At 49.5% G+C, this 64,180-nt stretch overlaps 1 protein-coding gene across 1 annotated transcript; it reads right to left on the bottom strand.

The window, feature by feature from the left end:
- Nucleotides 1-3,551: 3,551 nt before the first annotated feature.
- Nucleotides 3,552-49,997, bottom strand: nelfcd (negative elongation factor complex member C/D). The gene is made up of 15 exons (XM_068000672.1): nt 49,835-49,997; nt 44,177-44,292; nt 30,934-31,043; nt 29,471-29,580; nt 24,423-24,530; nt 21,800-21,952; nt 19,636-19,766; nt 14,508-14,673; nt 13,741-13,875; nt 11,771-11,910; nt 10,063-10,177; nt 8,106-8,201; nt 6,933-7,073; nt 6,245-6,374; nt 3,552-3,956 (listed from the first exon to the last, which is right to left on the bottom strand). Exons 1-15 carry the CDS (start codon nt 49,964-49,966, stop codon nt 3,922-3,924), a joined length of 1,818 nt encoding a protein of 605 aa, XP_067856773.1. The 5' UTR covers nt 49,967-49,997; the 3' UTR covers nt 3,552-3,921.
- Between the last annotated feature and the right edge of the window lie 14,183 nt (nt 49,998-64,180).

Here is a 64,180-nt window from a genome sequence, read left to right as displayed (position 1 = left end):
GATGAAACCTCCTGGAATACCTCTAACCAGAGTTGGCAACCCAAGCTCTCAGAGCAGTTGACATTCCCCTAACATGTTTCTACCACCCAACATCCTGGCTTAGCTCAAGGAAATGATTGTCAAGCTGCTATTTTCTTGGTTGTATCCATCCCATTTGCACTTGTATCATTTCTGAATGAAGTGTTTTTGGAATAGATCAGGGAAAAGCGGCCTGTTTGAGGCCTGTCTGCCCAGCCCATGTCAGGCCGTCGGCTATAGGCTGGTCAAATTCTCCCAGCTGATGCGAAGAAGGCAGCCCGCTCCATTTGGGGTATTCGGAAACTGTGATGCCTTACACAGTCAAATAGCCTGCCAGCATTCACTGTACAGGCTGACAGAGCAAGAACGAGCACTTGGGCAGCCAGTGCCCACAGCAGCGAGGTAGGAAGAAAATCTGGGTGATCCTTGTCTGCTATTTAAGGCTGACACTTCACTGTGAGGAATTGATCTGACCTTTTTTAGCCACTAAATCGAGAACAGATAGTGAAACGAATATCAGCAGTTGCAACCTGAGGTTTCCTTAGAATAGAATCATAGAAAGGTTACAGCATGGAAGGAGGCCATTCGGTCCATCGAGTCCGTGCCGGTTCTACGCAAGAGCAATCCAGCTAGTCCCACTCCCCCGCCCTATCCCCGTAGCCCTGCAAATTTTTGCCTTTCAAGTACTTATCCAGTTCCCTTTTGAAGGCCATGATTGAATCTGCCTCCACCACCCCCTTGGGCAGTGCATTCCAGATCCTAACCACTCGCTGTGTAAAAAAGTTTTTCCTCATGTCAACTTTGGTTCTTTTGCCAATCACCTTAAATCTGTCCTCTGGTTCTTGACCCTTCTGCCAATGGGAAGAGTTTCTCTGTATCTACTCTGTCTAGACCCTTCATGATTTTGAATACCTCTATCAAATCTCCGCTCAACCTTCTCTGTTCCAAGGAGAACAACCCCAGCTTCTCCAGTCTATCCACGTAACTAAAGTCCCTCATCCCTGGAATCAGTCCAGTAAATCCCTTCTGCACCCTTTCTAAGGACTTCACATCTTTCCTAAAGTGCGGTGCCCAGAACTGGACACAGTACTCCAGTCGTGGCCGAACCAGTGATTTATAAAGGTTCATCATGATTCTATACTTTTGTACTCTATGCCTCTATTTATAAAGCCCAGGATCCCGTTTGCTTTTTTAACCGCTTTCTCAACCTGCCCTGCCACCTTCAATGATTTGTGCACATATACCTCCAGATCTTTCTATTCCTGTACCCCAATTAGAGTTGTGCCCTCTAGTTTATATTGCCTCTCCTCGTTCCTTCAGGCGGTAGGAGTTGCCGTGGTGGGTGAAGCGGTCCAGAGCGCGTACTGATGGGCTTTTCCCCTTTCATTCTTAGGAGAGGTGTAATTAAATGTTACAGCGGGCCAGTCAGAGGTGCTTGGGTGTCCTCTGAGATCGAAGCATCACTGCACAGGCACAAGTACGCACAAGCGCATGACATTCTGTACGTATACTGGGCTTTAATTACTTTAAAGGAAACCAGAGCACTCAGTTTATGCAGCCCACTGCAGCCAGTCACACAATCTTAAATCTCCTTACAGTGCTAGTCTTTTGGCCAGTAGCTTGAATGGGCTAGAAGGGCAGTTTCAGTATTATGTCGTCACGTACAACATGCCAGCATCAAGCTGTCTCCACTTGTTCTAACAGAGGCAGAGCCGCCAATCGCCTCTGTAACTGTACAACCGAAGGGACTGATCACATCAACATAAGGGAATGAGGAAGGGCACCAGCTAACCTGAGGGAGCCCAAGAGGGGGCAGGATTCAGCCGCCACAGAGAACACCACACTTGGCACCAGGACACGGGTCTGCATCTGTGATATCCCCACCCTGAGCTCTGGGATACGGGTCTGTATCTGTGATATCCCCACTCTGAGCACTGGGATATGGGTCTGTGCCTGTGATATCCCCACTCTCAGCACTGGGATATGGGTCTGTGTCTGTGATATCCCCACTCTGAGCACTAGGATACGGGTCGGTGCCTGTGATATCCCCACTCTGAGCGCTAGGATACGGGTCGGTGCCTGTGATATCCCCACTCTGAGCGCTAGGATACGGGTCGGTGCCTGTGATATCCCCACTCTGAGCACTGGGATATGGGTCTGTGTCTGTGATATCCCCACTCTGAGCACTGGGATACGGGTCTGTATCTGTGATATCCCCACTCTGAGCGCTGGGATATGGGTCTGTATCTGTGATATCCCCACTCTGAGCACTGGGATACGGGTCGGTGCCTGTGATATCCCCACTCTGAGCACTGGGATATGGGTCTGTGTCTGTGATATCCCCACTCTGTGCACTGGGATACGGGTCTGTATCTGTGATATCCCCACTCTGAGCACTGGGATACGGGTCGGTGCCTGTGATATCCCCACTCTGAGCACTGGGATATGGGTCTGTGTCTGTGATATCCCCACTCTGTGCACTGGGATACGGGTCTGTATCTGTGATATCCCCACTCTGAGCGCTGGGATATGGGTCTGTATCTGTGATATCCCCACTCTGAGCGCTGGGATATGGGGCTGTATCTGTGATATCCCCACTCTGAGCGCTAGGATACGGGTCGGTGCCTGTGATATCCCCACTCTGAGCGCTAGGATACGGGTCGGTGCCTGTGATATCCCCACTCTGAGCACTGGGATACGGGTCGGTGCCTGTGATATCCCCACTCTGAGCACTGGGATACGGGTCGGTGCCTGTGATATCCCCACTCTGAGCACTGGGATATGGGTCTGTGTCTGTGATATCCCCACTCTGTGCGCTGGGATACGGGTCTGTATCTGTGATATCCCCACTCTGAGCGCTGGGATATGGGTCTGTATCTGTGATATCCCCACTCTGAGCGCTGGGATATGGGGCTGTATCTGTGATATCCCCACTCTGAGCGCTAGGATACGGGTCGGTGCCTGTGATATCCCCACTCTGAGCGCTAGGATACGGGTCGGTGCCTGTGATATCCCCACTCTGAGCACTGGGATACGGGTCGGTGCCTGTGATATCCCCACTCTGAGCACTGGGATACGGGTCGGTGCCTGTGATATCCCCACTCTGAGCACTGGGATACGGGTCGGTGCCTGTGATATCCCCACTCTGAGCTCCTGATATCAAATGCGCCATCCTGCTTTTGAGTGGAAGCCCATCATTTCCTCACAGGAAGAGAAAGAAACCACAGGTCCTACAGAAGACGACTCACTGCACCTCAGTGATAAGGCATGATATAAAAGCAGGGATCATTATTGGAACCGATGGCGTTCAACAGCTCTACAGTGGATGCTGGGATCTTCTCTTCTCCTAGTATCTGTCTTACCCTGGACATCAAGAACAGCACCAGTATTGGGGGGGGGTTGCGCGTGGGTGCTATTAACCGATACCCAGAGACCCACGGAACAGCAGCTGTGTATTAGGAGCTCCACCCCCCAACTGTATAGGAGTTCAAAAATGTGAGGGAACATTTAAAAAAAACAAGTTGGAAGTCAAGTCATTGCTGAAAACAGGGTGGCCCCAGTATTTATTTTGACCATGCCACTTACAAACATCATACAATTTTCTGGCTCAGTTACAGAAAAAAAAAACAAAAACGCAGTTTCTATATTTCCCCCTTTAGCAGTCAATTACGTTAAAAAAAATATAAAATCTACCGATTATTCATCTAGCAGACCGCTAATGGTTCTTGATCAATAATTCCCGTGTCAGTTTTATAGTGTAGACGAGTCCCACAAACACCGTTCGGGATATTCCACCTTGTCCCATCACTATTACTACTCAGAATGTCTCTCTCGCGTCCTCTTGTTGGTCTGGCTCGGGCTATTCTCTCTTCTAGTCACCACTGCTGTGCCTTCTTCATGGTGCTAGTTCATCATGATGAAGTTTGATTTGCAGTGCGCTGGAAGTACACATTACACGGAACTTTTATTTAGCATTTTACAGTCACATAACGTTACTGACCCATTCCCTTCCCCCACTCCCCCGGCCCCAGCCAAGGAGAGAGAATGAATCTGGTGATCTGCTAGCAAGGTCCTGCCAATGCTGCTTTGACCCAGCCACTGGAAGATGTGCACCACTGCTCTTAGATAGACTGGGTGTGATCAGCATTTCACTGCGTGGAACATCACAAGGAGGAAGCCACGCCCTAACACTCCATTATGTTGGTGAACCAAAAGAGTGCATCTTAAGGAAGCAGTCTGTGCCCGCATGCAGCAAGACCTGGACAACACCCAGGATTGGGCTGATGAGTCACAAGTAACATTCGCGCCAGACAAGTGCCAGGCAATGACCATCTCCAACAAGAGAGAGTCTAACCACCTCTCCTTGACATTCAACAGCATTACCATCGCCGAATCCCCCACCATCAACAACCTGGGGGTCACCATTGACCAGAAACTTAACTGGACCAGCCACATAAACACTGTGGATACAAGAGCAGGTCAGAGGCTGGGTATTCTGCAGCGAGTGACTCACCTCCTGACTCCCCAAAGCCTTTCCACCATCTACAAGGCACAAGGCAGGAGTGTGATGGAATACTCTCCACTTGCCTTAATGAGTGCAGCTCCAAAAACAATCAAGAAGCTCGACACCATCCAGGACAAAGCAGCCTGCTTGATTGGCACCCCATCCACACCCTAAACATTCACTCCCTTCATCACCAGCGCACCGTGGCTGCAGTGTGCACCATCTACAGGATGCACTGCAGCAACTCACCAAGGCTTCTTTGACAGCACCTCCCAAACCCGTGACTTCTACCACCTAGAAGGACAAGGGCAGCAGGCACATGGGAACAACACCACCTGCACGTTCCCCTCCAAGTCACACACCATCCCGACTTGCAAATATATCGCCGTTCCTTCATCGTCGCTGGGTCAAAATCCTGGAACTCCCTACCTAACAGCACTGTGGGAGAGACCTTCACCACACGGACTGCAGCGGTTCAAGAAGGCAGCTCACCACCGCCTTCTCAAGGACAATTAGGGATGGGCAATAAATGCTGGCCTTGCCAGCGATTCCCACATCCCATGAACAAATTTTAAAAAAGGACATTCTGATGGTAGATGTAACTCCTGTCCCCCTGAGCAGGAATTCCAAAGCGTTATCCTACATAGAGGGGCTACAAAAAGTCTCGAAATCATTCACGTTAGGGAGCAGAAAAAGAGCCAAGGTTCCTGCTCCCGATTGCCATCTCTTCACCCCTGTTGTGCAAGGTCAGGACTGGGCCCGGCCAATTCACTGTCTAGACTCACCTGTGGAGGAAGGCCATTTATCACTGAGGGGAAGTGTCTCCCAGACAGATTCAGGAGAGGAGGGTTGAAAATCATTTTGGGGCAGGAGGGGGGGCCGGCGGGACAGAAATTAACACTTTAACCCATTCCCCGCTGCATAAACAAAAACAACATATGGCTCCACAAGAAATGTTATAAATTGTAAGAGGAAGAGCTCAACTCGACTCGACTCAACAATAGATCTAAGACTGGGGTCCGGCTCAGATCTGAATGAGCAGATACAACAATGCTTCTGTCAACTGTCTAGTCACAGATACCTGACTGGAGTTTAAGTACAACTGGACAGAACTGGCACTCTCCCTTAACGCAGTGAGAGAGGATCACCGCTAGAAAATCAGCTGAATAAGAACGAACTTGAATTTATCCAGCGCCTTTCATGACCTCAGGACATCCCAAAGCGCTTTACAGCCAATTAAGTACTTTTGAAGTGTAGTCACTGTTGTAATGTAGGAAACACGGCAGCCAATTTGCGCACAGCAAGGTCCCACAGACAGCAATGTGATAATAATAACCAGATCATCTGTTTTTTAGTGATGCTGGTTGAGGGATAAATATTGGCCAGGACACCAGGGAGAACCTCCCCTACTTTTCTTCAAAATAGTGCCATGGGATCTTTTATGATCACCCGAGAGGGCAGACGGGGCCTCGGTTTAACATCTCATCTGAAAGACAGCACCTCCGACAGTGCAGCACTCCTTCAGTACTGCACTGGGAGTGTCAGCCTAGGTTTCAAGCTCAAGTAATAACCCTCTGACGAAGCACCCCACCCAAACCTGTCTTCTCTCTTTCACCTGCAGATGGTCCTACAATTCTAGAGTGTTCCGTTTCTTTTATTTCAGATTTCCAATACTCATGGCTTTTCTCTCCATCCCTGCGTGTAACCCTGCTCCCCACTTACCGATGAACTCTGCCACAGCATCACACTCCCCCTCGGTTTTAATTGTGCCAACGATGCTGTCGTTCTCCAGGATTGGGAGGAAGAGGTGGACAAAGTCCGAGGTGTATGGAGGGGCAATGACATCCAGTACCTGCAAGTATAGTACAGATTATAGGCCGGATCCTGGGGTTCCTACACTACGATGATATGGGGATGACATGCACAAGTAACAAAATCCTGAATCCAGGAAGAGGTTTTGTATCAATTGTTGAGCCTCATTTCCAGTTCCTAATGAGAAACACTCTCAGGTTCCGATCAACCCCAACATAATCACGCCACAAGGGGCTGAAGGTCTCAGCTTCCACCCATTAGGGGTTGCCGATCAGCCAGGGCTCCCAGTCCTGATCGCTGCCTGCTGTGCAGTGCATGCATGTGGACATTAGGTGAGCACAGGGTCAGGCTGGGCTGTGATGCCCTCTACTGCCACATAGCCTGCTTACTCTTGCCGTCTGGGCTCAGACGTGAAGAATGGCCACTTGGGTGAGGTGACGGAAGGCAGCCGGTGCCCGAGTCAGCACCTTGAGGACAGCAAGGGGGAACCTTTGGTCACAATTACAGAACACACCAGATTCTGCTGTCAAACTTGTCTGCCTGATGCACTTGTGTATTCAGCAACCGACTGCAGTAAATCACCGGGCAAGCTGCTAACCTCCGTGACAAAGTATCTGATGAGTGAGATGTCCGTATCCAGTTTCTCCAGACACTTGCGGATGTAGCTGACCACAGGCAGGACATAACCACGACTCAACAGGTGGACCATCCTGTCCAGCAGGGTCTTCTTCAACTCCAACTAACAGTAAACACAACAAAAACGTATCAAGCACTGAGTGAACCCCTCCCCACTCCCTCCTCCCCGGATAGTCAGTTCAAAGTCAGAGATAGGGAATTGAGGGTCAGGAGAAAGCTGCAGGAGTATAGGCACCAGGAGAGTGATCCAACCTGCTTGCCTTGTGCACTGGGTGGTCATGGGGTGGGGAAATGGAACTAAAGTTTTAAGCAGCTCCTTCAGAAAAGGACAAAGTCAGTCTCCGGCAGTGCAGGTAGATACGAGGCAGCCTTTCATCATGAATGGGCAGAAAACCTAGCCAGAGGGCCTCACCGCAAAATGGGCAATCAGCAGAGGACCCATGAAGCTGCACAGGTATTTATTCTAACTGTGCGGTGTAGAAACCTCCGCCCTTGGCCCTAAACCGTTCTAGAAAGAAGGCCCAAATATAGGGCTTTCAAATGGGGAGTCTTGCTCTCACATGATGGAAATGAACTTGCTCACAGCGAGAACTAAGGAATGGTAAAGTTTCCCACACTGTTTGTGACCAGTAGACTCAAGTACAACCCCATCAAATACGCAGTATGACATAATAAGACAGGAGCTCTACCTGTAACAATGCACTTATAGAGCTCTACTAAACATTACCCACACTGTACCAGCAAGAGTTTTCCATTTAACACAATGTACATCCTTACATTGTATGTGGGGTTCCTCATTAGTCCAAATGTGCTGAATTTCAAGGTAAATTCATCCCATGGATTTAGATCTAGTGAACATTGCACTGTCACTGACCAACTGAGGACCCTTTACAGCTGCAGAATGGAGTCTTAATCCTCTCTGTAATGACAAGACCAAGCCCAAATCCACCTAAGGTGATCACACTATGCCTTCCAGTCTCCACCAGAGTGGGAACTTCATCCTATCTGTGTCACTGGAATTAAGCCGTGGTCCCAGAAGTAATAAAAAAAACAGGTGAACTAACAATCATTTGGCATTTTTTTGTACAGTATTTCCATTCTCCTCTCCACTGATCCTAGGCAATGGGAGGATTACCTGCTCCATGACGTCAAGCTGGGAATGTTCAGTCTCAAACAGTTTTACAAGGAGCTGCAGCACCTGGGGATGGAGGAGCTGATGGCAGGTACTGATCTGAAGAAAGACGCACAGCAAAGAAAGACAATTACAATCACTGTCCTAATCACATTAAAAAAAGACCCATTACAGCTCAGCTCCCCGGATGGTCGAGTGGTGGGGGACTGTCAGTCTCGAGCTAGCTGATCTCAGCTGGGGCAGCAGTAGGAACGCTACAATTGGCCTCAGCACTCCTCGGGTTAGGGAACGAAACGTCATCCATAGATCCCGTTCCTGATTGCTAGTCATACCTGGCAGGTCTGGAATGTCCCTGGTTTTGATCAACTCCTGTCCCGGCAGATCCAGAGTGTTCCTAGTTCCACACAGTGCAGATTCTATATCCCACTCTGGAATTCACTCGGTCATCTGGTAGCAACTTTACTGACAGTTGCAAACCGGATTGTGTGGGACATTTACAGCTGTCTGGTTTACAACTTCTTGCTTATTGTTTTTTCTTTTAACTTTGTTTTATGTGAATCTTGAGTTCACTAAGGTGAGGGACGTTAGAGCTGGAGAATGGAAAACTTTCCATTCCAGGCCCCCAGTGTCAGCATCGAGCATTCTCAGGTCAGGGATAGCAGGAGTTAGACACTGAATGAAACTGCCCCCTGCTCCGCCCCAATAATGTCACCCAGCCACAACCTCAGAACAGCACCTGCTGCTGCTCCAGCGTAGCAATTTTCTATTCCCACACCAGACACCCTCTGGCCTATTTCAGCGAGACTGCCAACTTAGCGCTGAATCGGGGGTTGTTTTGTTCTGTAAGTCCATGTGCACTAGGAACTGGCAGAGACTGCCCGAACCCAGTATTGTTAATTTAAATGGGGAATGTGGCAAATGCCCGGCAGAATGTGCAGGACCAGTGTTACAATTCCCTAGATAACACTTGCACTGTTCCTCTATGTATTTCTGATATGTACTTCATAAACTGTGTTATAAGGTATTAAATGGGAAAAGGAACTTACATCCTCAGGACTTCCGAAAAAACTTCACAGCCAATGAATTACGTTTGATGTGTAGTCACTGTTGCTTTGAAGGCAAATGTGGCGGCCAATTTATGCACTGCAAGGTCTCATAGAGATGTTAATCTGTTTTTGATAAGTTGGTTGGGAAATAAATGTTGGCCAGGACACTGGGAGAACTCCTCTGCTCATCTTTGAATAGTGCCGTGGGATCTTTTACATCCACCTAAACGGACAGATGGGGCCTCAGCTTAATGTCTCTTCCAAAAGACGCCTCCTACTGAGTGAGTGCTGCATTGTCTGGACTGGGGCTTGAACCCACAGCCCACTGAGTCAAAGGTCAGCGTGCTACCACTGAGCTAAGGCTGACACTTTATCTATAGATAGATAAGGTAAAGTCAGATTAGTACTTCAAAGTAAATCAGCTAAGTATGGACATTAATAAAAGATAACTTTAAAGTGGATATCAGATACCCCGACCAGCTGGTCTCTTTCTGCCCGTCAATTTCATATGTTAGTATGTAACACCACTATTCAAAAGCCTGGAATTGTAGGCGCTTTTGAGAGATTAACTGAGGATCACTTTGGGCTTTTCAGGGCTATAATGAAAGCTGTTTTCAGTACTTGAGCTCACCTGACATTAACACATGCACTTTGTACCAGGATAGTGATCTGGAGCAGGAACCTGGCTAATTTTTCATCTTCAGGGTCAGGGAGGCTAATAGTAACAAAACAACTACTGGCTCCGCCAAAGATCAGCTAACTCTGCACAGACTGGGGATAGAACCTCGAATGTTTAATTAGATACATTCTTCAACACGGGGAAGAGCTTCTACATTTCAATGCTTCGCAAAAGTAAATTGGGAACTAAAGTCGCCCAAAAGATATGGGATGGGGATTATATACAGCTCAGATACCTCATCCAGTAGGGCCAGGTGAACAGGCGTGTGGTCTGTTTGCAGTTGAAAATAGCTGGGCTCCGACACAGTCCAGTCAACCCATTTCAGCACCCCCATTGCCACAACCGGGAACCTGACAATCAGAAAGAAAGTCACCAGACACAAAGTAAAATACGCAGGCATTCCTCACACAGCTCATCGGACAGTGACTGGTACAGCATTCAGTCACCACCATTCGAACACTTTCCACTACTAAACTAAATCTCAGTATCATGTCCCAGAACTCCTGTCATTTCTTAATATTTTTGGCTGAATTTTGAACCCATCAAGGAAGGGAGTCAGTGCCAGAGCTTAGAAAACGTCCCGCACTTCTGTCACCCAGTATCAGCATTCAACTGCGTGACTAAAGTGTTGGATGTTTGCTACACTCTGGCATAGGGCAAGTACAGCACAGGTTAGATACAGAGTAAAGCTCCCTCTACACTGTCCCATCAAACACTCCCAGGGCAGGTACAGCATGGGTTAGATACAGAGTAAAGTTCCCTCTACACTGTCCCATCAAACATTTTCAGGGCAGATACAGCACGGATTAGATACAGAGTAAAGCTCCCTCTATACTGCCCCATCACACACTCTCAGGTCAGTGTACAGCATACCCAGGTCAATCACTAGATGCCCCACAGCACAGAACTATTCACAAATTAGCCTGTAGCTCCCTCTCAGTTCTTCTACATATCAATCATGAAAACTTCTTCAGTGTTATACAGAGATAACGGAGGGCAGAGGTTCAGTGTTATACAGAGGGTCCCCATACCCTGTGGTACACAATGATTACACTGATAGAGGTCCCCATACCCTGTGGTACACATTGATTACACTGATAGAGGGCCCCATACCCTGTGGTACACAATGATTACACTGATAGAGGGCCCCATACCCTGTGGTACACAATGATTACACTGATAGAGGGCCCCATACCCTGTGGTACACAATGATTACACTGATAGAGGGCCCCATACCCTGTGGTACACAATGATTACACTGATAGAGGGCCCCATACCCTGTGGTACACAATGATTACACTGATAGAGGGCCACACCCTGGGGTACACATTGATTACACTGATAGAGGGCCACACCCTGGGGTACACATTGATTACACTGATAGAGGGCCACACCCTGGGGTACACATTGATTACACTGATAGAGGGCCACACCCTGGGGTACACATTGATTACACTGATAGAGGTCCCCATACTCTGTGGTACACATTGATTACACTGATAGAGGGCCCCATACCCTGTGGTACACAATGATTACACTGATAGAGGTCCCCATACTCTGTGGTACACATTGATTACACTGATAGAGGGTCCCCATACCCTGGGGTACACATTGATTACACTGATAGAGGGTCCCCATACCCTGTGGTACACATTGATTACACTGATAGAGGTCCCCATACCCTGTGGTACACATTGATTACACTGATAGAGGGTCCCCATACCCTGTGGTACACATTGATTACACTGATAGAGGGTCCCCATACTCTGTGGTACACATTGATTACACTGATAGAGGTCCCCATACCCTGGGGTACACATTGATTACACTGATAGAGGGTCCCCATACCCTGTGGTACACATTGATTACACTGATAGAGGGTCCCCACACCCTGTGGTACACATTGATTACACTGATAGAGGGCCACACCCTGGGGTACTCACCGAATACACTGATAGAGAGTCCCCAGTTCTGCAACTAGCTCTGAAGCCCCCTTGTTCTCATTGCAGCACAGATTGTGGACGGTCTCAATGGCCTTTGAGGTGGATTTCAGCTCATCTTTGTTGATGTTAACTCTTTTGTTCTGTCAGTAAGAACAGCACCTCTGGGTTACACAGGCAATCACTGGGACATTCTTATAGCTCGCACCCTCTGCACCCAAAATTCCTTTTAGCTTTTCCAAACCCACCCATCAGAATTTCCCTCTGTGAACATTTCAGTTTTGTGTGTTAAAAACGAAAACTTCTGTCCTTAAATCACTGCCCCGATCCGAGCTGCAAAGAGCTTTCAGCCCTTCAACCCGGCCAATTACCGCCCCATCAGTCTACTCTCAATCATCAGCAAAGTGATAGCACTGTCAACAACACCTTCTATCAAGCGGCGCTTACTTACCAATAACCTGCTCACCGATGCTCAGTTTAGGTTCTGCCAGGACCGCTCGGCTCCAGACCTCATTGCAACCTTGGTCCAAACATGGACAAAAGAGCTGAATTCCAGAGGTGAGGTGAGAGTGACTGCCCTTGACATCAAGGCAGCATTTGACCGAGTGTGGCATCAGGAGCCCTAGTAAAATTGAAGTCAATGGGAATCAGGGGGGAAAGCTCTCCAGTGGCTGGAGTCATACCTACCGCAAAGATGGTAGTGGTTGTTGGAGGACAATCATCTCAGCCCCAAGACATCGCTGCAGGAGTTCCTCAGGACAGTGTCCTAGGCCCAACCATCTTCAACTGCTTCATCAATGACCTTCTCTCCATCATAAAGTCAGAAATGGGGATGTTCGTTGATGATTGCATGGTGTTCAGCTTGATTCGCAATTCCTCATATAATGAAGCAGTCCGAGCCCGCATGCAGCAAGACCTGGACAACATCCAGGCTTGGGCTGATAAGTTGCAAGTAACGTTCGTGCCACACAAGTGCCAGGCAATGATTATCTCCAACAAAACAGAGTCTAACCACCTCCCCTTGACATTCAATGGCATTACCATCGCTGAATCCCCCACCATCAACATCCTGGGGGTCACCATTGACCAGAAATTCAACTGGACCAGTCACATAAATGCGGTGGTTACTAGAGCAGGTCAGAGGCTGAGTTTTCTGCGACAAGTGACTCACCTCCTGACTCCCCAAAGCCTCTCCACCACCTACAAGACACAAGTCAGGAGTGTGCTGGAATAGTCTCCACTTGCCTGGATGAATGCAGCTCCAACACCACTCTAGAAATTTGACACCATCCGGGACAAAGCAGCCCGCTTGATGTGTACGGAAGAACAGTCTGTGCACTATTACATGAACATGGTGTGTACTGAAGAACAGTGTGCACTATTACATGAACATGGTATGTACTGAAGAACAGTGTGCACTATTACATGAACATGGTATGTACTGAAGAACAGTGTGCACTATTACATGAACATGGTATGTACTGAAGAACAGTGTGCACTATTACATGAACATGGTATGTACTGAAGAACAGTGTGCACTATTACATGAACATGGTGTGTACTGAAGAACAGTGTGCACTATTACATGAACATGGTGTGTACTGAAGAACAGTGTGCACTATTACATGAACATGGTATGTACTGAAGAACAGTGTGCACTATTACATGAACATAGTGTGTACTGAAGAACAGTGTGCACTATTACATGAACATAGTGTGTACTGAAGAACAGTGTGCACTATTACATGAACATAGTGTGTACTGAAGAACAGTGTGCACTATTACATGAACATAGTGTGTACTGAAGAACAGTGTGCACTATTACATGAACATGGTATGTACTGAAGAACAGTGTGCACTATTACATGAACATAGTGTGTACTGAAGAACAGTGTGCACTATTACATGAACACAGTGTGTACTGAAGACTGTCAGTCCCACTGATATTACTGTGTCTGAAATGCAGAGCTGACCTTTTTCCACGACTCCACCACACTGGCTGCATAGGCCAGGATGTAGATGTACTTGTGTTTATGCTCAGGATTGATTTTAGAGCCTGGTTTGAAGAGAGACTGCATGAATAGATCGAGGAAGGCAGGGACCCTGATCTGGAACGAGAATCAAAGGGTCACAGTTAGTTAGGTACAGATACGCCTGGATATGATAGCACAAACTTACAATACGCTTTACAGGGAGTAGATGAATAATCTGAGGGAAAACAGGCAGAAAACTGGCCTCAATTTGTGACCCTGGTTTTCAAACCAGGTCGGAGAGCTTTCTCTGTGTGAAATACAAGCCAACTCCAAGATACTTAAGTGTAGCTCTCCCGATGGTGCTGTACCCTGTGTGGTACTGAGCCACATTTTCCCAGGTTCCTGACCTGGTCTGTGCTGAGTTAAATGATCTCAGTAAGCGAGAAACAATTAGTCTCCTGGGATAGGAAGAGTTTAAAAAAACACAGCCAGGACTCTTGGCCCTTAATGGGATTCGGTGATTCTGCTAGAAATTGCACGTGCGGACAGGGCTGGGGCTAGCCATGATGCCCCCGACAGTTGAATAGCTTGCCCACACACATTATCTAGGCTCACACAGGAGGTAAGCACCTGAAGGCATTGCCGCCACCTGTCCTTCACCCTGAGTCAGGAGACAAGTGGAGATAATTGGGAAAATTAAAGGTGTGGAGTTTTCGGAAAGAACGGCCTACATCCTTGTGAGATGGGTGACTGATTGCAATTCTTACCAGTTCTACAGGAGGTGGATCCATACTCGTGAACATCTTATACAGCACAGTGATGTCGGCAGGATTCAGAGCTCCCTTGGATAGCATGGCGCCCAGCGCCTGGCAGGCTCGGGGGTAGGAAGCAGCCGTACCCAGTGCCAAAGTGATCTGGCTGGCATCGTGGCCTCTGAGGGAAGGCAGTAGAAAGAGAATTATTTTTCCTGATGACTCAAAAGAAAGATTCTGCAAAAGGCTGGGAATCAGCGTTTGAAGTTACTGAGCAGCTAGTGAACGGACTGCTCAGCACGATACTGAACCACACTGATCAGGGCGGTTCCAATTTTGATGTGCTGAGTTAGTTGATCTTATTTACAGTGGTACAACTAGCCATGGCATCCCAGGATTAGTGAGGTGAAAGTCAGCCGGTGTTCCTGCTCCAGTGATCCCCACTGGAAAATGTGCCCATTTGACCAAACAGACTGATGACACCGGCCACCTAGGCTAACACATGAAAGGCCAAAGGCCATTTGGGTGGGGTATTAGAGGGAGGCCAGCACCTGTGGAACTGTATCCCAGCAACAATCAGCACCTCTGAGAAAGGAGGGGAGAATATATTCTTTTTTGGGGGTTGGGGGGGGGTGGGGGGGGGGGGGGGGGGGAGGGCGGGGGAGAAGTTTTCACTTTCCCAAAGCTTATGATCATAGTAATGTAGGAACAGGAGTAGGCTATTCAGCCCCTTGAGCCTGTTCCGCCATTCAATTTGATCATGGCTGATCTGTATCTTAACTCCATCTACCCACTTTGGTTCCATATCCCTTAATACCCTTGCCTAACAAAAATCTATCAATCTCAGTACTGAAATGTTAACCTAGCCTCAACAACTTTTTGGGGGAGAGTGTTCCAGAATACCACTACCCTTTGTGTGAAGAAGTGCTTCCTGACATCACCCCTGAGCGGCCTAGCTTTAATTTTAGGTTGTGCCCCCTTGTTCTGGACTCTCCACCAGAGGAAATAGTTTCTCCCTAGGAAATCCTTTAATCATCTTAAACACCTCAATTAGATCACCCCTTAATCTTCTATATTGCTTGAACTTTAACCCAGAGAAAAGGAGAATATCCATCAATAAGAGACAGAAACAACAAAAGACCCAATACAGGTTTCAATGCACTTGCCACTCACTCCCATCCAGTTGTTTCTCAGTCTTGCTGACTGGATCATGCTGAACTACCTCCAACCACAAAGACCAAAGTAATAGATTAGAAAAAAGGTAATTTTGAGGGGAGGAGAAAAAAAGATTGACATTCAGCCGGCGCGGACCCGATGGGCCGAATGGCCTCCTTCTGTGCCTTAAATTTTCTACGATTCTATAAAAAACAGCAGTGGGAAATATTTAAAACGGTGATCAATCGAGTTCAGGAGAAATATATTCTGCTAAAAAACAAGAATGAACTAGCCAATAATGAAACACCATGGATGAATAAAGAGATAAGGGTAAAACTGAAACTAAAGGAAAAGGCATACACTAAGTATATAGACAATAAAGGGGAGGATGACAAAAGGGAATACAAAGAGGTTAGGAAAGAAGTCAAAAAAACAATTAGGAAAGCAAAGAGGAACTAGGAAATTAAATTATCAAGCAATATTAAAAAAAGAAAGCATTCTACAGACACATAAATAACAAAAGAAAAATCAGGATAGGGATAGGACCATTAAGGGATGCACAAGACAAACTCACAGGTAATGACAGCGAAATGGCAGAAATATTGATTAGTTACTTTGCCTCAGTATTTACCAGAGAGACTATCAAGGTGGACATGACATCAGAAGAGATCAAAAAAGATATAAAAATATTTAAGATAGAAAGGGGGGAGATAATTGATAAACTAATCAAACTTAGAGAGGACAAAACCCCTGGTCCTGATGAATTGCATCTGCGAATATTAAAAGAAGTTAGGGAAGAGATAGCAGAGGCACTATTACATACATATAAAAATTCATTAGAAGAGGGAACAGTGCCAGAGGACTGGCGGACAGGGAACTATAAACCTGTTAGCTTAACATCGTTGTAGGAAAGATAATGGAATCTTTACTCAAAGATGTAATAGAAAAACATCTAAAAACCAAAAATAAAGAATAGTCAGCATGGATTTCAGAAGGGAAAGTCATGCTTGACCAAACTTATTGAATTCTTTGAAGAAGTAACAGAAAGAGTAGACAAGAGTAATGCAGTAGATTTATTTATATTTGGATTTTCAAAACGCCTTTGATAAGATACCAAATTGTAGCCTAATGGCTGAGGTCAGAGCATGTGGAGTCAGGGGACAGGTAGCAGAATGGATAGCAAGCTGGTTACAAAACAGAAAACAGAGAGTGGGGGTTAAGGGTAGTTACTCAGACTGGCAAAAGGTGGGAAGTGGTGTTCCACAAAGATCGATGCTGGGACCACTGGTGTTCACAATTTACATTAACGATTTGGATTCGGGAATCGGAAGTAAAATTTCAAAATTGGTGGACGACACCAAATTGGGGGGTGTAGTTAACACAAAGGAAGAACGCGTCAAAATTCAAGAAGACATTAATAAACTTGCAGAATGACGTGTAATTGGTAAATTAATTTCAATCTAGTTAAGTGTGAGGTCGTGCATTTTGGAAAGAAGAATAAGGAGGCCACACACTGCTTGGATAATAAGAGTCTAAATGGGGCAAAGGAGCAGAGGGATCTAAGGGTACAGATACACAAATCACTAAAAACAGCGCCGCAGGTTAATAAGGCCATAAAAAAAGGCAAACCAAGCACTGGGGTTCATTTTTCGAGGGACAGAATTGAAAAGCAGAGAAGTTATGTTAAACTTGTATAGAACCTTGGTTAGACCACACTTAGTGTACCATGCACAGTTCTGGTCTCCATATTATAAAAAGGATATAGAGGCATTGGAGAAGGTGCAAAAAAGAGTCACAAGAATGATACCAGAACTGAGAGGATATACTTATCAGGCTGGGGCTCTTTTCTCTAGAAAAGAGAAGGCTAATGGGTGACCTGATAGAGGTCTTTAAGATAATGAAAGGGCTCGATAGGGTCGACGTAGAGAAAACGTTTCCACTTGTGGGGAGTCCAAAACTAAAGGTCATAAATATAAAATAGTCGCTAATAAATCCAATAGGGAATTCAGGAGTAACTTCTTTACCCAAAGAGTGGTTAGAATGTGGAACGCACCTATCACAAGAAGTAGTTGAGGCAAATATCATAGATGCATTTAAAGGGAAGCTAGATATGCACACTAGGGAGAAATGAATGGAAGGGTATGCTGACAGGGCTAGATGAAATAGGGAGGGAGGAAGCTCGTGTGGAGCATAAACCCCGGCATAGACCAGTTGGGCCGAATGGCTTGTTTTGGTGCTGCACACTCGATATAACTCCAACCACATCAGCCACAATCCCAGTGATCGCCTCCTAGAAGAGTGGAGGGCAACGAGCAACCAATCCACATATCATCAGCAGGAACAAGGCAGCCTGGAATGCAGCAGAAACAAGGCAGCCTGGAATGCAGCAGGAACAAGGCAGCCCGGGAAAGGTTCACTCGACTTATTCCTGAAATGAGGGGGTTATCTTACGAGGAAAGGTTGGACAAGTTGGGCCTGTATACACTGGAGTTTAAAAGAATGAGAGGTGATCTTATTAAAACATATAAGATCCTAAGGGGACTAGAAGGGGTAGATGCTGAGGGGATGTTTCCCCTTGTGGGAGAGACTAGAACTAGGGGCCACAGTTTAAAAATAAGGGATCTCCCATTTAAGACGAAGATAAGGAGAATTTTTTTCTCTCATAGGGTCGTGAGTCTGTGGAACTCCCTTCCCCAGAGAGTGGTGGAGGCAGGGACATTGAATATTTTTAAGGCTGAGTTGGACAGATTCCTGATTAACAAAGGAGTCAAAGGTTATAGTAGGTAGATGGGAAAGTAGGGTTGAGGTCACAATCAGATCAGCCGTGATCTTATCAAATGGCAGAGCAGGCTCGAAGGGCCAAATGGCCTACTCCTGCTCTTAATTCGTATGTTCGTATGCAGCAGGAACCAGGCACCCCGGGAACGCAGCAGGAACCAGCCCGGGAACCATGCAACAATGAAACACAGTAATCTACCGAACAGCAGGTGGAAGGGTAATGAAATCAGTCAAGTTCCCTGCTCCTTACCACTATTCAGCAATCCCTAATAGAAGTATTACTATGAATGTGTTGAGCAAGGATCGGTCTCACTGTATGTGGAATGGCCACATGGGTGAGGTAATGGAAGATGACCAGTGCCCATGGGTGAGGTAATGGATGATGACCAGTGCCCATGGGTGAGGTAATGGATGATGACCAGTGCCCATGGGTGAGGTAATGGATGATGACCAGTGCCCATGGGTGAGGTAATGGATGATGACCAGTGCCCATGGGTGAGGTAATGGATGATGACCAGTGCCCATGGGTGAGGTAATGGATGATGACCAGTGCCCATGGGTGAGGTAATGGATGATGACCAGTGCCCATGGGTGAGGTAATGGATGATGACCAGTGCCCATGGGTGAGGTAATGGATGATGACCAGTGCCCATGGGTGAGGTAATGGATGATGACCAGTGCCCATGGGTGAGGTAATGGATGATGACCAGTGCCCATGGGTGAGGTAATGGATGATGACCAGTGCCCATGGGTGAGGTAATGGATGATGACCAGTGCCCATGGGTGAGGTAATGGATGATGACCAGTGCCCATGGGTGAGGTAATGGATGATAACCAGTGCCCATGGGTGAGGTAATAGATGATGACCAATGCCCATGGGTGAGGTAATGGATGATGACCAGTGCCCATGGGTGAGGTAATGGATGATGACCAATGCCCATGGGTGAGGTAATGGATGATGACCAGTGCCCATGGGTGAGGTAATGGATGATGACCAGTGCCCATGGGTGAGGTAATGGATGATGACCAATGCCCATGGGTGAGGTAATGGATGATGACCAATGCCCATGGGTGAGGTAATAGAACTGTACCCTCAGGGTTCAGCACTTCAGGAGAGATGGGGAAAAATTAGTAAGAAGAGTCTTCAGTATTTGCCTGAAAAAGGGTCTTTAATAATTCACGAAGACCCAATGTTCTCCTGTGTACTTACTTCTCGTGTGCATATCTCTGAACTTCCTGCGCAATTCGTCGCAAGGCTGCCCCGCCCTGTTCCTCCTGGGCCAACACAGACATTATAGACTGTGCGTACAGGTATGTGTGCTCCCCGTGACACACCATTTTCTGTGGAAGTTACAAAGGAGAGTTGGCGAATACACCTGAAACACACAGGCAATTCTCTAACGGCAAAAATATGATTTCAAAGATTATTTGTAGCGAGCAGTAAAAGCCAGGATGACACATCCCTGGACAATTCCCCTCGGCACAAGACGGACAGGACAATTCCCCTCGGCACAAGACGGACAGGACAATTCCCCTCGGCACAAGACGGACAGGACAATCCCCCTCGGCACAAGACGGACAGGACAATCCCCCTCGGCACAAGACGGACAGGACAATCCCCCTCGGCACAAGACGGACAGGACAATCCCCCTCGGCACAAGACGGACAGGACAATCCCCCTCGGCACAAGACGGACAGGACAATCCCCCTCGGCACAAGACGGACAGGACAATCCCCCTCGGCACAAGACGGACAGGACAATCCCCCTCGGCACAAGACGGACAGGACAATCCCCCTCGGCACAAGACGGACAGGACAATCCCCCTCGGCACAAGACGGACAGGACAATCCCCCTCGGCACAAGACGGACAGGACAATCCCCCTCGGCACAAGACGGACAGGACAATCCCCCTCGGTACAAGACGGACAGGACAATCCCCCTCGGTACAATTGAGACAGGACAATCTCCCTCGGCACAAGACGGACAGGACAATCCCCCTCAGCACAATTGAGACAGGACAATTTCCCTCGGTACAATTGAGACAGGACAATTCCCCTCGGTACAATTGAGACAGGACAATTCCCCTCGGCACAATTGAGACAGGACAATTCCCCTCGGTACAATTGAGACAGGACAATTCCCCTCGGCACAATTGAGACAGGACAATTTCCCTCGGCACAATACAGACAGGACAATTCCCCTCGGTACAATTGAGACAGGACAATTCCCCTCGGCACAATTGAGACAGGACAATTTCCCTCGGTACAATTGAGACAGGACAATTCCCCTAGGTACAATTGAGACAGGACAATCCCCCTCGGTACAATTGAGACAGGACAATTCCCCTCGGTACAATTGAGACAGGACAATTCCCCTCGGTACAATTGAGACAGGACAATTCCCCTCGGTACAATTGAGACAGGACAATCCCCCTCGGTACAATTGAGACAGGACAATTTCCCTTGGTACAATTGAGACAGGACAATTCCCCTCGGCACAATTGAGACAGGACAATTTCCCTCGGTACAATTGAGACAGGACAATTCCCCTAGGTACAATTGAGACAGGACAATCCCCCTCGGTACAATTGAGACAGGACAATTCCCCTCGGTACAATTGAGACAGGACAATTCCCCTCGGTACAATTGAGACAGGACAATTCCCCTTGGTACAATTGAGACAGGACAATTCCCCTAGGTACAATTGAGACAGGACAATCCCCCTCGGTACAATTGAGACAGGACAATTCCCCTCGGTACAATTGAGACAGGACAATTCCCCTCGGTACAATTGAGACAGGACAATTCCCCTCGGTACAATTGAGACAGGACAATCCCCCTCGGTACAATTGAGACAGGACAATTTCCCTTGGTACAATTGAGACAGGACAATTCCCCTCGGCACAATTGAGACAGGACAATTTCCCTCGGTACAATTGAGACAGGACAATTCCCCTAGGTACAATTGAGACAGGACAATCCCCCTCGGTACAATTGAGACAGGACAATTCCCCTCGGTACAATTGAGACAGGACAATTCCCCTCGGTACAATTGAGACAGGACAATTCCCCTCGGTACAATTGAGACAGGACAATCCCCCTCGGTACAATTGAGACAGGACAATTTCCCTTGGTACAATTGAGACAGGACAATTCCCCTTGGTACAATTGAGACAGGACAATTCCCCTTGGTACAATTGAGACAGGACAATTCCCCTCGGTACAATTGAGACAGGACAATTCCCCTCGGTACAATTGAGACAAGACAATTCCCCTTGGTACAGTACATACAGGACAATCCCCCTTGAACTGCACACAAGATCCATTACCCATGATGCTGCCGCCTACAGCTAACCGGGCAGAAATACACTCACCGCAAACTCGGGCAGGTTTTTCTCCAGATGCTCTTCGCCTCCATCAACAAGCGTGGCAAGCGAGGTGCGGAGAACACGGGAGAAGACCTCCAACTGCTGACAGGCCGTTGACACGCTGGTTATTTCACCCTGGTATCCAGCATCTGAGATTAGCTGCAGTGAGACAAATAGACAAGCAGAGAAGTAAGAGACAGCCCCCACAGCAGAATCCATGAGACACCATTCAGAGACCATCAAGGAAGTCGGCACTCCCACTCTAGCCTGTGCTAATCTGGCAGCCTATCCGCTACCATTGCTGGACACACAATACTGTTCCGCAGGATGCTTGTTTAGGAGGCTCAGCGATATGGTGTAGTGATGCAACAAACCACTGCATCAGTAAATGCCAGGACACTGGTCACCCACACTCAGACTCCATTTGCTGAGATGAAGGAAGGAGGGAAATGTGGAACTTGAGTTACCCCTATGCCACTCTCACACCCCCTGGGACTGGCTGGCACGCTGCTTTCTCACAACCCCTCCTCTGCCAAAGGTACTGACTCTTGGTGGGGGACAGTTCCACAGGCACCTCTGATAGACATATGAAGAATAACTGACTAGACAATGAGTATCAGCAGTCATATTTGACTATAAAGGGCATTAAAGCTGATCCCAATCACACCTTCTCTTGACATCTACACATAGGCACTTTCCAGAAGTGGGTAACCATCAGGATTGGGCAACCTGGCAGATTTTTTTCCCCATTCCAAACACAGGTGCTGAGGCCAAATGCTGTGTTCCTACTGCAGCTCCACAGAGATTAGCCACATCAGCAAAGACCAAAGATTGAACCTGGTCTGTAACACTCAGTTTCATACTTGGCCGTGCATTTACAAACTGAGCCACTTTAGGGAGCTGGTCCCTCCATTTCTGAGACCGGAGTTCTAATTCTGCACAGCTAGAACGGCTAAACGCTTCCATCTGAAAGGGTCCTAATTGTAATACATTTTGCACACCAGTCTTTACCAAAAAGACAGCTATAATTCATTACTAATTATTATCCCAGCTCAGGAGACTTTGTATGTTAAGTGGAAATGCCACAATAAGGGGCATCTTCTGAGCTTGGGGCTAAGCCACATTGATGGGACACCGTAAGGGAGCTTTACTCTGTATCTAACCCATGCTGTACTTGCCCTGGGAGTGTTTGATTCAGGTGGTGAGTGCCCAAAGGGCTTCCATTTTCCAGTGCCAATAGCCATCTCCTTGATGAGCAGAAAATTCAGCAAAAATATTAAAATAGCATGACCATGTGGACATTCAATGCTCAAATCCCTAATGCTCTGACTCACCTTGGCCAGCATCCAACCGTACTTTGAGCAGCCCCAAATTCTTTCACACTACCACCTTACCAGCTTGGTTATTCCAAATATTTGCCACTAATTTTAAAATTTTATCCCACGGGCCTGACGCCCTATTCTGAGTTCACTTTATTGGTAGCATCCAATTACAGACAAGGATCCCCTTGCCACAAGAAATGTTTCCTACACCGGATGAGACGTTAAACCGAGATCTCATCTCAGGTAGATGTAAAAGATCCCACGGCACTATTTGAAGAAGAGTAGGGGACTTCACCCGATGACCTGGCCATATTTATCCCTCAACCAACATCACTAAAACAGGTTAACCGGTCATTTACCTCATTGCTGTTTGTGGGATCTTGCTGTGTGCAAACTGGCTGCTGTGTTTCCTACATTACAACAGTGACTACACTTCAAAAGCACTTCATTGGCTGTAAAGCGCTTTCGGACATCCTGAGATCATAAAAGGCGCTATATAAATGAAAGTCTTTCTTTCTTGCTCTTAAAGCTGTATACCCCCAGATTGCTCAGTACAATTTTTGAAAAATTTCTTATTTTGTGGATTTTTTCTGTTAGATTGGGTTTGAATTTTTTTAGTAATTTTATTTATATTTGACCCCCGCTGTCAGGCCCTGATGGTAGGATGGATATTCCCCTACTCCTGGGAGATGGAGGGCAAGGAGAAGCAGATGCCCCGGTTTCAGCTGGGAAGGGTGTCCCGAAGTGCCAAATTGGGCAACTGTCCCCACACGCACCTCGTGCAGTTGCATGTCTCCCTGAAACGGGGGTTCGGCTTACCCACTCATTCACTTGCCCGCAGAATCAGTTTTGTGGTTCCAATTGGGTTTCCCTTCACTTCATTTACACCTGACACCTCCTCTCACCTTCACACCAAGGCTCACAAATATGTAAAACTGATCTTGAAGCTTGATAAAGTTGCAATAAATATTTGTCCTCCTACGCCGGCGCATACCCATTTAATCTGGACTTGATGGGGTTTCCACCGCACGCCTGGCGAAGTTACTGAGGAAATTCCTGGCCATGGTACGGCACCCTGCCTGCCATTATAAAACAGCACATCCTCCGACTTACTGCGAGCAACGCCACAGGAAATTAGCTTGTACCAATAAAATTCCAAACTGACGTACAGACCCTGAGTCAAGCACCCGGTCAGGCAGTGAAGGGTTATGGAGTCAGTGAAGCTGCAAATCCATGTAAATTCCAAATATAGACTGTGTACCAGGGCTGCTGTTAGGACAGATATATCAGCGCGGGGATGGTTTTACCTTAACAGTAAAGTTGAGCATCAAACAGTCGGGATGAGCTTCCGCCAGCTTATAGAAAAGGTCTCTCCAGGTCACATGAGCAATCATCTGCTCCAGCCAGGCTGGGGTCTGCAAAAAAGAAAAACACACGAGAGTTAAATCATGGGAGTTATGCCAGCAACTACAGTAGAGGCTATTGCGTCTCACTCAGCTCGAATGGCTGTGAGATGCAGTGTCAGAACAGACTGAAGGTCAAACAGTGCATGCTTGGGTGCTCAAACACTACATGTGGTGTAGTACAGCAACAACTTGCATTTATATAGCACCTTTAATGTAGTAAAACATCCCAAGGCACTTTATACAGCGTCTGTCAGCATCTCAGGACGTCCCAAAGCGCTTCTCAGCCAACAAAGGACTTTCTGAAGTGTAATCACTGTTGTAATGTAGGAAATGCAACAGCCAATTAAAATAGCAATTAGATAAATGACCACATAATCTGTTTTAGGTGTTGGTTGAGGTATAACGGTTGGCCAGGACACCGGGAGAACTCTCCAGTGGGATCTTTTACGTCCACCTGAGAGGGCAAATGGGGCCTCGGTTTAACGTCTCATCTGTAAGTACTGCGCTGGAGTGTCAGCCTGGATTATGTGCTCAAGTCTCTGGAGTTGGAATTGAACCCACGACCTTCTGACTCAGAGGCGAGAGTGGTACCACTGAGTCATGACTGAACATCCAAACTCATTTACTCTCAGCGTTAGGCACTACAACCTGCAAAACAGGCATAGTGGATATGTTCACACCACAGCCATGTCTTGATGAATTTAACTTTTTGTTTTGAAATCATTTTCTAATACAAATGATAGCTGGAACTTTGTGCCCTAAATTTTTTTTTTGATGTTGATCCTAGTAACCTAAAATACCACCTCTCCAGGATTGCTAGTAACAGTCCCACAGCAGGAACGAGCAACAAGATCAAAAAATCTAGTCCGCAAAGAATTTTAAGGAACAGGAACAGGCCTTTAGGTCCAACAAACCCGTTCCATTTTGATTGATCTGAAACCCATCTACCTGCCCTGTCAGTGTATCCATTAGTCGATCCCTTCTACTCTCCAAAAACATAGCCAACGTGCTCTTAAACGCACAAATAGCTTAGTATATACCAAACACTATCTTGTTCCCTTAACCTCCATTTTATGATAGTGTTTGTTTCATGTGTAAAATTGCATGGGCCTTTCATACATTCTCCCTGTCTACATAAAAAGCCACAACCCCTGGTGCTCTGCAAGTTGCCTCTGCTCCTACTGTCCACACTGTCTCTGAAGTGAACTGAGTGCTTTTAAAAGCTGAGTGGGCATTTTAACATGCTGCATAGACTGTTTAAATGACTTTTCACAACACACTCTAATCTCCATCTGTTCTCTCTGAAACAATACCTGTACTAATGTTGTAATGCATTGCATCACTGTTTCAACTTTTACATAAAAATTACAACACTGAAAGAGGCCATTCGGCCCAACCAGCAGTCCTAATCCCATGTGCGTACTTTATTCCCCATTTCTTCAACCACTAACCTATTCTTAAATGTTGACATGGTCTCTGCTTCAATCGCTAGTGCATTCCACGGCCTCACAACCCTCCGTGTAAAAAATGTTTCTCCTGCTGTCTGTCCTAAATCTCTTACATTTAATCTTATAACGATGTCCTTTTATTAGAGTCTTCAACCACTGGAAATAGTCTGATTCTATCTCCGTCCCATCCCTTTATAATTTTAAACATCTCTCTCAAATCACTCCATAACCTCCTCCGTTCCCGTATCTGCAGCTTTCCCCAGCACTCACCTGTCCCTAAATTTCCTCCTGCTCTCTTGACCTTTAACCATTGTCCTTGTTTATTACCGGTCGATCTCCCGTGGCATTGCTCATGGGTTTGGAGTACGGGTTGTGATATTTAGATGCTAATCTGGCCTGTCCTTTCTGAAAAGTGGTCAAAACAGACATATCCAGGTAACTACAGCCACTTATAAACCCCTGAGGTCAATCAGTAAGCAACTGTTAGCTGCTTGTAAATTTCAGGTTCCAGGTCAATGAGTGGCTTTGCTTTGCAGCTGTAATAAGTGGGATGTCTGCAGTATGATGGACACGTGCTAACCTCGAGATTCCTTTTATTTTTGTATCATATATATTCATTCCATATACACAGATACAGACAGATCATCTTTTTGTTACTTTACAAACATTTTACAGAGGTGATTTTCACTGATAGCTGGAGAGTTACTGCTCAGTTTGATTGCTGTAACCAGGATCCATTCATTATATGTGATTCAATTCAGGACATTTCAATCTGTCATAGGTGGGGTTCAGTTAGAAACAAGTAAACAGTAAGAGAGGACAACTGATTTTCAATCAATCATCTTCCCCTGCAACTCACGCCAATCCGGCCAATTACCGCCCCATCAGTCTACTCTCAATCATCAGCAAAGTGATGGAAGGTGTGGTCGACAGTGCTATCAAGCGGCACTTACTCACCAATAACCTGCTCACCGATGCTCAGTTTGGGTTCCACCAGGACCACTCGGCTCCGGACCTCATTACAGCCGTGGTCCAAATATGGACAAAAGAGCTGAATTCCAGAGGTGAGGTGAGAGTGACTGCCCTTGACATCAAAGCAGCATTTGACCAAGTGTGGCACCAAGGAGCCCTGGTAAAATTGAAGTCAACGGGAAACTCTCCAGTGGCTGGAGTCATACCTAGTACAAAGGAAGATGGTAGTGGTTGTTGGAGGCCAATCATCTCAGCCCCAGGACATTGCTGCAGGAGTTCCTCAGGGCAGTGTCCTAGGCCCAACCATCTTCAGCTGCTTCATCAATGACCTTCCCTCCATCATAAGGTCAGAAATGGAGATGTTCGCTGATGATTGCACAGTGTTCAGTTCCATTCGCAACTCATCAGATAATGAAGCAGTCCGAGCCCGCATGCAGCAAGACATGGACTTCATCCAGGCTTGACAAGTAACATTCGTGCCAGACAAGTGCCAGGCAATGACCATCTCCAACAAGAGAGAGTCTAACCACCTCCCCTTGACATTCAACGGCATTAGCATCGCAGAATCCCCCACCATCAACATCATGGCGGTCACCATTGACCAGAAACTTAACTGGACCAGCCATATAAATACTGCACTACAAGAGCAGGTCAGAGGCTAGGTAGTCTGTGACGAGTGACTCACCTCCTGACTCCCCAAAGCTTTTCCACCATCTACAAGGCACAAGTCAGGAGTGTGATGGAATACTCTCCACTTGCTTGGATGAGTGCAGCTCCAACAACACTCAAGAAGCTCGACACCATCCAGGATAAAGCAGCCCGCTTGAATGGCACCCCATCCACCACCCTAAACATTCACTCCCTTCACCACCGGCACACCGTGGCTGCAGTGTGTACCATCCACAGGATGCACTGCAGCAACTTGCCAAGGCTTCTTCGACAGCACCTCCCAAACCCGCGACCTCTACCACCTAAAAGGACAAGAGCAGCAGGCACGTTCCCCTCCAAGTCACACACCATCCCGACTTGCAAATATATCGCCGTTCCTTCATCATCACTGGGTCAAAATCCTGGAACTCCCTTCCTAACAGCACTGTGGGAGAACCTTCATCACACGGACTGCAGGGGTTCAAGAAGGCGGCTCACCACCACCTTCTCAAGGGCAATTAGGGATGGGGAATAAATGCTGGCCTCGCCAGCGCACCCACATCCCATGAACAAATAAAAAAACACTCAGCCCATGACCCTATCTCCCTTGAGGTTAACAATTTACATTTCACTCCCTTCTTACTCCTAACTTATTCATTTTAGGCTTGTGTTCTCTGGCATTTGAATGTGTGGAAAGAAGCTGCAAGTGTGAATTCGCCAAGATAGGGTTAAACATGAGTAGATATTTGAAAGAAGTGCTTACCTCAAAAGAGAGGCTGAACCTGATAAGCAAAGGTAACAATGTAAAAAGTCCTTGATTATTTTGTCAGCCTTGTTAACACTCTACCAGGTCAGAGGCCTTCGTAACAGGAGAGGTCAACCTTTGGAGGCAACGTGGTTAAGAACCAGGTACAGGGTAATGAGAGCGGTTATTAAGGATCAGCCAAAGTCCAAGGTGCTTTTATATTACAGGACTGCAGCCCCAGCTGACAGCAGCTGCACGGCACTTTCTGGGATTAGAGTAAATAGCTCTAGTTGAAGAGCTAGCACTGATTCAGGGGCACTAATCGGCCGAATGTGCTGAAATTTCTATGATTTCAGAAGTGTTCCAACAGTAGATCAAAATATAAGGAATACTGGAACAAAAGAAGAAATCTGCTGAGTTACACCAATCTACCAAGGGAGGCACTGCATCCCCATCAGCGTGACAAGTTTACATAGGCAGCTTCCATTATAAATGTGGATAAAGGAATTTAGAATGGAAATATAAAAGTAAGAACAGGATGTATGACTTTACAATGAGAGCTGAATTACGGCAGAGATCCCTGATCCACTGGTTCCCCTGCCCTCTAAACCTGCTTCAGCTGAAGACTACATGTCAATGCAATGCCACAGGAGATTGGCTGGTACATATAAAAGAGGCAGAAAGAATGTCAACCATTGTAAGTCTAAAGAGAAACCTCTCCAACAACAGAAAATACCTCCTATACCAGGATCCCAACAAGTTCGGGTTCCTCTTCGCCTTAGTGAGCAATTTGCTGGGATTAACTTTGTCAATCCCCTTCCTGATCGGAACCTCCTCACTTCCAGTGACGCAGTGTCCTGGATTTCTGCCCATTCAGAGTTGAAGCCGGGTGCTCAGAGAATGAACTGAGGGCACCACACAGCTCAATCCACATGGAAGGAGGGGCAGCAGAGCAGGAGGCGGGGGGGAGGAGGTGACACGATGATGTACCGCAATTGCATCAGTCTATTCTCATTGGAGTATCATGCTGTAGAGTATCTGTTGTGTTTGCAGATCTTTTTCTGTTGAACCATTCTTTGTGTGTAATGTACCATAAAAACATGACCAAATTTTGGTTAAAGTTTTCAGAACATTACCTCCCCTTCCTCTGTGAAAATGGAATCAGCTTTCCGAGGATCAAAGTGTTTGATCAGCAAATTCTTCAAATGGTTTTCAACAGTCTCTTGAACGTGTGATGGTTCCACCCCTGAGAAGGAAAGAAGCACAAACTAGAACAGATTTCAAACAAATAAAAACAAGCATATGGGCGTGTATAACCCAACCAAACTTCGGCAACACAACTCAATGCAGCCAGATAGAAGGACTTGAGGGACAAAGCCCAAACCACAGAAATTCATGGACCTGGAGGTGGGAAGCAATCCAACTCAACCAGTCCCAAGGACTTGGACGTCATAATCCAGGCTAGCCAGACACAGGGACATGAGGGCACAGCACAACCCGACCAGCTCCACCCATAGCTCAGAGGGACGATGATGGTAGCAGACAGAAGGGCCCTGCAGACACAACCCAATCAGACAGAAGAGCCCAGCAGACACAACCCAATCAGACAGAAGGAACTGACAGACACAGCCCAATCAGACAGAAGGGCCCTGCAGACACAACCCAATCAGACAGAAGGGCCCTGCAGACACAACCCAATCAGACAGAAGGGCCCTGCAGACACAACCCAATCAGACAGAAGGGCCCTGCAGACACAACCCAATCAGACAGAAGGGCCCTGCAGACACAACCCAATCAGACAGAAGGAACTGACAGACACAACCCAATCAGACAGAAGGGCCCTGCAGACACAACCCAATCAGACAGAAGGAACTGACAGACACAGCCCAATCAGACAGAAGGAACTGACAGACACAGCCCAATCAGACAGAAGGAACTGACAGACACAGCCCAATCAGACAGAAGGAACTGACAGACACAGCCCAATTAGCTCCAAGGAAAGAGCCTTCCATAACATAATTGCAACAGAAATAAATACAGAAAATGCAATAAATACTCAATAGGTTGAACACTGTCTGAAAGAGAAAGGCTTCAGGTGTTGCCTTTCATCAAAATTACACAGTACACTAATAACTTAAACTACCATAATTTCAACTTGGTTCCAGTGGAGAAATTACACCAATTAAGCAATGTCACTAAGACAACTGAATCTGGCCCTTATCACCCAAGGCCAATACTCCCCATCCAGGAAGTACCTTACACATCGCTGTTAGTGGGTTACCAAGGGGGGAATCATGCTGAAATGCCAACACAAGGTGGCAAAACATCACTCTCCCACACTCTTTCATTCCCAGTCTTATGGAGGGCTGATGGAGAGAGAAAATCAGAGGTGAAATGAGCCAGAACCCCTCTTAAATCACTGGCAGCAACTGCTCATAGCAACACGGGCTCACCTGAGAGAGGGCTGAGAGAGAACCAGCGGAAAGGATCTGATTCCCTCCACAAGAAAAGGTCAGTGAGTTATCCTCAATCCCTCAAAGAAATGCTCAATTTGCATTTTTCATCTTTACCAGTTTACCCAGTACTGGCCAGGAGTTACCTGTCTGAATGAGCCATTCTGCCAGCAGGTTAACAGTCTGTGCCACCGCTGTATAATTCTCAGATAGCATCTGGATCACATGTTCCGGAGAGCCCCCTGCCTGGAAATACCTGGGGAAATTAAACAGGAACAATCAGGGTCAGTCACTATCATAGTGATGGAAGGTGTTGTCAACAGTGCTATCAAGCGGCACTTACTCACCAATAACCTGCTCACCGATGCTCAGTTTGGGTTCCGCCAGGACCACTCGGCTCCAGACCTCATTACAGCCTTGGTCCAAACATGGACAAAAGAGCTGAATTCCAGAAGTGAGGTGAGAGTGACTGCCCTTGACATCAAGGCAGCATTTGACCGAGTGTGGCACCAAGGAGCCCTAGTAAAATTGAAGTCAATGGAAATCAGGGGGAAAACTCTCCAGTGGCTGGAGTCATACCTAGCACAAAGGAAGATGGTAGTGGTTCGTGGAGGCCAATCATCCCAGCCCCAGGGCATTGCTGCAGGAGTTCCTCAGGGCAATGTCCTAGGCCCAACCATCTTCAGCTGCTTCATCAATGACCTTCCCTCCACCATAAGGTCAGAAATGGGGATGTTCGCTGATGATTGCACAGTGTTCAGTTCCATTCGCAACCCCTCAGATAATGAGACAGTCCGTGCCCACATGCAGCAAGACATGGACAACATCCAGGCTTGGGCTGGTAATGACAAGTAAATTCGTGCCAGACAAGTGCCAGGCAATGACCATCTCCAACAAGAGAGAGTCTAACCACCTCCCCTTGACATTCAACAGCATTACCATCACCGAATCCCCCACCATCAACATCCTGGGGGTCACAATTGACCAGAAACTTAACTGGACCAGCCATATAAATACTGTGGCTAGAAGAGCAGGTCAGAGGCTGGGTATTCTGCGGTGAGTGACTCCTGACTCCCCAAAGCCTTTCCACCATCTGCAAGGCACAAGTCAGGAGTGTGATGGAATATTCTCCACTTCCCTGGATGAGTGCAGCTCCAACAACACTCAAGAAGCTCGACACCATCCAGGACAAAGCAAACCGCTTGATTGGCACCCCATCCACCACCCTAAATATTCACTCCCTTCACCACCGGTACACAGTGGCTGCAGTGTGTACCATCCACAGGATGCACTGCAGCAACTCGCCAAGGCTTCTTCGGCAGCACCTCCCAAACCCACGACCTCTACCACCTAGAAGGTAAAGGGCAGCAGGCACATGGGAATAACACCACCTGCACGTTCCCCTCCAAGTCACACACCATCCCGACTTGCAAATATATCACCGTTCCTTCATCGTCGCTGGGTCAAATTCCTGGAACTCCCAACCTAACAGCACTGTGGGAGAACCTTCACCACACGGACTGCAGTAGTGCAAGAAAGCCGTTCATCACCACCTACTGAAAAGCAATTAGGGATGGGCAATAAATGCCGGCCTTGTCATCCCATGAGCGAATAATTTTTTAAAATCCCACACAAAACGGGCTCAGTCACTATCCTATCCCACAGGGCCCAGTGTCAGTCACTATCCTATCCCACACGGCCCAGGGTCAGTCACTATCCTATCCCACAGGGCCCAGTGTCAGTCACTATCCTATCCCACACGGCCCAGGGTCAGTCACTATCCTATCCCACACGACCCAGTGTCAGTCACTATCCTATCCCACAGGGCCCAGGGTCAGTCACTATCCTATCCCACACGGCCCAGGGTCAGTCACTATCCTATCCCACAGGGCCCAGGGTCAGTCACTATCCTATCCCACACGGCCCAGGGTCAGTCACTATCCTATCCCACAGGGCCCAGGGTCAGTCACTATCCTATCCCACACGGCCCAGGGTCAGTCACTATCCTATCCCACAGGGCCCAGGGTCAGTCACTATCCTATCACACACGGCCCAGGGTCAGTCACTATCCTATCCCACAGGGTCCAGGATCAGTCACTATCCTATCCCACACGGCCCAGGGTCAGTCACTATCCTATCCCACACGGCCCAGGGTCAGTCACTATCCTATCCCACAGGGCCCAGGGTCAGTCACTATCCTATCCCACACGGCCCAGGATCAGTCACTATCCTATCCCACAGGGCCCAGGGTCAGTCACTATCCTATCACACACGGCCCAGGGTCAGTCACTATCCTATCCCACAGGGTCCAGGATCAGTCACTATCCTATCCCACACGGCCCAGGGTCAGTCACTATCCTATCCCACACGGCCCAGGGTCAGTCACTATCCTATCCCACACGGCCCAGGGTCAGTCACTATCCTATCCCACAGGGCCCAGGATCAGTCACTATCCTATCCCACACGGCCCAGGGTCAGTCACTATCCTATCACACACGGCCCAGGGTCAGTCACTATCCTATCCCACACGGCCCAGTGTCAGTCACTATCCTATCACACACGGCCCAGGGTCAGTCACTATCCTATCCCACAGGGCCCAGTGTCAGTCACTATCCTATCCCACACGGCCCAGGGTCAGTCACTATCCTATCCCACAGGGCCCAGTGTCAGTCACTATCCTATCCCACAGGGCCCAGTGTCAGTCACTATCCTATCCCACAGGGCCCAGGGTCAGTCACTATCCTATCCCACAGGGCCCAGTGTCAGTCACTATCCTATCCCACAGGGCCCAGGGTCAGTCACTATCCTATCCCACAGGGCCCAGTGTCAGTCACTATCCTATCCCACAGGGCCCAGGGTCAGTCACTATCCTATCCCACAGGGCCCAGGGTCAGTCACTATCCTATCCCACAGGGCCCAGGGTCAGTCACTATCCTATCCCACAGGGCCCAGTGTCAGTCACTATCCTATCCCACACGGCCCAGGGTCAGTCACTATCCTATCCCACAGGGCCCAGGGTCAGTCACTATCCTATCCCACAGGGCCCAGGGTCAGTCACTATCCTATCCCACACAGCCCAGGGTCAGTCACTATCCTATCCCACACGGCCCAGGGTAAGTCACTATCCTATCCCACACGGCCCAGGGTCAGTCACTATCCTATCCCACAGGGCCCAGGGTCAGTCACTATCCTATCCCACAGGGCCCAGGGTCAGTCACTATCCTATCCCACAGGGCCCAGGGTCAGTCACTATCCTATCCCACAGGGCCCAGGGTCAGTCACTATCCGATCCCACAGGGCCCAGGGTCAGTCACTATCCTATCCCACAGGGCCCAGGGTCAGTCACTATCCTATCCCACAGGGCCCAGTGTCAGTCACTATCCTATCCCACACAGCCCAGGGTCAGTCACTATCCTATCCCACAGGGCCCAGGGTCAGTCACTATCCTATCCCACAGGGCCCAGGGTCAGTCACTATCCTATCCCACAGGGCCCAGTGTCAGTCACTATCCTATCCCACACAGCCCAGGGTCAGTCACTATCCTATCCCACACAGCCCAGGGTCAGTCACTATCCTATCCCACAGGGCCCAGGGTCAGTCACTATCCTATCCCACAGGGCCCAGGGTCAGTCACTATCCTATTCCACAGGGCCCAGTGTCAGTCACTATCCTATCCCACACGGCCCAGGGTCAGTCACTATCCTATCCCACAGGGCCCAGGGTCAGTCACTATCCTATCCCACAGGGCCCAGGGTCAGTCACTATCCTATCCCACACGGCCCAGGGTCAGTCACTATCCTATCCCACACGGCCCAGGGTCAGTCACTATCCTATCCCACAGGGCCCAGGGTCAGTCACTATCCTATCCCACAGGGCCCAGGGTCAGTCACTATCCTATCCCACAGGGCCCAGGGTCAGTCACTATCCTATCCCACAGGGCCCAGGGTCAGTCACTATCCTATCCCACAGGGCCCAGGGTCAGTCACTATCCTATCCCACAGGGCCCAGTGTCAGTCACTATCCTATCCCACAGGGCCCAGGGTCAGTCACTATCCTATCCCACAGGGCCCAGGGTCAGTCACGATCCTATCCCACAGGGCCCAGGGTCAGTCACGATCCTATCCCACAGGGCCCAGGGTCAGTCACTATCCTATCCCACAGGGCCCAGGATCAGTCACTATCCTATCCCACACGGCCCAGGGTCAGTCACTATCCTATCACACACGGCCCAGGGTCAGTCACTATCCTATCCCACACGGCCCAGGGTCAGTCACTATCCTATCCCACAGGGCCCAGTGTCAGTCACTATCCTATCCCACACGGCCCAGTGTCAGTCACTATCCTATCCCACAGGGCCCAGGGTCAGTCACTATCCTATCCCACAGGGCCCAGGGTCAGTCACTATCCTATCCCACAGGGCCCAGGGTCAGTCACTATCCTATCCCACACGGCCCAGGGGCAGTCACTATCCTATCCCACACGGCCCAGGGTCAGTCACTATCCTATCCCACACGGCCCAGGGTCAGTCACTATCCTATCCCACAGGGCCCAGGGTCAGTCACTATCCTATCCCACAGGGCCCAGGGTCAGTCACTATCCTATCCCACAGGGCCCAGTGTCAGTCACTATCCTATCCCACAGGGCCCAGGGTCAGTCACTATCCTATCCCACAGGGCCCAGGGTCAGTCACTATCCTATCCCACAGGGCCCAGGGTCAGTCACTATCCTATCCCACAGGGCCCAGGGTCAGTCACTATCCTATCCCACAGGGCCCAGTGTCAGTCACTATCCTATCCCACACGGCCCAGGGTCAGTCACTATCCTATCCCACACGGCCCAGGGTCAGTCACTATCCTATCCCACACGGCCCAGGATCAGTCACTATCCTATCCCACAGGGCCCAGGGTCAGTCACTATCCTATCCCACAGGGCCCAGGGTCAGTCACTATCCTATCCCACACGGCCCAGGGTCAGTCACTATCCTATCCCACAGGGCCCAGGGTCAGTCACTATCCTATCCCACAGGGCCCAGGGTCAGTCACTATCCTATCCCACACGGCCCAGGGTCAGTCACTATCCTATCCCACACGGCCCAGGGTCAGTAACTATCCTATCCCACACGGCCCAGGATCAGTCACTATCCTATCCCACAGGGCCCAGGGTCAGTCACTATCCTATCCCACAGGGCCCAGGGTCAGTCACTATCCTATCCCACAGGGCCCAGGATCAGTCACTATCCTATCCCACAGGGCCCAGGGTCAGTCACTATCCTATCCCACAGGGCCCAGGATCAGTCACTATCCTATCCCACAGGGCCCAGGGTCAGTCACTATCCTATCCCACACGGCCCAGGGTCAGTCACTATCCTATCCCACACGGCCCAGTGTCAGTCACTATCCTATCCCACAGGGCCCAGGGTCAGTCACTATCCTATCCCACAGGGCCCAGGATCAGTCACTATCCTATCTCACACGGCCCAGGGTCAGTCACTATCCTATCCCACACGGCCCAGGGTCAGTCACCATCCTATCCCACAGGGCCCAGGGTCAGTCAGTATCCTATCCCACAGGGCCCAGGGTCAGTCACTATCCTATCCCACAGGGCCCAGGGTCAGTCACTATCCTATCCCACAGGGCCCAGTGTCAGTCACTATCCTATCCCACACGGCCCAGGGTCAGTCACTATCCTACCCACAGGGCCCAGGGTCAGTCACTATCCTATCCCACACGTCCCAGGGTCAGTCACTATCCTATCCCACAGGGCCCAGGGTCAGTCAGTATCCTATCCCACAGGGCCCAGGGTCAGTCACTATCCTATCCCACAGGGCCCAGGGTCAGTCAGTATCCTATCCCACACGGCCCAGGGTCAGTCACTATCCTATCCCACAGGGCCCAGGGTCAGTCACTATCCTATCCCACAGGGCCCAGGGTCAGTCACTATCCTATCCCACAGGGCCCAGGGTCAGTCACTATCCTATCCCACACGGCCCAGGGTCAGTCACTATCCTATCCCACAGGGCCCAGGGTCAGTCACTATCCTATCCCACAGGGCCCAGTGTCAGTCACTATCCTATCCCACAGGGCCCAGTGTCAGTCACTATCCTATCCCACACGGCCCAGGGTCAGTCACTATCCTATCCCACAGGGCCCAGTGTCAGTCACTATCCTATCCCACAGGGCCCAGGGTCAGTCACTATCCTATCCCACACGGCCCAGGGTCAGTCACTATCCTATCCCACAGGGCCCAGGGTCAGTCACTATCCTATCCCACAGGGCCCAGGGTCAGTCACTATCCTATCCCACACGGCCCAGGGTCAGTCACTATCCTATCCCACACGGCCCAGGGTCAGTCACTATCCTATCCCACAGGGCCCAGGGTCAGTCACTATCCTATCCCACACGGCCCAGGGTCAGTCACTATCCTATCCCACAGGGCCCAGTGTCAGTCACTATCCTATCCCACACGGCCCAGTGTCAGTCACTATCCTATCCCACACGGCCCAGGGTCAGTCACTATCCTATCCCACACGGCCCAGTGTCAGTCACTATCCTATCCCACACGGCCCAGGGTCAGTCACTATCCTATCCCACACGGCCCAGGGTCAGTCACTATCCTATCCCACAGGGCCCAGGGTCAGTCACTATCCTATCCCACAGGGCCCAGTGTCAGTCACTATCCTATCCCACACGGCCCAGTGTCAGTCACTATCCTATCCCACACGGCCCAGGGTCAGTCACTATCCTATCCCACAGGGCCCAGGGTCAGTCACTATCCTATCCCACACGGCCCAGGGTCAGTCACTATCCTATCCCACACGGCCCAGGGTCAGTCACTATCCTATCCCACAGGGCCCAGGGTCAGTCACTATCCTATCCCACACGGCCCAGTGTCAGTCACTATCCTATCCCACAGGGCCCAGTGTCAGTCACTATCCTATCCCACAGGGCCCAGGGTCAGTCACTATCCTATCCCACACGGCCCAGTGTCAGTCACTATCCTATCCCACAGGGCCCAGGGTCAGTCACTATCCTATCCCACACGGCCCAGGGTCAGTCACTATCCTATCCCACAGGGCCCAGGGTCAGTCACTATCCTATCCCACAGGGCCCAGGGTCAGTCACTATCCTATCCCACACGGCCCAGGGTCAGTCACTATCCTATCCCACACGGCCCAGGGTCAGTCACTATCCTATCCCACACGGCCCAGGGTCAGTCACTATCCTATCCCACAGGGCCCAGGGTCAGTCACTATCCTATCCCACACGGCCCAGGATCAGTCACTATCCTATCCCACAGGGCCCAGGGTCAGTCACTATCCTATCCCACACGGCCCAGGGTCAGTCACTATCCTATCCCACAGGGCCCAGGGTCAGTCACTATCCTATCCCACACGGCCCAGGGTCAGTCACTATCCTATCCCACACGGCCCAGGGTCAGTCACTATCCTATCCCACACGGCCCAGGGTCAGTCACTATCCTATCCCACACGGCCCAGGGTCAGTCACTATCCTATCCCACAGGGCCCAGGGTCAGTCACTATCCTATCCCACACGGCCCAGGGTCAGTCACTATCCTATCCCACAGGGCCCAGGGTCAGTCACTATCCTATCCCACACGGCCCAGGGTAAGTCACTATCCTATCCCACACGGCCCAGGGTCAGTAACTATCCTATCCCACACGGCCCAGTGTCAGTCACTATCCTATCCCACAGGGCCCAGGGTCAGTCACTATCCTATCCCACAGGGCCCAGGGTCAGTCACTATCCTATCCCACACGGCCCAGGGTCAGTCACTATCCTATCCCACACGGCCCAGGGTCAGTCACTATCCTATCCCACACGGCCCAGGGTCAGTCACTATCCTATCCCACACGGCCCAGGGTCAGTCACTATCCTATCCCACAGGGCCCAGGGTCAGTCACTATCCTATCCCACAGGGCCCAGGGTCAGTCACTATCCTATCCCACAGGGCCCAGGGTCAGTCACTATCCTATCCCACACGGCCCAGGGTCAGTCACTATCCTATCCCACACGGCCCAGTGTCAGTCACTATCCTATCCCACACGGCCCAGGGTCAGTCACTATCCTATCCCACACGGCCCAGTGTCAGTCACTATCCTATCCCACACGGCCCAGGGTCAGTCACTATCCTATCCCACACGGCCCAGGGTCAGTCACTATCCTATCCCACAGGGCCCAGGGTCAGTCACTATCCTATCCCACAGGGCCCAGTGTCAGTCACTATCCTATCCCACACGGCCCAGTGTCAGTCACTATCCTATCCCACACGGCCCAGGGTCAGTCACTATCCTATCCCACAGGGCCCAGGGTCAGTCACTATCCTATCCCACACGGCCCAGGGTCAGTCACTATCCTATCCCACACGGCCCAGGGTCAGTCACTATCCTATCCCACAGGGCCCAGGGTCAGTCACTATCCTATCCCACACGGCCCAGTGTCAGTCACTATCCTATCCCACAGGGCCCAGTGTCAGTCACTATCCTATCCCACAGGGCCCAGGGTCAGTCACTATCCTATCCCACACGGCCCAGTGTCAGTCACTATCCTATCCCACAGGGCCCAGGGTCAGTCACTATCCTATCCCACACGGCCCAGGGTCAGTCACTATCCTATCCCACAGGGCCCAGGGTCAGTCACTATCCTATCCCACAGGGCCCAGGGTCAGTCACTATCCTATCCCACACGGCCCAGGGTCAGTCACTATCCTATCCCACACGGCCCAGGGTCAGTCACTATCCTATCCCACACGGCCCAGGGTCAGTCACTATCCTATCCCACAGGGCCCAGGGTCAGTCACTATCCTATCCCACACGGCCCAGGATCAGTCACTATCCTATCCCACAGGGCCCAGGGTCAGTCACTATCCTATCCCACACGGCCCAGGGTCAGTCACTATCCTATCCCACAGGGCCCAGGGTCAGTCACTATCCTATCCCACACGGCCCAGGGTCAGTCACTATCCTATCCCACACGGCCCAGGGTCAGTCACTATCCTATCCCACACGGCCCAGGGTCAGTCACTATCCTATCCCACACGGCCCAGGGTCAGTCACTATCCTATCCCACAGGGCCCAGGGTCAGTCACTATCCTATCCCACACGGCCCAGGGTCAGTCACTATCCTATCCCACAGGGCCCAGGGTCAGTCACTATCCTATCCCACACGGCCCAGGGTAAGTCACTATCCTATCCCACACGGCCCAGGGTCAGTAACTATCCTATCCCACACGGCCCAGTGTCAGTCACTATCCTATCCCACAGGGCCCAGGGTCAGTCACTATCCTATCCCACAGGGCCCAGGGTCAGTCACTATCCTATCCCACACGGCCCAGGGTCAGTCACTATCCTATCCCACACGGCCCAGGGTCAGTCACTATCCTATCCCACACGGCCCAGGGTCAGTCACTATCCTATCCCACACGGCCCAGGGTCAGTCACTATCCTATCCCACAGGGCCCAGGGTCAGTCACTATCCTATCCCACAGGGCCCAGGGTCAGTCACTATCCTATCCCACAGGGCCCAGGGTCAGTCACTATCCTATCCCACACGGCCCAGGGTCAGTCACTATCCTATCCCACAGGGCCCAGTGTCAGTCACTATCCTATCCCACAGGGCCCAGGGTCAGTCACTATCCTATCCCACAGGGCCCAGGGTCAGTCACTATCCTATCCCACAGGGCCCAGGGTCAGTCACTATCCTATCCCACACGGCCCAGGGTCAGTCACTATCCTATCCCACAGGGCCCAGGGTCAGTCACTATCCTATCCCACACGGCCCAGGGTCAGTCAGTATCCTATCCCACACGGCCCAGGGTCAGTCACTATCCTATCCCACAGGGCCCAGGGTCAGTCACTATCCTATCCCACAGGGCCCAGGGTCAGTCACTATCCTATCCCACAGGGCCCAGGATCAGTCACTATCCTATCCCACAGGGCCCAGGGTCAGTCACTATCCTATCCCACACGGCCCAGGGTCAGTCACTATCCTATCCCACACGGCCCAGGGTCAGTCACTATCCTATCCCACAGGGCCCAGTGTCAGTCACTATCCTATCCCACAGGGCCCAGGGTCAGTCACTATCCTATCCCACACGGCCCAGTGTCAGTCACTATCCTATCCCACACGGCCCAGTGTCAGTCACTATCCTATCCCACACGGCCCAGGGTCAGTCACTATCCTATCCCACACGGCCCAGGGTCAGTCACTATCCTATCCCACACGGCCCAGGGTCAGTCACTATCCTATCCCACACGGCCCAGGGTCAGCTCTAGGGGTCAGTGTGTGGGTGTTGAACTCCTATATTTTTCTCAGACTCTGCTGACTGATATGGGTCAGGAAAAACTCATCGGACACTGGATTAAAAACAGTAAACATTCCCTTTTTACCATGGGCGGGTGGGGTGGAGTTGATTTTCAATCCAGGTTTTGTATATTGTTAGTTGGATAAAAACTTTTCAATAACTTGTACCAGTGTGTAACATCTGCAGAATGAGCATTGTTGAATGTCTGGATTAGGATTTCTTGTTGCGTAGATAAAATAGTTGGAGGTTTGGTGCCACCCTGTGGTCAGAAACACATACTGCAGGCCAGCGTTCCAGCCTTTTGTTTCCGGAAAGCCTTTGACAAATACAGATGCCCACACAGGAGACTATGGAACAAGATCGATGGGTATGGAATTAGGGGAAGGGTAGAAAATTTAGATGAAAACCTGGTCTGAAGGAAGGACACAGAGAGTAGGAGTTACGGGCAGTTTCTCAGAGTGGTTGGAAGTGGGTATCAGTGGTCTCACAGGGTTCAGTGCTGGGGCGACTTCAGTTCACTGGTCTTAAGAGTCTTGAGTTACTGAAAGAGTTTTATCCAACTAACAAGATACCAAAAGCTAGACTGAATTTCAAACCCATCTCCACATGTTGTGTAAAAAGGGAGTGTACATCAATGCTTCGGATATAGGTGAAAAAATAGCAGCCTTGAAATTAGGGTAGTGTTGAGAATGTGGACATGGGCCAGGGGCCTGGACAATGGCCAATGTAGTATCCATTTTTTTTTAAAAGGGAGACAGAACTAATCCGGGTAATTACAAGCCAGACAGATTAATATCCGTTGGAGGGGAAATTTTGGAATCTTTAATTAAAAAATGAAATTATAAATATCTAGATGAGGGGAAATAATTAGAAGCAACCAACAGGGATTTCAGAAAGGAAGATCACGCCTGTCAAACCTGATGAGTTCTTTGAGGAGTTGACGGATATGATGGAGGGGGGGAAATGCAGTAGAAGAAAGCCTTTGATAAGGTACCACACAGGAGAGTGTTGGAGAAGATTAAGGGGTATGGAATTAAGGGGAGGAGAGCAAAATGGATTAAAAACTGGTTAGAGGAGAGAAAACGGCTTTATAAATAGAGGCATAGAATATAAAAGCAAGGAAGTTATGATGAACCTTTATAAAACACTGGTTTGGCCACAACTGGACTATTGTGTCCAGTTCTGGGCACCGCACTTTAGGAAAGATGTGAAGGCCTTTGAGAGGGTGCATTAGAGATTTACTAGAATGATTCCAGGAATGAGGGACTTTAGTTACGTGGATAGACTGGAGAAGCTGGGATTGTTCTCCTTGGAACTGAGAAGGTTGAGAGGAGATTTGATAGAGGTATTCAAAATCATGAAGGGTCTAAACAGAGTAGATAGAGAGAAACTGTTCCCATTGGCGGAAGGGTCAAGAACCAGAGGACATAGATTTAATGTCATTGGCAAAAGAACCAAAGGTGACATGAGGAAAAACTTTTTTACACAGTGAGTGATTAGGGTCTGGAATGCACTGCCCGAGGGGGTGGTGGAGGCAGATTCAATAATGGCCTTCAAAAGGGAACAGGATAAGTACTTGAAAGGAAAAAAATTGCAGGGCTACGGGGATAGGGCAGGGAGTGGGACTAGCTGGATTGCTCTTGCATAGAGCCGGCACAGACTCGATGGGCCGAATCTAACCTTTCTATGATTCTAACGGAGAGGGGGAGTTAAAGGCACTTTCTCAGAATGGTTGGAAGTGGGTAGCGGTGTCCCAGAGGGTTCTGCTCTGGGACCACTTCAGTTCACTGTGTACACTACTGATTATACAAAAATAGAACACAAACCAACAGAAATTAAAGAAAAAAGATGTTAAAGGGAACCTTGTTATTTTGGGTGGTGGGGGCGGGGGTGGAGATGGAAGGGAGTGAGAATACTTTCAGTATTTGTTCACTTGCGAGGAGACATTTATCTTTTCCCTCCAATGGATTGGCAGCCAGGTTGGATCTCAGAATAGGCGTACGCCCCAGGACAGCCAGCAGTTGTCGCTGGCTGCCAGTGCATGGATCAATGTCAGACCCAGCCCTGGATGTTGATCCTCTTGCTCCAGCTTAAAATTCAATTCCGAGCTCCCCAATGGTCTAGCGGGTAAAGACCCCGCCCAGTGCAGCACTGAGGCACACAATACTGGTCTGTGCCAAATTAGCTGATCTCAACCAGGGACACTCACAGCCCAGGTCCTTACATGAAGAACAGGTGTGTGGCACTGAGGGAACTGCACCACAAGGGCAGGAGGCAGTAGAATGACCAGAGGTTATAGAGCGGGCTTAACTCTTGGAGAACGGGATCGCCCTTGTATCTGTTCAAACATTTGTAGTTTGTACATTATCATCTGTACAACACAGAGTCTGCGACCTAAATGTTATAAGGAGAATCCGAGGGAACAGATTGAAAGAGCGCATTGCTGTGGTTATAGGATTTTTTTGAACAGAAACTTGTTCCATTTTTAATTTCAGAGATAAAATGTACTCAAAGGGGATAAGAAAACTACTTCTGCCCACAGAGTGGCCGGCACAGTGCTGGGTGTGACCAGCGCCGGGTGTGGCCGGCACAGCGCCGGGTGTGACCAGCGCCGGGTGTGGCCGGCACAGCGCCGGGTGTGGCCGGCACAGCGCCGGGTGTGGCCAGCGCCGGGTGTGGCCGGCACGGCGGTGTGGCCGGCACAGCGCCGGGTGTGACCAGCGCCGGGTGTGGCCGGCACAGCGCCGGGTGTGACCAGCGCCGGGTGTGGCCGGCACAGCGCCGGGTGTGACCAGCGCCGGGTGTGGCCGGCACAGCGCCGGGTGTGACCAGCGCCGGGTGTGGCCGGCACAGCGCCGGGTGTGACCAGCGCCGGGTGTGGCCGGCACAGCGCCGGGTGTGACCAGCGCCGGGTGTGGCCGGCACAGCGCCGGGTGTGACCGGCACAGCGCCGGGTGTGACCAGCGCCGGGTGTGGCCGGCACAGCGCCGGGTGTGACCAGCGCCGGGTGTGGCCGGCACAGTGCTGGGTGTGGCACCAGGTTTGTGCATAACTATGGGTTTCAGTTACCGTTTCAGTGTGTTGAAGATAGGCGGCTCCATTATGTAATCTCGGCTGGAGAATTTCTGAAGGCACTCCTGCTGCACCTCTGCATCATCTTCACCGTCCCCATCTTCTTCATCGTGCTGTGTGGGGATATCAAATTGTTAGTCAGGCCGACGACATGCTTCCCTAGCACACTCTCTCTTTTTCTAGTTTTCTCTCCCCCTCCCCTGAAGATACTGATTTAAGCTTCAACTCTGACCCTTCAAAACCCAAACGGAATGATCACCTTCTGAGTCTGAAGGTTGTGGGTTCAAGTCCCACTCCAGGGAATGGAGTACAAAATCAAGGCTGACACGCCAGTGCAGTACTGAGGGAGTGCTGCACTGTCGGAGGTGCTGTTTTTTTGGCGAAGACATTAAACTAAGGCCCCATTTGCCCTCTCAGGTGGATGCAAAAGTTCCCATGGTGCTATTTCGTAGGAGAGCAGGGGAGTTCTCCTCGGTGTCCTGGCCAGTATTTTCCCTCAACCAACATCATTAAAACAAATTATCTGGTCGTTATCTCGTTGCTGTTTGTGGGATCTTGCTGTGTGCAAATTGGCTGCTGCTTTCCTACATTACAACACTTCAAAAGTACTTCATTCGTTGTAAAGCACTTTGGGATGTCCTGAGGTTGTGAAAGGCCCTACATAAATGCAGGTTCTATTTTTTTTTATTCCAAAATTGGTCTCCCAGCAGGTCACTGAGATCAGGAGGTTCCCAGGTTCATCCCCTGCGCTGGATTAGCTCTTGGTTAGGATGGCAGCAGAAGGTTAGTAAGGGGAAAATCAGCCAGAGTCTCCAATCTTGACCGTTATCCAGTTACCATCACTGGAAGCACACACGTGGAGATGTTGGGTCAAGAACAGTATCGGGCTCCGCTGTGGTGTCTCCACTGGTCAAATGGTCATCCAATGAATATGCAGAATGGCACCATTGACCGGGTACCATGGGGCTGCTGGTACCTATGGAGCCATATCCCAGCATGGGCCAATGCCATTGGGAGAGGGGAGCAGTTTGGCAGGGGTGGAGGGGGAGATGATAAAGAAACAAATGTACAGGACTAGCAGGCCATAGGCTTCAAACTGGGGACAATACAGGATCCCAGGAGGTCCTGGAAATCATTTAATTTCTGAATTTTGCTGCTCTTCGTGCAGTAGCACATTATTCCCATGCTGTACACCAGTGCAACCATTTCCTGCTGTAGCTGAGACTGTCTGCTGGACCTTAATTCAAACGGATCACTGGGATTGTGTTAGTATTGGCAGGGGGTCCCCGCCAGCGGGACAGCATGGGCAGGGGGGTCCCCGCCAGCGGGACAGCATGGGCAGGGGGTCCCCGCCAGCGGGACAGCATGGGCAGGGGGTCCCCGCCAGCGGGACAGCATGGGCAGGGGGTCCCCGCCAGCGGGACAGCATGGGCAGGGGGTCCCCGCCAGCGGGACAGCATGGGCAGGGGGTCCCCGCCAGCGGGACAGCATGGGCAGGGGGTCCCCGCCAGCGGGACAGCATGGGCAGGGGGTCCCCGCCAGCGGGACAGCATGGGCAGGGGGTCCCCGCCAGCGGGACAGCATGGGCAGGGGGTCCCCGCCAGCGGGACAGCATGGGCAGGGGGTCCCCGCCAGCGGGACAGCATGGGCAGGGGGTCCCCGCCAGCGGGACAGCATGGGCAGGGGGTCCCCGCCAGCGGGACAGCATGGGCAGGGGGTCCCCGCCAGCGGGACAGCATGGGCAGGGGGTCCCCGCCAGCGGGACAGCATGGGCAGGGGGTCCCCGCCAGCGGGACAGCATGGGCAGGGGGTCCCCGCCAGCGGGACAGCATGGGCAGGGGGTCCCCGCCAGCGGGACAGCATGGGCAGGGGGTCCCCGCCAGCGGGACAGCATGGGCAGGGGGTCCCCGCCAGCGGGACAGCATGGGCAGGGGGTCCCCGCCAGCGGGACAGCATGGGCAGGGGGTCCCCGCCAGCGGGACAGCATGGGCAGGGGGTCCCCGCCAGCGGGACAGCATGGGCAGGGGGTCCCCGCCAGCGGGACAGCATGGGCAGGGGGTCCCCGCCAGCGGGACAGCATGGGCAGGGGGTCCCCGCCAGCGGGACAGCATGGGCAGGGGGTCCCCGCCAGCGGGACAGCATGGGCAGGGGGTCCCCGCCAGCGGGACAGCATGGGCAGGGGGTCCCCGCCAGCGGGACAGCATGGGCAGGGGGTCCCCGCCAGCGGGACAGCATGGGCAGGGGGTCGACGCCAGCGGGACAGCATGGGCAGGGGTCCCCGCCAGTGGGACAGTATTGGCAGGGGGTCCCCGCCAGTGGGACAGTATTGGCAGGGGGTCCCCGCCAGTGGGACAGTATTGGCAGGGGGTCCCCGCCAGTGGGACAGTATTGGCAGGGGGTCCCCGCCAGTGGGACAGTATTGGCAGGGGGTCCCCGCCAGTGGGACAGTATTGGCAGGGGGTCCCCGCCAGTGGGACAGCATGGGCAGGGGGTCCCCGCCAGTGGGACAGTATTGGCAGGGGGTCCCCGCCAGTGGGACAGTATTGGCAGGGGGTCCCCGGCAGTGTGTCAAGTGTTGGCAGGGGGTCCCCGGCAGTGTGTCAAGTGTTGGCAGGGGGTCCCCGGGAGTGTGTCAAGTGTTGGCAGGGGGTCCCCGGCAGTGTGTCAAGTGTTGGCAGGGGGTCCCCGGGAGTGTGTCAGTGATTATAGGGGTCCCTGGGAGTGTGTCGGTAATGGCAGGGGGTCCCTGGGAGTGTGAGAGTATCCGCAGAGCGTCCCTGGGAGTGTGAGAGTATTAACACCACCCCCCAATTCAGAAACATTTGAAAACCACTATGATCTGTCACAAAGCAGCTGTCCTTTGCAGATTTAACACTGTATTTTTCATAAGTCTCCATTAGCAAAACAAAATTTTAAAAATGGAAACGAGTGAGATTGAAGCAATTTACTCTTTCAGTTACTGTCACTGTCTAAAACTACTGGCACTTTATGTCCAAACATGCAGTGAACAGCACAGGCAACACTGAACTTCTTGCACCGAGTTCTGAACTTGTGATGTCAACCAGGTAATTATTTCTGTATATCGCGCAATTCTTTCTCAATTCCTACCCTCCATTCTTCAATCTCCTCTCGAGCCCAGGAGCAGTGAGGCAATTACACATTTTAATACTTATTTGTGCAGGAGGAGTGCACACTTTGCTTTGTCACACTCTGGTGAGAGCACACTCAGGTCCTGAGCTGACACCCCAATCGAGTAAAAGTTGTCTCCTTGATTAAAGCTGTTAAATTTTATTAACGAGTTCCTCATTAATAGGTGCAAATTTACACATTTGTTGGAGTCGCCCATAAATATTAACAGTCTTGGTTACACAACGACAACTTGCATTTATATAACCCCTTTAATATAGTAAAACGTCCCAAGGCGCTTCACAGGAGCGAACAAACAAAATTTGACACCAAGCCACATAAAGAGATATTCGGACAGGTGACCAAAAGCTTGGTCAAAGAGGTAGGTTTTAAGGAGCATCTTAAAGGAGGAGAGAGAAGTGGAGAAGTTTAGGGAGGGAATTCCAGAGCTCAGGCCTAGGCAGCTGAAGGCACGGCCACCAATGGAGGAGCAATGGAAATCAGGGATGCACAAGGCCAGAATTCGAGGAGCGCAGGGATCTCGGAGGGTTGTAGGGCTGGAGGAGGTTACAGAGATAGGGAGGGGCGAGGCCATGGAGGGATTTGAATGGAAGGATGAGAATTTTTAAAACGAGGCTTTGCCGGACCTCAGCAATTGGAAGGAGATGCAGAGGGAAAGGAGACCGGGGGGGGGGGGATGCAGAGGGAAAGGAGACCGGGGGGGGGGGGGGGGGATGCAGAGGGAAAGGAGACGGGGGGGGGGATGCAGAGGGGAAGGAGACGGGGGGGGGGGGGATGCAGAGGGGAAGGAGACGGGGGGGGGGGGGGATGCAGAGGGGAAGGAGACGGGGGGGGGACGGGATGCAGAGGGGAAGGAGACGGGGGGGGGGGGGGGATGCAGAGGGGAAGGAGACGGGGGGGGGGGGGGGATGCAGAGGGGAAGGAGACGGGGGGGGGACGGGATGCAGAGGGGAAGGAGACGGGGGGGGGACGCCGAGGGGAAGGAGACGGGGGGGGGACGCCGAGGGGAAGGAGACGGGGGGGAGACGCCGAGGGGAAGGAGACGGGGGGGGGGACGCCGAGGGGAAGGAGACGGGGGGAAGGAGACGGGGGGGGGGACGCCGAGGGGAAGGAGACGGGGGGGGGGGGGGGGGAAGGAGACTGGGGGGGGGGGGGAAGGAGACGGGGGGGGGGGGGGAAGGAGACGGGGGGGGGGGGGGAAGGAGACGGGGGGGGGGGGGAAGGAGACGGGGGGGGGGGGGGAAGGAGACGGGGGGGGGGGGGGGAAGGAGACGGGGGGGGGGGGGGAAGGAGACGGGGGGGGGGGGGGAAGGAGACGGGGGGGGGGGGGGAAGGAGACGGGGGGGGGGGGGGGAAGGAGACGGGGGGGGGGGGGGGAAGGAGACGGGGGGGGGGGGGGGAAGGAGACAGGGGGGGGGGGGGGAAGGAGACGGGGGGGGGGGGGGGAAGGAGACGGGGGGGGGGGGGGGGAAGGAGACGGGGGGGGGGGGAAGGAGACGGGGGGGGGGGGAAGGAGACGGGGGGGGGGGGGGGGGGGAAGGAGACGGGGGGGGGGGGGCGAAGGAGACGGGGGGGGGGGCGAAGGAGACGGGGGGGGGGGGGCGAAGGAGACGGGGGGGGGGGGCGAAGGAGACGGGGGGGGGGGAAGGAGACGGGGGGGGGGGAAGGAGACGGGGGGGGGGGAAGGAGACGGGGGGGGGGAAGGAGACGGGGGGGGGGGGGGGAAGGAGACGGGGGGGGGGGGGGTGGAAGGAGACGGGGGGGGGGGGGGAAGGAGACGGGGGGGGGGGGGGGGGGGGGAAGGAGACGGGGGGGGGGGGGAAGGAGACGGGGGGGGGGGGGGAAGGAGACGGGGGGGGGGGGGGAAGGAGACGGGGGGGGGGGGGGAAGGAGACGGGGGGGGGGGGGGGGGGGGAAGGAGACGGGGGGGGGGGGGGGGGGGAAGGAGACGGGGGGGGGGGGGGGGAAGGAGACGGCGGGGGGGGGGGGGGGAAGGAGAGGGGGGGGGATGCAGAGGGGAAGGAGACGGGGGGGGGTCAGAGGAAAGGGGATGAGGGGAAGGGAGAAGGAGGCAGAGGGTCGGGGGCAACAGATGTGGGGCTGGGGGCAACATGGGCGCGAGGAAATTGGAAATGGCCTTGGAAGGGTGAAATATTTTGGAATTGGGTCTCTGGCCATCAATCACTCTGAAGCGGAGGTCAGACACGGTCTGGTGCCCCGCCGCCTCCTGCCGTTAGCCCCTCCCCTCCCCCGGCCGTTGGCCCCGCCTCTCCGCCCGGCCCCTCCCCCCGGCCGTTGGCCCCGCCTCTCCGCCCAGCCCCTCCCCCCCGGCCGTTGGCCCCGCCTCTCCGCCCGGCCCCTCCCCACGGCCGTTGGCCCCGCCTCTCCGCCCGGCCCCTCCCCACGGCCGTTGTCCCCCGCCCACCTCCCTCACGGCGCCTCTCCGCCATTCGCGGCCTTTCCTTTAGCTTTGAACAGAATGAGGCGGATGCGGGGCCTCGCCCTCACCGTGAAGCCATCCTGCTCCTCCCAGTCCGCAGCGCTCCCGAAGTACTCCTCGTTCATCCCCTTCCCCCGGACCCCGCCGCCGGCTCCAGCACACACACCGCTCCGGCCACTACTCTCCCCCAGGCCACTCATGGACCGAGATACAAACAAACAGCGGCTGATAGCAGAGGGTCCTCAGCCGGCTGTGGCACCTGACCTCCCTGCACAGCGACATCTGCAGCACCGGTGGAGCAATTACAGTCACTGCCACTGCAAGATTGAACTTCAGGACTGCCAAGTGATGCAATGATACAACACAGAAGGGGGCCATTCGGCCCACCCTGCCTGTGCTGGCTCTTTGAAAGAGTTACCCAATTAGTCCCACTCCCCTGCACTTTTCCCATAGCCCTGTAAACTTTTTCCCTTCAAGTATTTATCTAATTCCCTTTGAAAGTTACTATTGAATCTGTTTCCGCCACCCTTTCAGGCAGCGCATTCCAGATCATAACAACTCGCTGTGTAAAAATAGGGTTGTGTGGTGTCCACGACATGCCAGATCATCGACACAGACACCACCATCACACGAGAGGACACCACCCACCAGGTGCATGGTTCATACTCCTGTGACTCGGCCAACGTTGTCTACCTCATACGTTGCAGGAAAGGATGCCCCGGAGCATGGTACATTGGCGAGACCATGCAGACACTGCGACAACGGATGAACGGACACCGCACAACAATCGCCAGACAGGAGGATTCCCTCCCAGTCGGGGAACACTTCAGCAGTCAAGGACATTCAGCCACCGATCTTCGGGTAAGCGTTCTCCAAGGCGGCCTTCGAGACACACGACAACGCAAAATCGTCGAACAGAAATTGATAGCCAAGTTCCGCACCCATGAGGACGGCCTCAACCGGGATCTTGGGTTCATGTCACGCTACACGTAACCCCACCAGCGAACAAAAGTTATCTGTTTTTAATACAACGGGTCATTCTCTGTCTTTCTCTTCCTTTCGGATGTTTCTCTCTCTCTCTCTCTCTGTCTGTCTTTTGTCTGGCCGTTTGTGTATTCGGTGGTCCTGTAGGTAACATCACTCTGTCTGAACACTTTGATTGCCCTGACAACAGGCAGTTGGAAAGATTATCTGTAATCACCAGGTATTGTTCTCTGACTATAAATGCGGTAACCGTCCATGGAATCCCACACTCGCTCACCTGACGAAGGAGAAAGCCTCCGAAAGCTTGTGATTTTCAAATAAAACAGTTGGACTATAACCTGGTGTTGTAAGATTCCTTACATTTAAAAATAAATTGTCATCTCCCCTCTGGTTCTTTTACCAATTAAATTAAATCTGTGTCCTCTGGTTACTGAGCCTTCTGCCACTGGAAACAGTTTCTTCTTATTTACTCTATAAAAACCCATCATGATTTTGAACACCACTATTAAATCTCCCCTTAATGTTCTCTGCTTTAAGGGGAACAATTCTAGCTTCTCTCGCCTCTCAAAGTAAAATGTAACCTACTTTTGTAACCTCTTCTGCTCTCAAAAAATAAACACATCTTTAAATTTATGCTATAAAATGCTGGAAAAGCTCAGCAAGTGGGGCAGCATCTGTGGAGAAAGAAACAATTAACGTTTCAGGTCGAAGATCTTTTGTCAGAACTGGAAGATGTTAAAGTTTTTAAGCAAGTACAGAACCAGGGAAAAGTGGGGGAGGGGAGGGGAGGGGAGCGAAGGAAAGAACAAAAGGGAAGGTCTGTGATAGGGTAGAGGGCAGGAGTGATTAAATGATGAAAGGGATGATGGTGCAAGGCAAGGATTCCTCGTGGTTTCCAACTTAAACTCTACCCTTCATGTTTCAGATCCACTCGTGATTACAGATATCTCCATGATATTCAGTGTTCCTCGAACCACTGCTCTCACCCCTCCTTGCCTTGCACCATCACTCTTTTGTCATTTAATCACTCCTGCCCTCTATCCTATCATAGACCTTCCCTTTTGTTCTTTCCTCCCACCTTTCCCTGGTTCAGTACTTGCTTAAAAACTTTAACCCTTTAATATCTTCCAGTTCTGTTGAAAGGTCTTTGACCTAAAATGTTAACCCTGTTTCTTTCTCCACAGATGCTGCCTCACTTGCTGAGCTTCTCCAACATTTTCTGTTTTTATTTCAGATTCGAGGAGCCGTATGGCCTACTCCTGTTCCTATTTCTTATGTTCTTATTTCCAGCATCTGCAGTATTTTGCTTTAAATTTATGCTGATTGTAAATGTTTCATATACCAGTTTCCTGGTGGTAGTAAATTAGAGACTGCCTTGCCCCACCTTGTCCTAGCACAACTCTAGCAGCTCAATTCACAGCCTGTTGAATGGTATGGCAGAGCTGGGCCAATATTAGGTCCAGTGTGTCAGCAGTAATAAAACCTGCTTAGATTATGACTTAGAGTTCTGGAAATGTAAGAATTTAAAATGCTGGAAAGCGGCAGGTTAACTAAAGTTAATGGGAACCCCCGGTAATATTTTGATTAATCGGTAGCTTTGGTACACCAGCAGAAGATTCAGAGGAGATTCACTGGAATGGTACCAAGGATGAGGGACTTCAGTTAGGTGGAGAGACTAGAGAAGCTGGGATTGCTCTCAGAGCAGAGAAGGTTAAGAAATGATTTAATAGAGGTGTTCAAAATTCTGAAGAGTTTTGATGGAGTAGATAGGGAGAAACTGTTTCCACTGGCAGGAGGACCAGTAACCAAAGAACAACTGATTTAAGATAATTGCCAAAAGAAATAGGAGTGAGATGAGGAGAATTATTGCACAGCCTGAAAGGGTGGTGGAAGCAGATTCAATAATGACTTTCAAAAGGGAATTGGATAAATACTTGAAAAGCGCTATGGGGAAAGAGCAGGGGAGTGGGACTAACCTTGCAAAGAGCCAGCATAGGCACGATGGGCCTGTCTCCATCCCTGCCTCAGCTCATCTGCTGCTGAAACTTCATCCCTACCATCGTTACCTCCAGACTTGACTATTCCAATGCTCTCATGGCCGGCCTCCCATCTTCCACCCTCTAAACTTGAGCTCGTCCAAATCTCTGCTGCATGCATCCTAACTTGCACCAAGTCCCGTTCCCCCATCACCCCTGTGCTTGCTGACCTACATTGGCTCCCAGTCCAGCAACGCCTCGATTTTAAAATTCTCATCCTTGTTTTCAAATCCCTCCATGGCCTCACCCCTCCCTATCTCCGTAACCTCCTCCAGCCCTACAATCCTCCGAGATCTCTGCGCTCCTCCAATTCTTGCCTCTTGTGCATCCCCGATTTTAATTGCTCCACCATTGGCAGCCATGCCTTCAGCTGCCTAGGCCCTAAGCTCTGGAATTCCCTCCTTAATACGCTCCTTAAAACCTACCTCTTTGACCAAGATTTTGGTCAGCTGTCCTAATATCTCTTTATGTGTCTCATTGTCAAATTTTGTTTGATAATCGCTCCTGTGAAGTGCCTTGGGACATTTTACTACGTTAAAGGTGGTATATAAATGCAAGTTGTTGTTGTGGGATTCTATGATTTGCAAAAGTGTCAGAAAACTAAGTCTCCAAAGCAGTGGATCTCTGTGCTTGGGGAGCAATCGGCCACACTCCCCGGGATCAGAAAGGATAAAGAATTTCTGTTTCATACTCTCCAGGATGTTGTCACTCAAGAGGCAATGCTAAGTGGGGCACAGAGATCGAGTTCATCTGTAGAGGGAACCAGGAGTCACAGCGCAGGGACCCCTGAGTTACTGAAACTATCCAATAAATACATCGTATTGGACAGCTGTGAGATGGATGGTACCAGTGACTCAGAGGAGGGTGGTCTCGAGCAACCCTTTGGCATCATGGAGCAAGTGACTGGAGGGCTGGAGCAAGAGGGGGGTACATGACAAGAATAGGAAAGCAGTAGAAGTGGGCAATTCTACAGCCAGAGGAATATACAGGCTTTTATTTTTTGCAGTGACTGGATGTCCCAAATGTTATGTTGACTCTCTGGTGCCAAGGTGAAGGAAATCACGGAAAGGATGGACAAACTTCTGGGAAGGGAGAGGGAGCAGCTAAAAGTCATGGTCCACTTTGGAACCAATGACATAGTTAGAAGTATGTTTGAGGTTTCTCATTGAGTCTAATGAGTTAGGCACTAGATTGAGGAAGATACAGCACTACAGAGAGATAACAGGGTACTAGGATTACTTTTGGATTGGGGGATGGGAGGATGGGGGGATGGGAGGGGGGGCGGGTGCGGTGGGGATGCAGGAGAACCAGCGATTGCAGATTATGCACTCTCCCAAAGGAAGAGGAAATCAGAGGGTCAGTCACTTTGGGTTTACTATTGTGTACTTCGTAATGGTTAGTTTCAGAACAGCACTGATGGAGTCTTGGGAGCAGGTTGTCTAACTGCCCTCGTTCTGTGTGTGGCACATGGCCCAATTGGAAAAGTTAATAACAAAAGAAGGAATTACTCTTAAAATAATTTTAAAAAACAATGCAGCACAAGTCAACTAGTTGGGATGAAATCCCCAGTGATCCCAAAATTCAAATGGCCAATTTGGATTAGTCTGAAATAAAAACAGAAAATGCTGGAAATATTCAGCAAGTCAGGCAGCATATGGGAGAAAGAAACAGAGTTAACATTTTAAGTTGATGACCCTTCATCAGAACTGGAGGAAGCTCATAGAATCATAGAAAATTTATGGCATAGAAGGAGGCCATTTGGCCCATCGTGTCTGCACCGGCCAAAAATGAGCCACCCAGCCTAATCCCACTTTCCAGCACTTGGTCCGAAGCCTTGTAGGTCACGGCACTTCAGGTGCACATCCAGGTACTTTTTAAATGAGTTGAGGGTTTCTGCCTCTACCACCCTTTCAGGCAGTGAGTTCCAGACCCCCACCACCCTCTGGGTGAAAAAATATTTCCTCAGCTCCCCTCTAATCCTTCTACCAATCACTTTAAATCTATGCCCCCTGGTTATTGACCTCTCTGCTAAGGGAAATAGATCCTTCCTATCCACTCTATCTAGGCCCCTTATAATTTTGTACACCTCAATTAAATCACCCCTCAGCCTCCTCTGTTCCAAAGAGAACAACCCCAGCCTATCCAATCTTTCCACATAGCTAAAATTCTCCAGTCCTGGCAACAGCCTCGTAAATCTCCTCTGCACCCTCTCTAGTGTAATTACATCCTTCCTGTAATGTGGTAACCAGGACTGTACACAGTACTCAAGCTGTGGCCTAACCAGTGTTTTATACAGTTCCAGCATAACCTCCCTGCTCTTAAATTCTATGCCTCAGCTAATAAAGGAAAGTATTCCATATGCCTTTTTAACCACCTAATCTACTATCCTGCTACCTTCAGGGATCTGTGGACTCGAACTCCAAGGTCCCTCACTTCCTCTACACCTTTCAGAATCCTCCCATTTATTGTGTACTCCCTTACCTTGTTTGCCCTCCCCAAATGCATTACCTCACACTTCTCCAGATAGAATTCTATTTGCCACTTTTCTGCCCACCTGACCAGTCCACTGATATTTTCCTGCAGTCTACAGCTTTCCTCCTCACTATCAACCACACGGCCAATTTTTGTATCATCTGCAAACTTCTTAATCATGCCTCCTACATTTAAGTCCAAATCATTAATATATATCACAAAAAGCAAGGGACCTAGTACTGAGCCCTGAGGAACCCCACTGGAAACATCCTTCCAGTCACAAAAACACCCGTCGACCATTACCCTTTGCTTCCTGCCACTGAGCCAATTTTAGATCCAACTTGCCACTCTCCTTTGGATCCCATGGGCTTGTACTTTTTTGACCAGTCTGTCATGTAGGACCTTGTCAAAAGCCTTGCTAAAATCCATGTAGACTACATCAAATGCACTACCCTCATCAACCCTCCTTGTTACCTCCTCAAAATTTCAATCATGTTAGTCAGACATGACCTTCCCTTAACAAATCCATGCTGACTGTCCTTAATTACTCTGTGCCTTTCTTAGTGACGGTTTATCCTGTTCCTCAGAATTGATTCCAATAATTTGCCCACCACCGAGGTTAGACTGACTGACCTGTAATTACTCGGTCTATCTCTCTCTTCCTTTTTAAACAATGGTACAAAGTTAGCAGTCCTCCAATCCTTCGGCACCACACCTGTATCCAGTGAGGATTGGAAAATGATGGTCAGAGCCTCCGTTATTTCCTCCCTTGCTTCTTTTAACGGCCTGGGATACATTTCATCCGGCCCTGGTGATTTATCTACTTTCAAATGTGCTAATCCCCTTAATACTTCCTCTCTCACTAAGTTTATCCCATCCAATATTTCACACTCCTCCTCCTTAACTACAATGTCTGCATCGTCCCTCTCTTTTGTGAAGACAGACGCAAAGTATTCATTAAGAACCATACCCACATCCTCCGCCTCCACACACAGGTTACCTTTTTGGTCTCTAATAGGCCCTATTCTTTCCTTAGTTATCCTCTTGCTCTTAATTTATTTATAAAACATCTTTGGGTTTTCCTTGATTTTACTTGCAAATATTTTTTAATACCCTCTCTTTACTTTCCTAATGTCCTTTTTAATTTCACCCCTGCACTTTCTATACTCCTCGAGGCTTTCTGTAGTATTGCGTTCTCAGTGTCTGACATAAGCTTTCTTTTTTTGCCTTATCTTATCCTGTATGCTCCTTGACATCCAGGAGGCTCTAGATTTGGCAGCCCCGCCCTTTTTCTTTGTGGGAACATGTTTACTCTGCACCCCTTGAATCTCCCCCTTGAATGCCTCCCACTGCTCTGACACTGATTTACCTTCAAGTAGCTTTTCCAGTCCACTTTTGCTAAATCACTTCTTAGCTTAGTAAAATTGGCTTTTCCCTAGTTGAGAACTTTAACTCCTGTTCTATCTTTGTCCTTTTCCAAAACTATGTTAAAACTAACTGAATTATGATCACTACCACCAAAATGCTCTCCCACTGATACTCCTTCCACCTGCCCAGCCTCATTTCCTAAAACTAAATCCAGAACTGCCCCCTCTCTTGTTGGGCTTGCTACATACTGGCTAAAAAATTTCTTCTGAATGCAATTTAAGAATTTTGCACCCTCTATACCCTTCACACTGATTGTATCCCAGTTAATATTAGGGTAGTTGAAATCCCCTACTATTACTGCCCTACAGCTTTTGCACTTCTCAGAAATTTGTCTACATATTTGCTCTTCTATCTTCCTCTGACTGTTTGGGGCTCTATAGTACACTCCCCTTTTTTGACTGCCATTTTTTTGTTCCTTAGCTCAACCCATATGGCCTCATTTGATGATCCTTCGAACATATCATCCCTCCTCATAGCTGTAATTGTTTCTTTAACCAAAATTGCCACCCCCCTCCTTTTTTATCCCCTTCTCTATCTTGTCTGAAAACCCTGTAACCAGGAACGTTGAGCTGCCATTCTGCCCTCTTTAAGCCATGTTTCTGTAATAGCTAAGATATCATACTGCCACATGTCCATCTGTGCCCTCAGCTCATCTGCCTTATTCACTATATTCCTTGCACTGAGGTATATGCCTTTAAGCACTGCCAAACTCCTTTGAAGAAGCAGTATTTTGCTTTGGATTAGTCTGAATTTGCTTACTTTTGATCAATTTTGGTTGGTTCATGTGAGTGTAGAGTCAGGAACTGCACACTTTGGCTGCTTCAGGTAAGTATAGAGTCAGGAACTGCACATATTAGCACTGGGATTACTCACAGGTTGGGGGTAGGATTTCCACTGCCAGCAACTCGTTACATAAGAACATAAGAAATAGGAGCAGGAGTAGGCCATACGGCCCCTCGAGCCTGCTGCACCGTTCAATCAGATCATGGCTGATCTTTGACCTCAACTCTACTTTCCTGCTCGATCCCCATATCCCTTGATTCCCTTAGAGTCCAAAAATCAATCTATCTCAGCCTTGAATATATTCAATGACTCAGCATCCACAGCCCTCTGGAGTCGAGAATTCCAAAGATTCACAACCCTCTGAGTGAAGAAATTCCTCCTCATCCCAGTCTTGAATGGCCGACCCCTTACCCTGAGACTATGCTCCCTAGTTCTAGACTCTCCAGCCAGGGGAAACAATCTCTCAGCATCTACCCTGTCAAGCCCCCTCATAATCTTATGTTTCAATGAGATCGCCTCTCATTCTTCTAAACTCCAGAGAATATAGGCTCATTCTACTCAACCTCTCTTCATAGGACAACCCTCTCATCCCAGGAATTAATCTAGTGAACCTTCATTGCACCGCCTCCAAGGCAAGTATATCCTTCCTTAGATAAGGACCCCAAAACTGTATGCAGTACTCCAGGTGAGGTCTCACTAAAGCCCTATAAAACTGTAGTAAGATTTCCTTACTCTTGTACTCCAAACCCCTTGTAATAAAGACCAATATGCCATTTGCCTTCCTAATTGCCTGCTGTACCTGCATACTAACTTTTTGTGTTTCTTGTACGAGGACACCCAAGTCTCTCTGAACACCAACATTTAATAGTTTCTCACCATTTAAAAAATATTCTGTTTTTCTATTCTTCCAACCAAAGTGAATAATCTCACATTTTCCCTAATTATACACCAACTGCCACCTTCTTGCCCACTCACTTAACCTGCCTATACCCCTTTGCAGACTCTTTGTGTCCTCCTCACAGCTTACTTTCCCACCTAGCTTTGTATCGTCAGCAAACTTGGATACATTACACTTCATCCAAGTCATCAATATAGATTGTAAATAGCTGAGGCCCAAGCACCGATCCTTGCCGCATCCCTCTAGTTACAGCCTGCCAACCTGAGAATGACACGTTCATCCCTACTCTCTGTTTTCTGTCCTTTAACCAATCCTCTATCCATGCTAATAAATTACCCCTAACCCCATGAGCCCTAACCCTGTGTAACAACCTTTTATGTGGCACCTTATTAAATGCCTTTTGAAAATCCAAATATCTGCATCCACTGGTTCTCCTTTATCTACTGGTTCCCCTTTATCTACCCTGCTAGTTACATCCTCAAAAACTCTAATAAAACTTTAATATCATTAAACGTTTCTGTGCTTAAAGCTATCCTTAGATCACCTTAGCAGCCCCATTGTTATCACATTGTCTGCCGACAGCAGCGTGTGGACCCATGGTCAATTCACGTCATTTCTCAGCTTGGATTTTCCTTTCACTAACCTTCACATACAATTCAGCCATAGTGATCCATAATCTGCAGAAAACAATCAAAGTAATCGATTTGAAGGGCATCAAAATCCTTACATTGTAAGCTCGGCTCAGTTGGTAGTTCTTTCACCTGAGTCAGAAGGTCGTGGGCTCGAGGCCCACTCCAGAGACTTGAGCACATAACCTCGGCTGGCACTCCAGTGCAGTGCTGAGAGAGTGATGCATTGTCGGAGGTGCCGTCCTTCAAATGAGACGTTAAACTGAGTCACCACCGGTGCAGTTAAGATGGACAGTAAAGATTCAACAACATTATCTAAAAGAAGACAGGAAGTTCTCCCATGCACAGATTTCCTGCAGAGAGCTCACTTGGTGACCTGGCCAAGATTCTTCAACTATGAGCTGGCGATTCATGTCATGTTTGTTGCATCCTGCTGTGTGCAAATGGCCACCAATGCACTTCAAAGTAATTTATTGTGTGTGAAATGCTTTGAGTCATTGCTGAGAGATATGAAAAGGCAATTTATAAATGCAAGTCTTTCTTTCTCATGCTAAGATACAGTGCAGATTATGGGCAGTTTTGCGAGCCACATAATACCGAGACTGACCACAAACATAGGGTGCTTGGCCGTAAGATCAGCATTACAAACAGCTATAGCACTCTTGCATGACCAACACTTCTTTCCGATGTATAGCCCACGCACTGACAACCAGGGTAGGTCAAAGAGTCAGCCTGCAATATTGTGAAATAGGCAGTGTTTGAAGGTGGATGCTGTCACATTCACTGACACTTTGCGTTCAGCGGATCGCATCCACCCCATAACACAATGCAGCCACCTCATTGTGCAGCAGGAGATATTGCGGGTCCCCGCGCAGTGCCATCGCAGCCGGTGCTTTCAAGACCTTCCGCGTGCCTGCATACCAATGAGAGCTCAGCTCTTTCAGACAGTGCTCTAGCACTTCCAGTGCATAGGGCATAACACGCTGGGAGCGCCGTGGAGAGCGGTCAGGGGTTAGAATTTATGGTGCCACCAGCTAGTAAAGGGCTGCTGACTGCCTGTCAATTGTTGCCTTTTTTTATGTTCTGGCAGGGAAGCACTTTGGGGCCTTTTGAGCCGGAGGTGCCAAAGAATAGGTAAATTGGGGGGCCCTAAGAAAAGGTAAGGGCCCCCCAGGTAATACATTTTTTTTTCTTATTTTCCCCCTTCAGCACCCATTGGGAATGGGTGTCTGGACTGCGGTTCAGGCGCTCCAGTAATATTATGGGGAGGGCCCCTAATTTAAGTATTCTGGACAGCCATTATGAGCCAGTGCCCTTTGTGCTGGCCAGCTGCATTTGGCTGCACTGAAACTCACTGCAATATGGTGATGTCTCTGAGAATGGAAGGCTGCTCGAGGGCCAAGGGCATGTCTTTATGGCAGGTAATACTCCCACCACACTGAAAGATGCATCCCAAATCTAGGCCACTGTCTTTAGAACGTTAGGAGAGAGGTCCCCGGGTGTCTGTCAATATTTGCAGGAGGTCCTCTTGAAGAAAAGTTTTAAAACTGCTGACTTAAATTGACTGGTGTGTGTTTTGATTTTTTTTAACTTTAGGGCCTCAAGATATTCAAGAACACACTAGGAAACTCAAGATGAAATAAAAGGATGATTAACCAAAAGCCAAATGCTGAAAAATGTCAAAGCCTTGCCAGGTAGCAAGATTTTCAGAACCAGGACTATCTAGGCAATTACCATTGCCTTATTCCAGTAACTAGTCTTTGTGTAACCTGCGTTGAGAGAAAACACTCAAATATTTACAGTGTCTGGGAAGTTCAGAACGTTGGCAGAAAACATCACCAAGTTTCAAAAATTGGGCTACATGCCCACGGCAATCATTTAAATTCATTCAATGAAAGATGGAATGTAGAGAATATTACAACTGCTCATAATGTCTATGTAGTGATAATTTCAAGACTACACAGGTTCAGCTGGGTGAAAAAAGTGTCCTGACGAAGAAGGATGGCTTTACCCATCTGAGAGTTCAATGCAAACAAACTCAAGAAAGAAAAGAAAGGACTTGCATTTATATAGCGCCTTTCACAACCTCAGGACGTCCCAAAGCGCTTTACAGTCAATGAAGTACTTTTGAAGTGTAGTCACTGTTGTAATGTAGGAAATGTGGCAGCCAATTTGCACACAGCAAGATCCCACAAACAGCAGTGAGATAAATGACCAGATAATCTGTTTTTAGTGATGTTGGTTGAGAAATAAATGTTGGCCAGGACACCGGGGAGAACTCCACTGCTCTTCTTCCAAAAGTGCCATGAGATCTTTTATGTCCATCTGAGAGGGCAGACGGAGCCTCGATTTAATGTCTCATCTGAAAGACGACACCTCCGACAGTGAAGCATTCCCTCAGTACTGCGCTGGGAGTGTCAGCTACGAAAAGTCTAAGAGCCAGGTTTGGGAATGCACTTGCCTGCTTCTGTGCAAAAGGGGAGGAATCAGAAGAGACCATGAAGCAATAATACTGGACATTGATGCAGTTTTTCACTTTGTATATCTTAGAGTTGGAGACAGGTGACATGGTTGCCATAGAGACATGCTATGTTTTTGGTGCAGCCTTGTTCTGTCTTACTGTAAATTTTTTTTTGGCTTCTATCTCTCAGACTACTGTCATAGGCGAGCAATATTTCTCTACGTCCCAGAGAGTGCTTTCACTTGCTCTGACACCTCGGTTAATTAGCATGTCCGGGGATCGAGCAGAGAACCCTCCTCAGTTTATTCCAGCTATTGGTTTGCTGCATGCCCTCATGTGATCCTCCATGTCTTCAGAAGATGACAGAATAACATTGGACTAAACTTTGACTTAAAGTGCCAAAGAAATTTATTAAATAATAAAAGTATAAGCAAATAGTTTCAGTAATGCAACATATATTTTTTATAGTCATTAAGCTAAGCTAGCTCCTTCTGTAAAGTAGCTTGCAACTGCTGTGTAACTGCTAAGTAACATTCTTATGTAGTTGTTCTTTTCCTTTTCTCACCATCTAGAGAAACTACCTGGCTAATTCATCTCTCTGATTGACTCACTGATTTGAAAAAGGCTGATAAGTACTCTCCAAAAAAGCGACGTGGACCAAGTTCACTTAAAGTTAGTCTGTTCATTTTATTTTTAAAAAGACTATAAGAATCAAAAACATATTTGAACAATTCCCAAAAGATTTTTGTATTTGAATAGAATGGCTTGGCCCCTCCGTCGGACAAACTGACTAATTGTTGCAACGATTGTAATGTGGTTGAGCAGGGATATGATTTCTATTATTGTTGCCGGTTTTTAACCCCTGATGTACAATGACAAAATTAAAGAAATCAAAATCTTAGATAAAGTGGTTCAAGTCGTTGACAATGTCTGAATTTCTGATATCATAGAATCATAGAAGTTACAACATGGAAATAGGCCCTTCGGCCCAACATGTCCATGTCGCCCAGTTTATACCACTAAGCTAGTCCCAATTGCCTGCACTTGGCCCATATCCCTCTATACCCATCTTACCCATGTAACTGTCCAAATGCTTTTTAAAAGACAAAATTGTACCCGCCTCTACTACTGCCTCTGGCAGCTCGTTCCAGACACTCACCACCCTTTGAGTGAAAAAATTGCCCCTCTGGACCCTTTTGTATCTCTCCCCTCTCACCTTAAATCTATGCCCCCTCGTTATAGACTCCCCTACCTTTGGGAAAAGATTTTGACTATCGACCTTATCTATGCCCCTCATTATTTTATAGACTTCGATAAGATCACCCCTTAACCTCCTGCTCTCCAGGGAAAAAAGTCCCAGTCTGTCTAACCTCTCCCTGTAAGTCAAACCATCAAGTCCCGGTAGCATCCTAGTAAATCTTTTCTGCACTCTTTCTAGTTTAATAATATCCTTTCTATAATAGGGTGACCAGAACTGTACACAGTACTCCAAGTGTGGCCTCACCAATGCCCTGTACAACTTCAACAAGACATCCCAACTCCTGCTTTCAATGTTCTGACCAATGAAACCAAGCATGCTGAATGCCTTCTTCACTACCCTATCCACCTGTGACTCCACTTTCAAGGAGCTATGAATCTGTACTCCCAGATCTCTTTGTTCTATAACTCTCCCCAACGCCCTACCATTAACGGAGTAGGTCCTGGCCCGATTCGATCTACCAAAATGCATCACCTCACATTTATCTAAATTAAACTCCATCTGCCATTCATCGGCCCACTGGCCCAATTTATCAAGATCCCGTTGCAATCCTAGATAAGTAATATTGGCTCTTACTGCACATTACTGGTGCTGTAAGGAGAGGATACGAAAGAATGATTTGTACAGGGGTAGGCAGACGTACTTTCTGTGTCCAATGTCAACGGGACTAATTTTGACTTTGGCCGATATCTGATCAGCCACCCGTTATACATCTCATCCGACTTCAATGGAAATGAAAATTGAGAGCGATGTATGGATAAAGGGCGGCTGATCTGATATCGACTGTTTTACACTATCACCCAAAGTCCAAATTAACCCCAACAAGTTTTAGATTGTTCTTGTAACTGGCAAGAACTTCTGTTTTACAGTTGTTCATTAAATTACCAGAACACTTAGCCTACAAAGGTCACTGGCTATATCTCCTTTATAGTGTGCGATGCAGTCTCGTGTTATGCAACTTCTTGGACAACTTGGAATGTTTCCAAAGATGACAACAGCATTCCTACACCTTTTCTCAATGCCTTAGGAAGACACACCCACGGACTATACATTGCTGGAAAAAAATTATCATACTGAGGTTTGCCAGCAGTTTTCATACTGGCATTATTCAGGAAACGCATACACCTCAAAGTGCATTCCGACATCCAACGCAGCACTTATCATAGTGCCATAGTAGGTACAGCACAGGAGGAGGCCATTCGGCCCATCGTGCCTGTGCCAGATCGTTGAATGAGCTATCCAATTTGTCCCACTCCGCTGCTCTTTCCCCATAGTCCTGTAATTTTTTTCCCTTCAAGTATTTATCCAATTCCCTTTTGAAAGCTAGTATTGAATCTGTTTCCACCACCCTTTCAGGCAGTGTATTCCAGATTATAACAACTCGCTGTGGAAAAAAATGTTTCCTCATGTCGCCTCTGACTCTTTTGCCGATCACCTTAATTCTGTGTCCTTTGGTTACCGACCC

Source organism: Heptranchias perlo, chromosome 19, assembly GCF_035084215.1.
Source record: "Heptranchias perlo isolate sHepPer1 chromosome 19, sHepPer1.hap1, whole genome shotgun sequence".
NCBI lineage: Eukaryota > Metazoa > Chordata > Chondrichthyes > Hexanchiformes > Hexanchidae > Heptranchias > Heptranchias perlo.
This window is presented reverse-complemented; position numbering and strand designations above follow the sequence as displayed.

Bases quoted from the DNA above. Each gene is read 5' to 3' on its own strand.
- nelfcd (XM_068000672.1), bottom strand. From the start codon at position 49,966: ATGAGTGGCCTGGGGGAGAGTAGTGGCCGGAGCGGTGTGTGTGCTGGA. The intron at 7,074-8,105 runs GTAATCCTCCCA...GTTTACTGTTAG, and splicing joins AGCTTGACGTCATGGAGCAG to TTGGAGTTGAAGAAGACCCT. The intron at 6,375-6,932 runs GTTAGCAGCTTG...CTATACTTGCAG, and splicing joins TCAGATACTTTGTCACGGAG to GTACTGGATGTCATTGCCCC.